General features: G+C 35.2%; 4 protein-coding genes, 1 long non-coding RNA gene and 1 other non-coding gene across 6 annotated transcripts in view; 3 read left to right on the top strand and 3 right to left on the bottom strand.

Moving 5' to 3' along the window:
• Positions 1 to 6,856: 6,856 nt before the first annotated feature.
• On the top strand, positions 6,857 to 8,658 carry LOC126695354 (uncharacterized). The gene is made up of 2 exons (XM_050392066.1): positions 6,857 to 7,166; positions 7,265 to 8,658. Exons 1-2 carry the CDS (start codon positions 6,857 to 6,859, stop codon positions 8,656 to 8,658), a joined length of 1,704 nt encoding a protein of 567 aa, XP_050248023.1.
• A 6,847-nt stretch (positions 8,659 to 15,505) lies between these two features.
• On the bottom strand, positions 15,506 to 21,645 carry LOC126712571 (probable serine/threonine-protein kinase PBL21). The gene is made up of 7 exons (XM_050411947.1): positions 21,188 to 21,645; positions 21,058 to 21,093; positions 20,754 to 20,932; positions 19,982 to 20,171; positions 19,108 to 19,499; positions 18,339 to 18,685; positions 15,506 to 15,943 (listed from the first exon to the last, which is right to left on the bottom strand). Exons 1-6 carry the CDS (start codon positions 21,288 to 21,290, stop codon positions 18,380 to 18,382), a joined length of 1,206 nt encoding a protein of 401 aa, XP_050267904.1. The 5' UTR covers positions 21,291 to 21,645; the 3' UTR covers positions 15,506 to 15,943; positions 18,339 to 18,379.
• Positions 21,646 to 31,113: 9,468 nt separating this feature from the next.
• Positions 31,114 to 31,216, bottom strand: LOC126716267 (U6 spliceosomal RNA). Its single transcript, XR_007652074.1, has one exon. It is a non-coding gene; the product is annotated as a U6 spliceosomal RNA (small nuclear RNA).
• An 11,109-nt stretch (positions 31,217 to 42,325) lies between these two features.
• LOC126712572 (glycosyltransferase family 92 protein At1g27200) lies at positions 42,326 to 46,279 on the top strand. The gene is made up of 2 exons (XM_050411948.1): positions 42,326 to 44,420; positions 45,786 to 46,279. Exon 1 carries the CDS (start codon positions 42,560 to 42,562, stop codon positions 44,408 to 44,410), a length of 1,851 nt encoding a protein of 616 aa, XP_050267905.1. The 5' UTR covers positions 42,326 to 42,559; the 3' UTR covers positions 44,411 to 44,420; positions 45,786 to 46,279.
• A 10,506-nt stretch (positions 46,280 to 56,785) lies between these two features.
• LOC126712573 (uncharacterized) lies at positions 56,786 to 58,307 on the bottom strand. The gene is made up of 2 exons (XR_007651131.1): positions 58,245 to 58,307; positions 56,786 to 56,996 (listed from the first exon to the last, which is right to left on the bottom strand). It is a non-coding gene; the product is annotated as an uncharacterized LOC126712573 (long non-coding RNA).
• Positions 58,308 to 68,043: 9,736 nt separating this feature from the next.
• The window catches only part of LOC126712576 (protein NLP2-like), a 6,303-nt gene continuing 2,257 nt past the window's right edge, over positions 68,044 to 72,089 (top strand). The window contains exons 1-3 of the mRNA XM_050411949.1: positions 68,044 to 70,363; positions 71,887 to 71,934; positions 72,022 to 72,089. The exon at positions 72,022 to 72,089 is cut by the window's right edge and continues 743 nt beyond it. Coding sequence (XP_050267906.1) covers positions 69,467 to 70,363; positions 71,887 to 71,934; positions 72,022 to 72,089 — 1,013 coding nt within the window. The 5' untranslated portion in view covers positions 68,044 to 69,466. The remainder of the gene's footprint in view (positions 70,364 to 71,886; positions 71,935 to 72,021) is intronic.

A 72,089-nucleotide genomic window follows, 5' to 3' on the forward strand; every position in this document is an offset into this window, starting at 1 on the left:
GATTGGGTTGCAAGTCGGGTCAGGTCCAGTTGACCCGTATTTTTCAAACAATTTATTTATTTATTTATTTATTTTCAATTACAAAAACAAAGCAATGACAACTTGTTTTGAGAGAATGAATAAAATCAATTAAGGAAATGAATTGCACTTAATGCCACTTGTTAATATCCTTCAAATTCTGACAGTTTTAAGCATAACAAGAATTATTTATAATCATAAATTCATGATGGAAAAGTCTTCAATGTTAATAGTTTACTGTCAAAATGCATATAATTACAGGTTTACAACTTCAAAAGGAGATAGATCTTAAAACAAACAAAACAAGTAAGCTAGCAAAGTAGTCAGCTAATCTGAATATCGGCTATACAATTCATTGTCCTGCACCAGTATATAGAAAAGCCACCCAGTAGTAGCTAGTAAGACAGCTTAATTAGCTTTAAAGGCCACCAAAACAGAATGGTTGTTAGAAGGGGAATTGTGCCAATAAGCTAGAGTCTGCTTCTACATTCACTCCTTTATCAAAGAAGTACTTGCATACTTAGGTCACAGGACACCACTTCACATGAGGGCAATACTTCTATACATACTAGTGCCACCAGAAAGAGTGCCCATGAATCAAGAGAGAAATAAACATATGTAACCATTATATATGAATCATGACCTATCCTTATCAATAACTCTAGCACTAATACAAAAAATTCGGATTCTTGCTCTGTAAAAATTTAAATACATAATTAGCATGGAAAATCAAGATATTTAAAATAAATGTTTGATTTTTTTGTGGAAAGGTAAGTAATTTACACACATGATTAGGGATGTCCACAGGTCAAGTTTATGCATAACCTGCAACTGATCCGATGACATCGAGTTTCCAGCGAGAAAACCCGCTGCCAACCGCAAAAACCAACGGGTCAGGTCGGATCGGAGTTGTTTGATCGACGATCGAATCGATCGAATTAGTCGAAGCAGATGATGATGCTGTTGGAGATTCCTTTTGACAGCGATCTGTATTTTTTGCCGGATCTTCACCGAATTTATGAAAAAATCACTAAATCTAAGCAAAAAAACACCAAATCGTTGCTATATTTAAGCAAAAACCGTCTGAGTTTCGCCGGATTTGAGCAAAACCCATCATATTTTCACTTGACCTAAGCCTTATTTAAGCGAAACCCACTAGATTGTAGCTGGATCTAAGCATAAACGACGAGATCTTGCCAAATCCGATGGAGATTTCATGGATCTAGCTGAGATCTTGCCAGATCTAAAAAATCTCGCCGAAAATTGCTATGAATCTTGGTCGGTTCGGGTTTCTTCGAGTTTTGGGGAGAAGATCTAAGACCGAACCGAGCAGATCAGATTTTGGAGAAGAAAACCCGCCACCAACCGTCGGAGTAGTCAGGTTGGCTGGCGGTCAGCCCAGGTCCGGTCGTATTTACCGGTGGGTCAAGCCACCGGTTGAGTTGAACACCCCTACACATGATAGCAAACTTGTAAACTTGTAAAATGTATATTTTAAGTTTACATCACCAATAATATCATTCCCACACCCAAAAAAAAAAAAAACTACATGTCATGGACCAAAGGCGCACCATGCAAGTCAGCTAGTCAGGTTTGGCCTTTGTGGTTTCATGTTTGTGCCTTACTGCCTTTGGCTTTGGACTACAGCTAGTCAAATTGAATCACTGAATGAGATTTTTTTTTTTTTTTTTAATGGTTGTCTTGAGTCTTGACAGTCTTGTGTTGTCTTGTCAAGTTGTCTTATTCTCTCATGTCTGAAACTTAGCTCTTATTGGTTGTGACTTGTGAAACTCAAATAGTCAAATTAAATGTGAAGCTATTGTTGTCTTGTCTTGTTTTTGTTTATATCTATAAAAACTATAATCTATTGACTATTAGTTTTGGTACTTTGTGCGTTATGTACTTAGTATTAGAATGTAGTCTAAATATTTTTTTAGCGAATTTTTTTAACGGGTCGTGTCACAGGTTATTCGGGTTGGGTTGACCCGCAAAAAACGGGTCGGGTCACAGATTAACCCGTTTTTGTTTCGGGTCAAAAAAATCGGGTTTGGATCAGGTATTTTTTCTGGTCGGGTTGGATCAGAAAATTCTGACCTGTTTTGCCATGTCTACTTGTAGTTTCTTCTTCGTCAAGATCAAAAACAACAACTAAGACTAAAATTGGACTCTTTCTTTGAGCCCTACGTTTTATTGAACACAGCATATAGTGTCCCTTTAAATGCCAAGAATGAACAAAGAAAAGAAAAGAAAAAATCTAAAACCTCAACGGCATTAAAGCCCAGTAATTCTCTCTTTGTAATTGTCTCACTATACAAACAGTACATATGCAATCTTTTTCTAAAATTTAAAAGAAAAAAAAAACCATAAATAAAAATAAAGGTTCTAAAATAATTATTGGGTCTGTCATTTGTGAATACTTTGAATTTTTTTTGAGTCAGAATACTTTGAAATATTGGTTGATGGAGTCTTGAAATGTAAATCAGACCATTTTAAGATATGCCATGTTTGTTTAGTGAGAATCAAATGAGGAACAACGACAGTTTTGCATATGTCCTGTCTGTTTAGTGAGAAAATTACGAAGAGAACAATATTGAGCTTTAATACTGAGATTTTAGATTTTTTTTTGTTCCTTTTCTTTTGTTCGTGTTCTTGGCAATTAAAAAGACACAACGTGTTGTGTTTTAGAAAATGTAGGGCTCAGAGAAAGAGTCCAATTTCAATACCAGTTGCTATTCTTGATCTAGACGGAGAAGAAACTACAAAACGAAATAACCTTACTGTTGCATTTTTTTTTTTAATTTAATTCTATGTGATAGTACACTTGTCAGTTAATGTGGCATAAAAATAATATTTTATTTTAACTGTTAGCTAAATCATCATTTTTCATCTATCATTTAACAGTAAGAACTATTTTGATACAATACCAAAAAGTTAGAGACTAAACTGATACATTTAAAATATTATATATGAACCAAATTGACATATAGTTTGAAGGTCAGAAACCAAATATACCTAATTTATCATTTTTTTTATGAGATGGGTTCAAGTTACACCTGGTGTAACTTTTTAGAGTTACACCTTTTCTAAACCATTAGATTTAAGTAAATCTAACGGTAAAAAAAATGACTCATTAATACTATACTCTAATTAGCATTTCATTTATTATCATTTATTTATGACATTCCAAACCAATATTTCTTACCAAAAACGAGTTATATGTTCTCTCTCCTCCTAGATTATAGATGATTATGGGTAGCCACCATGTATTATGTTGATTGTTGAGCACCACGAAGTCAGATTGGATACCTGTCTTGTTGCAAAGACTCTTTGTGGCCGATTTTTTTTTTTTTCATCATTAGCCTCTTTCATAAATAGCTTCATTGAATTGAAGATTTTTCTATGTAGATCTGGTTTCTCATATTGCAAAACCAATCTTGGCCAACTCCATTCCTAGTTCCTACTGCTTTTTTGACCTTGTAATCCTTGCCCTTTGAAATAATAATTTCAAAATAATTATTATGATAAGCTAAGTGAAAGAGATAATTACATTATCACGTAGAGTGTTTTAGAAAGACTCAGCCATGAGTGTTTTTTCAATTATTTTCACCTTTAGACCTATTATTTTGGCAGACCTCAAACGAAATTGGTTATAAATATTTTAGAAAAACTTAGCCACAACAATTGTTCTCTAAAATAATTGTGACTTTGGCCATGAGTGTTTCTTAAAAAAATTTTGTTATAGCACTAATTCCAGTACCTTGAAACAATGGTGTTAGAAATCAATGATTGAGGCTTAAGTGCACAGAACCAAAAAGACGTGTGACAGAGAAAGGAGAAAACGATGACGGTGGACAAGGGAGAGTTCAATGCTGTTTTTTTTTTTTTTCTACATTTAATATGAAGAGTTAATGCCAACCACTAATTTCTAGGGAATAATTATGACATAGCAAGAGTGTTTTCTAACCATCAGATCTAAGAAAAATCTATGGTCTTAAAAAGATGTAACTCTTGTGAAGTTACACCAGGTGTAACTTGAACCCATCTCTTTTTTTATATATGTTTTTGTAAGAGTATGATGCAAGGTGGCAAAACCCGTTCTTTTATTTAAATTTGATGTGTCACATTATTATTGATGGGTGTAAGTCCCCTTTTGGCCTTTTACAACAAATCCAGATGGGATTTAATTAAAATTTTTAAAAAAAACTTTACTGAATTTTATTTTGTTGGCTATGATGCAATGGATATAGGATAGATGCAAGTGAGATTGTTGTAATTCTTCTTCCATAGCATCTAACCGTTTTTTAATCTCAATTTTATACAACCGTTTTTTCTTTCGATTTTTCAAGTTTAGACTTATTTTATGGCCATCCTTTCTCCACTGTATCGTGTATATCACATTTAGTACATGTTGATATTATTGATTAACTAAAATCAATGAGCATCAATTGTCCTTGAAACATACAAAAACTGTCAAAACATCAGTTTTTTTATATTTAAATTTACCATAAAAAATTTTCAAAAAATATTTCCTAGATCAATACTCTTAAGGCATCTGATAACTCTTAGTTCCTATATATACCATACTTATGATTTGTTGTTAAAAAAATTCTAAAATTCTAAAGATGTATAGCTATTAAGGGCATTCCATTATGGACAGAAGTAGTATTAATCTTTTGGCATTCATCTTTGTTGTTCGTTGCCATTGCCAGCATTTTGCACAATTCATTCCAAAATTATGAGACATTAATTGACCTTGGTTTTAGTCCAATTAAAGGATTCTTGAAGTAAACTTTAATTCCTATATATAGCCTACTTAGGATTTCCTGAAAATTGCAATTTTGAATAGTAAAGATGGTGCTGAAAGCATTTTGTGTGCGGATGTAAGCAAAAAGTCAAAACACATAATTCTCCTTGCTTCTACTATCTCCTTCCCACTTTCCATCTTTTGATTTGTTGTTAAAAAAAATCTAAAATTGTAAAGCTGTATAGCTATTAAGGGCATTCCATTATAGACATAAGTTGTATCCATCTTTTGGCATTCATCTGTTCGTTGCCATTGCCAACATTTTGCACAATTCATTCCAAAATTAGGAAACATTAATTGACATTGGTTTTAGTCCAATTAAAGGATTCTTGAAATCAACTTTAGTTCCTATATATAGCCTATTTAGGATCTCCTGAAAATTGCAATTTTGAATGGTAAAGATGTAGGTGCTAAAAGCATTTTGTTGTGGATGTAAGCATAAAGTCAAAACACATAATTCTCCTTGCTTCTACTATTTCCTTCCCACTTTCCATCTTTTATTTTCTTCTTTAAATTCTAACATCTACGGTCTACCACAAATAACTTAAGTCATTGGATATAGCAATGAGAAATTTTTATTGGGACAAGTCTGGGACAATCAGTAATTTAACATGGTATTAAAACAAGAGCTCTTAAGTACGATCATTGTCTCCTTCACTCTACTTTCCATTTAAATTTTCATGTGTTGGGTCTCACCTATTAAAAGGTAGTTTCGACCTATAATCCTATTGAAAAAAATGCTTCAAATACCTAGAGATGTTTACAAAGCATGAAATATTTTGAAGCAAGGGGTGTGCTTTCGAGTGGAAAATGGCAATGCAAATAATATATGGTTAAATCCATGGATATTTTACCTTCCTTCCTTTATTTCCTTGCCAAAACAAGGATCCAACCATAAAATTAAATTAATTAATTGGGTCTTAGAGTAATTATGAAATATTACGAAAGTACAATAAATGTGTCTTTCCTTCTCTTGCATAAAAGTGCGTCTCATTCATGATGAGACTCCCTTTTTGCATGAGAGAGGAGAATACACATTTAATTGTATTCCTGAAGCATTTTTATAATTTTTTGGAATTAGTTAATCAAGATATTAGGCAATTGGATCAGGGAAGTTGAGACAAAATTTTAATGAGCACATAGTACATTGAGATGTTCTAGAAAATTCATGTGCCCGGTATTTCAATTGACTACAAATTGTTTTGGTGCCCAAGTAAAAGTGGCACTTTCACCATTAAGGGTTTGTTTGGATTGAGGGGAAAAGAGAGAGTTGAGAGGAGTAGAATAAAGTTAGCTGAAAAATAGCCTATTTTCCAGCTAACACTACTCTACTCCCCCAAAATCCAAACGAACCATAAATCTTCCTATTGGATAGATCAAACTAGTAGATTTTCTATGACAAGCCCCTAAACCAAAGGGAGTGGAAACATTGATGGAAACTGAAGGTAAATGAAAGACTTTTCTTTTTCTTTTCTTTTTTCTTTTTCTTTCTTGATGAAATGGTAATGGGAAGCCTAAATTTAAACTTGTGGAGGACGGCGAATGAGATTCTGCCCACCAAAGTCATAGTTAGGAAAATATTTCACATAGAAGATAACTTCTTCCCTAACTGTTTGATGGAATTGTAGACCATAGAGCATGGTTTCTTCAAGTGCCTTTAAGCTATAATTTGATGGAGGTTGAACTTATCTTCCATGGCTCACCAGCATATATATTAGTTTTAAATAATTTTATTTCCAATTATTCATTTGAACATGACAAGGAAGATGAGAAAGAGTTTACTATTTTTTATGTGATTTTTTGTGACCAATCGTGGAAAGATAGGACTAACTTGGTTTTATGGTTTATAATGGCATCTTCTCTCGTTCTATAATTAAAATTATTATTCTCTCTTTTTGGCATGAAAAGTAGCTCATCTGAAGCCTCTAATAGTTGCGGTAAAAGTTGTGATTTTTTATGTGATAGCATTTCATCTGAATTGTAAGGGCTAAGAAAATAATAAGTGACTAAACTTATTATACGGAGTTATACGGGATGGCTGGCCCTATTCTCTCTAGAGAGGAAGAAGCAGAGTTAGCTCGCAGTAACAAAAAAGTGAAAAATGTTAGTCACGCCGGATTCGAGGACCATATGAGGGAAGGCCTGACATCCTTTCCTTTGAACTCAGGGGTAGCTAGACACCCTCTGTCCTTCAGGGATAAGCTTGTAGGAGAAATACCCGATGCGTATGTTCAAGCTTTTAACTTCTCTGAACTAATGGAGGCAGACAAGGATTCAGACTCTGAGAGTTCCGATCTTAGAGAGGGCCTTGTTGCTGTTCCGTTCTCTAAAGAGCTCAAGAACCGTATTCGGTCTCCATGGAGCAAAAGTCTTATTGTCAAAGTCTATGGGAGAACTGTTGGGTTTTCTTTCCTCCATGGCCGCTTACTGTCATTGTGGAAGCCGTGGGGAAGCTTGACTGCGTGGACCTTGGTAAGGAGTTTTTTCTAGTCCGATTCTCTGTCAGAGAGGACTGTGAGGCTGTGCTTAGAAATGGTCCATGGTTTATAGGAGAAAATTTTCTTTCCATTAGGCCATGGGAACCAAACTTTAATCCAGCAGAGGCAAACATCTCGTCGGTTGCCATTTGGGTGAGGTTGAATGAGCTCCCCATTGAATATTATCATGTAGAAGCTCTCCAACTCATTGGGAATGCGATTGGCAAGGTGTTAAGAATAGATACAAATACAACTAATGAGTCTAGGGGACGGTTTGCTCGCCTATGTATTCAGGTGGACGTTGGTAAGCCGCTTACCACAGCGCTTCTCATTGGTGGAAAGGAACAACCTGTGTGTTATGAAGGAATACAGAGACTATGTTTTTCTTGCGGAAGAATTGGCCACCGACGTGAAAATTGCCCTTTTGTTGTTCGGAAATATGACTCTCAGGCGAGGGAGACTGATGAAAATAATGGTACGCCGATGAACCAAGACGACGTTGTGCATGCTCCTGAAAATGTAGGTACCACGTCGGGCACGTCCAAGGACAAAGGAGCGTACGAGTGTATGGCAGGCGAGGATGAGTTGGTGGACAATGCCAAGGACATTTACGGTCCGTGGATTATGGTGACACGCAAAAGGAATGGGAACAAGGTGACAAAGCAAATGGTCCCCACTGATCAAAGCACTCTAAGGATGAAAGGGGAAGAAAAGTTTGGGTCTAATATACCAACCCTTAGGGAAGGCAAGAGGAAAGGGGCCACAGAAGTTAACCCATTTGAGGCCCAAATGGCCAATGCGGTCCAATCAATCTCCAATGGGCCGAAGCATACATACCATAATCAAGGACAGCCCCACGTGGTTAACAACAGCCCAAGAACTGAGTTAAGCCCCTCTGTTAGGGGTAAGAAAGGAATGGCCAGAAATAGGGCTTCCTTAACTTTGACTAAACAAGCGACATCCAACTTTGCAATCAAAGGAGCGGTCACTAATGCAAAAATATCCTCAGTAGATAATCCGTGTGCAAATGGGAATGAAACTTTCAACTTCAAAGCCAAGTCTGTTGGGCAATCTTCAAGCTCTAGTTCTAATGGCCAACAAAACCGTTCTTGTCAAGAGGAGATGCAACCAAAAGATCAAGCGGACATGGAAGCTAGAGCTTGCTCTGTTATGGTGGAAAGTGGGGAAGATGAGTTTTCCCATGCCAAAGCTAACCCAGGAAGGGCGGAGCTCATGGCAGGAGGCCAGAATGCGAGTGGGAGTATCATGGTGGAGAAGGAGAGGCCGGGTATAGGCCATGGTGCAGCTGAGCAGATGGATTTTGAAGAAGACAAAGGAGTGGGCCCTCCCTCCAGTTGAGGATCTTCTGTTGTCTTTCGTTCCTTGTTAGTTATGAATATTATTGTCTGGAACTGTAGGGGCGCCTTGAAGCCCAATTTTCAAGACTATGTTCAAGATCTTGTTAGGCATCATGATCCAGCTATTTTCGTGATTACGGAAACTCACATTGGTGGAGCAAGAGCCCGGGATATCACGGATAGATTACCATTTGATGGTGCTATCCATACCGAGACTATTGGTCGAGTTGGGGGATTGTGGCTCCTTTGGAACTCAGACAGAGTTGAAGTGTCTTTTCTGGCTAGCTCGGAGCAAGAAATTCACGCTACAGTAAAGGTACGCTCCTCTAACTCTAGCTGGATGCTCTCTGCTGTGTATGCTAGTCCTAGGAGTACTGAAAGATGTATTTTATGGAATAATCTCTCTAGTGTAGCTGACCTCCATAATATGCCTTGGGTCATTGCCGGAGATTTTAATGAACCCCTTATTGGTGCGGATAAGTTTGGTGGTAGAGTGGTTAGTGTTAATCGGGCTCTGTTATTCAAGGATTGCTTGGATAAATGTAACATGGTAGACCTAGGATTCTCTGGACCGAGGTTTACTTGGATTAATGGTAGGGAAATTCAGGATCTTATTCAGGAAATGATAGACAGATTTTTTGTGAATCCGGACTGGTATCTCATATACCCGGAAGCGCGAGTAACTCACCTTACCAGATGCCATTCCGATCATTGCCCAGTATTACTAGAAACAAGGCCTCTAAACAGGGTCCATTTAGAGCGTCCCTTCAAATTTCAAAAGTACTGGCTATCGGATTTATCCTTTCCAAAGGTTGTCTCTCAAGCTTGGAGACAGCCCACTCATCTCCATGACGCCGTTAAAAAATTTGCTGATGATGCTACTGTCTGGAACAGGATTCAGTTTGGTAATATTTTTTCTAAGAAGAGCCAGGTTGAAGCTCGTTTGAATGGGATTCAAAGGGTTATTGCTATTAGGCCTTCGAGCTATCTTCTAGAGCTTGAAAAAATTCTCCTTCAGGAGTTGGAAAGGATTCTTAATCAAGAGCATGAACTGTGGGCTCTCAAATCTCGAATGAATTGGATGGTGCAAGGGGATCGTAATACGGCCTTTTACCATGTTTCCACTTTAGTGAGGAGAAATAGAAACAGGATTACTGCTATTAAAAATATGGTGGGGGATTGGATTAACAATGAGGAAGAGGTGATGGAGTTTATTCGTAGGGGTTTCTGTGATATCTATTCTTCTTCCCATAATTTGTCTTCTTGGCAGACAAGTCAATCTCAGAGAGGGCAGATTAGGCTGAATGATGAGGAAAGAGATGGTTTGTGGTCCAGGGTAACTGATGAAGAGATTAAAGCAGGGTTGTGGTCAATGAAAGCTAATAAAGCCCCTGGCCCGGATGGGCTCCATGCGGGGTTTTTCCAGCTTTTTTTGGCCAACAGTGGGGGAATCGGTGACTCGGGAAGTTAAGCAAATCTTCGCCTAAAAAAAATGCCGGAGTATCTAAACCGGACCCACATTGTGCTTATTCCAAAAATTCAAGGTCCGGAAACTCTCGGTAATTAAAGGCCTATTAGCCTCTGTAATACAGTTTATAAAATTGTCACAAAGATTATTGTAGCTCGCCTCAGACCTTACCTGGAGAAGCTTGTTTCCCCTCTACAATCAGCTTTTGTTCCTGGTAGGAAAGGGATAGATAATGCTATCATTGTCCAAGAATTAATCCATTCAATTAGTAGGAAGAAGGGGGCTATAGGTTACATGGCAATTAAATTAGATCTTGAGAAAGCCTATGATAAACTATAATGGAGTTTTATTCGAGAAAGACTTATGAGATTAATCTTCCCCAAGATTTAATTGATCTAATCATGAGCTGTATGTGTTCGGTTTCCTCCTCTGTTCTTTTTAATGAGGGAAGTCTCGAACCTTTCTTTCCGTCGAGAGGAATTAGACAAGGGGACCCCTTGTCTCCTTATCTCTTCATTTTATGCATGGAGTATCTTGGTCATCTCATAGAGGGGAAGTGCAGTCAGAAGGTTTGGAATCCTGTTAAAACTTCTCAGGGAGGGTTACCTTTCTCCCATCTTATGTTTGCAGACGATGTGGTTTTATTTGCCAAAGCTGATCTTGGCAATTGCGTGGCCATTAGGGATGCTCTGGATACATTTTGTAGTAGAACTGGCCAAACTATCAGTGAAGCGAAGTCTCGGGTTTTCTTTTCTCCAAATGTGAATAGAGACAGTAGGGAGTCGCTTTGCGACGTCCTTGGTTTTGCCTCAACCCCAAATTTAGGTAAATACCTTGGGATTCCCATGAAACACCCAGGTTCTCCGCTGGACGTTAACTTCATCCTAGATAGAGTTAAGCAAAAGTTGGCGGGATGGAAGTCTAACCTCTTATCCCCTACTGGCCGCACTGTTCTCATCCAAGCCTCTTCCTCAACAATTCCTGCCTATGTCATGCAGTGTGCTCTTCTCCCTAACAAGATTCTGGAGGGCATTGATCGAGTTAACCGGAATTTTCTATGGGGGTCGACTGAAGCAGCAAGGAAAATCCACTGGGTAGGTTGGAATAAGGTAACTAAACCTAAGAAAGCTGGCGGTCTTGGGTTGCAAAGTGCAAAAGGCAGAAACATTGCGCTGCTTACTAAACTGAATTGGAGGCTCCATACCGAAAAGGAAAGCCTTTGGGCCCGTGTGATGACGGCAAAATACTGTAATACTCGAAGAGTTAATTCCAGGAACCCGAGCAGCCTTCCTTGCTCCCCTACTTGGAAAGGTATAAAAAAAGGCTCAGAAATTTTCCGATATGGTTCTAGGTGGGTGATTGGAAGAGAAAGCAACTTGAGCTTTTGGTATGATAATTGGTCTCAACAGGGTCCTTTAAGGCAGCTGATTCAAGGCCCGCTGCCTCTGGGGGCATCTGAGTGGAAAGTTAAGGATATAGCCTCCATTAAGGGTTGGAATTGGGATATGGTTCCTTTTGTCATTCCCCAAGACATTAAAATGGAGATTCAGGCCACCCCTTATGCGCTCGCTGCTAGTAGCAAGGACAGATTGATGTGGAAGGACTCGCCAAGGGGTGATTTTAACATGAGAAGTGCTTATAGTATGGCTGTTGGGGTGGAGCAGCATCCAGATTTCAAAGGAGGCTGGATTTGGAAGCTTAATGTTCTCCCTAAGATTCAATTTTTCCTATGGAAATGCAACCATAATAGTATTGGAGTTAATGATTGTCTTGCTGGTCGGGGAGTGAACGTCAATCTGATTTGTCCTCTATGCCATAAGGAGCCTGAAACTATTGTTCATGCCCTTCGGAACTGCGAGAAAGTCAAGGCTGTTTGGAATGAGCTGGGAGCAGTGGGCTTTGATAGAGATTTTTTTTCCTCAGATATTGAAGATTGGATGGTGATCAATGGGAAAGCAGACACAGTTCATAATCAAAATTTCCCTCCGTGGAAAATCATTTTCTCCTTTGCCGTGTGGAACATATGGAAGAATAGGAATCAGTTTGTTTTCAGGGAGCGGTCTCAGAATCCAAGGTTAGCTAAGATCATCACCGACCATGCCATGGAGTTCTTCTACTGTGCTGGCCCAGCCAATGGCATGCGAACTCGGGTTACTAATCTAGTAAGTTGGGGCAGACCGGAAATGGGTTGGATGAAGTTAAATACCGATGGTTCATCTTTGGGAAACCCAGGTAGTGCAGGTGGAGGGGGTGTAATACGGGACTGGTATGGAAGATGGGTGGTTGGTTTCTCTAGGAAGATCGGTGTTATGACTAGTTTACTGGCGGAGCTTTGGGCCATCCGGGACGGGTTGATGCTCTGTATTGATCGCAACTTGGCTATGGTTGAAGTGGAAGTAGATGCTAAGGCTGTAGTGGACATGTTAGCCAAATCCCAGTATTCAAACAATGCAGTTGCGCCTCTGTTAGAAGACTGCAGGTACCTGGTTTCTAAGATTCCTCAAATTAGAATTAATCACTGCTATCGGGAGGCCAACAGATGCGCGAACAAGCTTGCGAGGAAGGGCGCCAAGCAGTCTTTGAATTTTATTTTGTATGAAAATCCACCTGTGGATTTATGTGAAGTTGTAGAGATGGACTGCACTGGAGTAAGTATTGCCAGGCAGTGCCCTGGAAGTTTTGTTAGTCCTTAGTTTTTTTGCTTTTCTATTCTTTCTGTATCCATTTGACCAAAAAAAAAAAAATTGCTTTTCTGTTCTTTCTGTATCCATTTGACCAAAAAAATAAATAAATAAATAATAATAATAAGTTTTCCTATTTTTTTAAGACATTGAAGAATGATTGCTTCTATGACTTACATACTACTATATTGTGACTAACTACCTATTACTTTATATAGACATATCACTTTTTTTTTCCCACAACTCACAATCTATCTCGTGAATAATTTTAGCAAAAATTATAGCTAGCTCTAAGTAAATCTCTACAAAGATCTGTAATTGCAGCATCAAAATTACTTTTCCACTAAGTCGTGGGAGGGAGTTGGCAATTAGTAATCTTGGAAGTTGGAAGGTGATTCCCAAAGTCAAAATGTCATAGATTTGATAAAATTGAGCTCCTACAGATCCTGCCGACTGGATGGATAAATCACAATCAACATTAGTTCTCTTTAATTTGTCTTCTTTGGGTCAACAAATTTTGTTCCCAGAAAGAGAGAGACCAACCGATTGGCTCATAAATGTAGTACTTGGGCTAAGGTCTATTCAGCCTGAGGGCCCACTCCCCATCTCTACTTTTCTACTGTTTGGGTGTTTTCTTCCTGGTCTCGTTGGGCTAGTCGCTGAGTCCCCTCTAGGCTCTAAGGGGCTTTTGCTTTGTATAACATAAATAAGTAAAAAAGAGAGACGTAAACAATTGCACATCTTGAATAAACAATTCCAATTTCCAAGCCCTTTTTGGCCCCTTCTCTAAAATATATATATATATATATATATATATTGGCCCTTCAAGTTACGCCCTGATTGTGTTTGTTCTTTGTTACTTAAAATATAAATAATAAAAAAGAAGAAGAAAACTACAAAATCTTTTTGACCTACAAGTCCACGGTATGTCGGCATCAAATATTATTATTAGTAGGTAGCCTAGCATTGAAGGATTAAATATAACTTAAAATCCTATAATATCTTTTTCTTTTTCTTTACCTATGTTAATTTAATTTAGGTCAATTGTGTGTGCGTGTGTTTTTTTTTTTTTGGGGGGGGGGGGGTGTAAATGACTCTTCAAAAAAGGTCTGAAACATGAAAGAACATCGAAATGCCATCCAGGTCAGGGTTTACCCTACAGTAATGTCCAAAAAGGAGTTATTTTTGCGACCTATAAAATATCTCAATGGGAAATGAGGACTCCAACTGTTTCCCCAAACATTGTAGGACTAATAATTGTGTTGTCGGAATATTCCTGTCCAAATTAAGGCATGGACATGACCAATAGGCTAAGATCCTACTGTCTCTCCCTTAAGTCAAATTAAAGGTGAGACTTGGACAAACAAAAAGGGTCAAATGACTCAAATTTCATCATTTTTCGAGGTTTCAAAATGGACTATTTGAACAAAATTTTCCTTTTTTTTCTTTGAAGCATAAATGCATAAATTACATCTTTTTGGGGTCCCCTCATTCTCAGCTCGGGTCAGGTCAGCATGGCTGTAGTCTCATTATCACAGTTAACACATCAATTTAATGAAACGAAGACCAAGAATTTTCTTCTCTCTGTGTGATTGGTAACACTTCCTGGAATTTGTACATGACTTAAAAACAGTTACTATCTCAAACATAGTGGCCTGTGGTCCCAATGCCTCAAGAAAAATTGCTTCACGTTTTCTCTTTTTGGTAGAGAATTGTTTTCTTGTCTATTGTTGAATGTTGATTGGGGTTGATGAAGTCTTTAACCCATCGTGTACTACGGATTTTCCACTCTATTGACAGACAAAGAACCGAAAAGTATTTCCAATTATGTGATTAAAGCAAGATTAGAAACTTTATTAAAGACAAACATAATGGAAAACCATGACTTCTAGCCAAAAAACCAAACCAATCACATCACAACTTAGGGAAGTAATAGAGAAACCATGGGCGGTTTTACATAGGAGATTTAAGCCAAGGGCAAACCAATTTAAGCTACATGTGTAATGGCAAAACAATACCTTGACAACGAGTCATGTTCACATCAAGGGTGTCAATACCGTACCAGTTTGGCCACCGGTACGATATATTTCAAATACCGGTCAATACCGATGTACCGTTTCGGATTTACCGTTATTTTTATATTTATAAATAAATAAATATATGTATGTATGTGTCTGTGTATATATATATTATAATAAATATAAAAATTTACCATAAAACATTTCCTCAATTCAAAACTAATTATTCATGGTTTTAGACTTTAGTATCAATTAAAAGGGAAAAAATAAATAAATAAAATAAAAAGCTTAAAATTTATCATTGCATACTAAGAAAACAAATAATACTAATAAATTAATGCAAATAAGTTATCATTTTGTCCTAACAAAAATTCAAAAATTACAAAACTTAAAAAAAAAAAAAAAAAAAAAAAAAAAAAAAACTTTTTTATGTACCGGCCGGTACGCCCGATATTGCCCGAAATTGGCCGGTACGGCCAGTACGGCCGGTATTTTTTCCGGTACGAAACAGGAGAGTCAAGCGTACCGGATTGCTGGCCGATACGGTATATTCCGGCCGGTACGGTACAGAATCGATAACCTTGGTTCACATTCACCTTTTCCCAGCATACCAAATTTTTCTTCTTTTTAAATCAACACAACAACATGCTAACTTCTAAAGAGAGAGAGAGAGAGAGAGAATGAAGCAACTGATTAATTTTTTTCTAATATACATTCAAGAATTTATTAGACAATAAATACTCACAAGAAAATGAAAACCCTGTATTGTCTCCAGACAACTTCTTTTTCTTCTTTGAACCCTTAATCATGCTTGGCTAAGAAATTAAGAAATATTACAATACGAGGTCCAAAAAGAAGCAAGGGCTTCTCCACTTTGATTCCAATTTCAGCTGCACAAAAGTGGACTCTTTCCCCGTCTATTATATATGTCACCCAATCATAAGCACCTAACTGATTTTCATACAAAAAAGCTATAGAATCCAAAAACTGAATATATATATATATACACACATAAAGCATACATATATATACGCATTCTGGAGATTTATATAAAGGTATATTACATTTGGAAAATGGATTTCAACAGGTCTCTCTTCCAAATTTGACAAGGCAGCACACCTGCAAGAACATATTGTGAAGCACACATCAATATGCAGATTCTATTATCTTCTACATTAAAATTACAGAGGAAGACAATTGCGGGAACATAAATTATATTTGCGAGGACACATCAAACTAAATTAAATTAGGAAGAGGAACTTTTTTTTGAGAATAAAACAATAGTATGTTTCTACTAAATTAACACCAGTGCAGCATGACACCTATACATAACAAATTCAAATATCTATCTATTGATTACGATGCTAAAAGCAAGTGCATGCAAATGAGTTCTTACTCAAATGAAATTTTTTCGTCCCATAAAAATGGGGTGGAGGGTGAGGTTGTGGATTTAAGACTTACTAACTAGGTGTGTGTAAAACCAAAAAAAAACAAAAAACAAAAAACAAAAACAAAAACAAAAAAGAGCTCTAGCTCACATAAAGGAGGGGCTGCTTTTCCAGTGACTCTCCTGATTCTAGCTATATGCACAATTGAGAAAGTGAATCAATCAAGTGCACTTCTTCATTTTTTTCCTTTTATCAATGAAACAGCAAGCAACCCTGTAATTGGTGCCCAATGAACAAACAAAACCCAACACAGTGAGTAACTTGGTATCTTTTTCTTTATTGGTAAGTTATACAATGGGTAACATGGTAACTAATAAAGAGTTTAGAGGATACATTGATACAAACACTAAACTATACAGATCTGGAACCACTGATACATTGCTGCATAGTATCCCTCACTGGTTATAAAGCAAATATGGAAAAAGAAAAAGATACCAAGCAAATTGGTAAGTTAAATAGGCTAAAACTTTTGCAAACGGTGGAATAACAAATACACTTCTTTTCTGTTATAATACAAAAGGATGCTAAAAGAAAGATAAAGACAGGCGAAATTTTTTGCAAAAGCTTTACATTGGTCTGAAACTAGTTTTCTTCTTTTATGTTAACTTTTTCTGCTCCTTTCAATGATTGTTTTATAACAAAATGATGACCATATAAATAACAAAAAGATAACTCAAGAAATGATAATGGGAACAAAATTTTTTTTAACCAAAGGCTCTTTTTTTCGGACGGGGTGGGGGGAGCAGGGGCTTTTGTAGGTGGGGCTGGAAGGCTGGTTGCAGTGTCAGTGCAACGCATGCATGCAGCTTTCCTAATATATGCTTTTGCAATTGGTAATTTGGTATGCTAAGTAACCAAATAATGCTCGTTATTCTACCACTAGTCTCAAAACTTCAAACTAATAGGAAAGGGTATATTCACTTACTTAACCATAGTTGTCAAAACGTGAATAATATCCTTGATCAATTTTCGATTTTTTCATATTGTGTATTGTAAAATACACATACACTTAATAAAATTTATATATATATATATATATTTTAGATTTACACATATAAAAGGTATATTCATTATAAATTTGAAACATATTCAACTAATGACTAATAACTAATATGTAGTAAACTTTAAAGCTAATTAAATAAATCAAATTAAAATATGTTTATAATGTTTACATTCAAATTGATTAAAATCAAAAGTGATAATACATGACATACGAGCCAAAATAATAATTATGTTCATCATATTCATCATCTTGCTTAATCAATTCCATCTAAGTCAACATTATCATTGATTCATTATGTTCATTATCTTGCAAAATTATATCTTCATTGACATTTCCTTCATCATCATCAACATTTTCCATCTCTTTTTTTTTAATAACTTTTTCTTTATATTTCTTTTTGGCAATCTAGCTTCTAAGACTTATAGTAATAGATAATAATAATAATAAAAATAATAATTATATTGTCATTTAATACCTTATTCATAGTATAGAAAAGAAATTTGCAAATGTGAAAGTGAATTATCAAGTGTAGTCCAAATTTTGTAAGGGGGAAAAATCATGGACATGTTATTTTATTAGACTCAATCAAATATGCCAATTTATTTGTTAAATCAAAGCACAAATTGAATCCTCCCCCACCCACCCCCCCCAAAAAAAATAAATAAATAAATAAAACCCACATGTTTCTTTATCATCTAATACACATGATTTTACGAAACAATACAATATGCATTTGTGCATTGTATGATTCATGAGTATGGTCACTATGTATCTACGATACAATACCTTAAGTAACAACTATGCACTTCACCATTATTCTAAAACTCTCACTCACATGTGGGTCTAAACTTTCCCTTAATAAGTGGGGCCCAATGTGTGGAATTTTTACTTGTAAATGGGAGATAGGAGGGAGACATGATTTGAACTCGCAAGCATCTTTTGTATGATAACAACATGATAAACTAAACACTTGCCCCAAAAGCTTAAGTTGATGGGAAAAGTTACTCACTTAACCATTATTCTATCAATGACAAGTCTCAATACTAGTGAGTTAGTTCCTTACTGTTCATCAAAGCGTTTTGGCAGCTTTTTTCTTGACAACATTCAAGCTGAAGTTGAACTTGTTCTACAATCTGATTCCCAAGAGACATCACTTTGTGGTTTTGAAGGTGATTGAACTGTGGGACTGCGGACCCGGCCATTATGGAGTTCAGAGGTGTTGCTCTGAGCAGCCAAGTACTCGAGAGCCACGACAATATCACCAATAAGAGGGCGGAAAGTTGGCTGCTCCTGAATACACATGGCAGTAATAGCAACTGCATGATGCAAACAACGAAGAGGGAAGCGCCCTTGCAACAAAGGATCTACTAGTTGAACAAATTTCCTTCGGTCCTTTAAAAATTGACGAGACTGCAATGGAAAAACAAGTATTAAAACAAAATAATCAAGCAATATTATTGCACTATACATGTTTTTCATTTGATACATAAGGCAGCTGCATTTTCATCACTACAAAGGAACATGACTGGACTCCCAATCAGCCAAATTGCTTGGATGATTATGATCCAAACTCATACTTAGTGTCCAGCAGTAAAAAGAGTACATTGAGAACAAAGATCAGATGATACAGCCTTACTAATGCTCTCTTTTTCTTTCCCCTGATAAGTAAGTAATGCAATTTTATCGATGATCAAAAAGCCTTACTAATGCTTAACATATCAGCAATTTATAAAGAGATGCTTTCTTTTCTTTTTTCCTTTTAAGGTGAGGGGGCTGGGGGAGAATGAACACTGATGTGCTAGGGAGGAAGAAAGAGATAAGAGTTAGCTCACCCAAGTAACAAGGTTCTGCTCTCCTGGCTTCTTAGTGGCGTCTATTGCCCTCCGGCCGGTGATCAACTCCAAAAGAACCACACCAAAGCTATAGATATCTGATTTAAGGGTCAATTTGCCACTCATGGCATACTCTGGTGCACAATAACCATAAGTTCCCATTACTCTAGTTGAAACATGAGTATGATCACCAACAGGTCCAAGTTTGGCAAGCCCAAAGTCTGACAGTTTTGGATTGTAGTCATTGTCCAGCAAAATATTTGCAGATTTCAAGTCACGGTAGATAACAGGGGGACTTGCTTTGTTGTGGAGATACTCAAGGCCCCGAGCTGCACCAACAGCAATCTTTATTCGTGTATTCCAACTCAGAGGGTCTTTGCCAGGGTCCATATCTGAGTCAGAAAGTGCATCATCAGTCCAGTCAATTACAGTAATTCAAATAAGATTTTGCAGCTGAAGTGTCTACTGTACTCAGAAAAATCTCTTCCTGCCTAAGATAGGAACTTAGCAGAAAAACTATTTGTTACACTTCATCTTTCCAGGGGAAGGAGGAGGGGGGGGGGGGGGGGGGGTTTGGGGGGGGGTGCTTAAAAGAATTCCTACTCCAATCTTAGACAGTTACTTATAGTAAAACTAACTTCTACTAGATTGCTTGCTAATTTACCACTCAATTTAATTAGGGGGCATGTATTGGTGACACTGCTTGAAAGAAAAATACTGAAACCATGGTCCCCACACCTGGTTTAAAGACAAATATTGGAGATTAAAAGGTTCTATTAAACAGGAGGTGCAGAATTGAAAGGAAAATAAATCATTTGGAAAGTACAAAAGAGCAAATAGAGATATAACTGGACTTCATAACTGAGATACTTACCAAAGAGATGATCTTCCAAGCTACCCATTGACATGTACTCATAAACCAAAAGTCTTTGATCTCCATCAGTACAATAGCCAATCAAGGTGACCAGATTAGAATGGTGTAACAAGCTTAACATGAGAACCTCCACAATGAATTCCTGAAATCCCTGGAGGCCGTCATGATTAAGTTGCTTAATTGCAACAACCTGCTTATGAAAACAAGTGATTTTCATAATTAACATTAGCAGGTAATTCAACTTAAACTCCCCCTATATAGCAGGACAGCTAATACCAAATTATTTCCAAACAAAGGCATTTTTTATTTAAATAAATACAAATAATTCCAATACGTTCATCCATCCATAATCCAGCATTATATAATACTCCACATAAAAATTTCACAAACATTGCATTTGGATATGCGAAAAGAGCAATGACTGGAAAAGAGAGAACTCTGTATCCAAAGAAACCATTTCAATAAACTAACGCGACATTACACCTTTTACCAAATGATCTCATTTTATGTTATTTTAAACAAACATCACATGTGAAAAATGCCATGCCTTAGAACCTAATTATATCAGATTCATATCACTAAGTATCTAATCCATCCATAGGTTTCACTAACAAAACATAGTTTATGCTTCCATATCATATTCAAGAAAATTTCACTAAATATCAATAGTCAATTCCATTCCTCAAAATTCTTATATCCCAATGCAAGCAATGCAGATTTTCAAATCATCTAAAAGATACCGACAGTGTTGTATAAATGTATGAGAACTCACCTGATTGGCTTCAAGTTTGCCCTTGTAAACCCTTCCAAAACCCCCTTCCCCAATTAGATTCACCTCCTTAAAACCTTTTGTGGCCGCCGCAAGCTCACGAAATGTAAAACTACGAGCTGCACTGGATTTCGGGTTGCCACACTTTCTATCATTCAAACCCTCTTTGCCTTTCCCATTCTCTGCAATGTAAACACACAATTCAACTCCCATAATTCTCAAAATCAAAACCAATAAGTTCTTCCAAAAAATAGAAACAAATTTGAGAACAAACATCAAAAGTTCAAAATGGCTATGAAATTCCTACCATTAAGATTAGAGTCCCTCCTTCCCTTTCCACTAACTGCAAATTCACATCCCAAAACAAAAACATATACATATTAACAAAATTGTTTCAAAACAAATAAAGGGTCAGAGACAGAGACACACACAGATACCTGAGGAATCAGCAGAATGACCAGAAGTAGATCGTGGGGCATTCTCAGTTTCGACCCTGCGCACACCTTTCCTTCGTGGGTTAATGCAAGAAAAGCAACTCATTTTCTCTTTACACTCTCTTTAACAAAGACACACACACACACAAAGAACCACCTGAAATGAATTTCTCACCCAAAACCCAACTCAACCCATATCTCAGATTTCTCAAAATTTTCACATACCAAAACCCCCCAAAAGAACAAAAATACTAAGCTCAACCATCTCCCACTCCGAAAGGAAAGAGGGAGATCAGGAAGCCAAAAAGCTAGAGACACAAAGAAACCCACCTCCTAAAAAGAAAAAAAATTTAAAAACTTTCTAAAATAAATCCAAACCCTTTATTTTGTTTATCGAAATGCCGGCTTTAACGTGTCAAATTTAAGACAAGGGCAGAACAGAGAAACCAAAAAAAAAAAAAAAAAACCAAAATTACGCGTAAAGGAAAAAATAATACGTGTGAGATTGCTCTTAATTTTAGCTAGAGGGAGCGACAAATTTAGCGGCACAGTTGGCGGTGACTGTGATTAATAACAACTGGAAAATTGAAAATACTTTATTTTTTTTACTCTTTTTTGTGCTTTTGGAAATGTGTGGGCCTTTTTTGAAAAAAAAATTTGTGAATTTCTTTGCGTTTGTGTTTGTTTTTCACCGTTACATTTATGTTTGTGCACATAGTAAATTGTTTTACACGTCGCTCTCCATCCTTGTCACCCTGATTTCTAGCTTCTGTTTCGTAAAAATTACGGTTTTGGACATGTGGTGAGCTAGTTATTACGAGTTTGACACTGACAGTTTCAGCCCAACTGAACTGGGAACTGGATTGAACTCGCTTTATGCGACCGACGTTGGATTTTGTTGGAGTCTTTATTAAGATTGGGATTTGGGATTCGTTGGATTGTGAATTGTAAAATGCTTATTGGTGTTTTTTTTTTTAATTTTTTTTTTATTTATGTTTTAAAAGTTTTAAAGCTTCAAAGCATCAATGTCAACGACTTCGATGCGCGTGACTGACGTGCTGGGATCGCCATTCTGATTCCGCGTGGACTAGTTGGCTGACCTCCTTAGATTTTGCACACATCCTAGTATTTTTCGAGTGCTGTAAGGAAATTATTTTCAAATTTTACATGTGATTTGATTTATTTTTTTTAAGAGTAAATAAAATACAATCGACACGTCTAAGTTTTGGTCTATAAAAGAGAAGAAAAGAAGTCCTAGTTTAAGGATAAGGTTGGGTTTAGGGATTATATTAATTGGTTTTGGAATATTTTGAACTTGGTTGGTATTAACTCAAATCTTAAGAAACATTAACGGTATTTTACCTTATTATTTTATATAGTTTTGTTTTATTTTGAATAAGTTACACTAACCTAATTTTCAAAGTTTGAGAAACAACAATCGGGATCTAGAACTTAAAAAAACCGACACGTTATTTTTTTAGTTAGTAACAACTATAATATGCTTCCAAATCTTAAACAGATTCATTTGACTAAACCAAAATCATGGTTAGGGATTTTTTTTTTATAACGGCTATTTCTTGTCACCATATTGGGGTTACAGTTTGGTCCAGAGAATCAAAATTTAGAATATGTTGTTATTGTTATTAGTTGAATGACTAATGTGTTGATTTTATCAAACCCCAAGTAAGGGGATAAGGTTTAGAAAGGTTGAGTGTTACTCTCCCAAACTTCGATAGAGTTTTGTGTAATTTAACTTTTCATTTTGATAAGATTTTTTTAATTAATGGCATAAGTTAGGATGTGGTCTTTCATTTATTAAATGATGTTTGTTTAAATTTTCTAAAATAAAATGTTAAAATTACTATTAATTTACTAGAAAAAACTTAAACATTGATATGGTAAAAAAATTATTGAAGTCACACCCAAAAATAATAATAAATAATATTTTTATTTTTAAAAGTTGGCTAATTAATCAAGTAAATTTCTAATATTTCTAACATAACCTTTTAAAAAAAATAATGAAAACATATATAATTAATTTGAATTTGTGTGCACATTAATAAATTATTGATAAATGTTTTTTTTTTTCTTCTAAAAGAATATGCATGTGCATTACAGTTACAAACTTTAAAAACATTTACATTGTTAAATGAATAGTGACCTAAATCTCCTAAATCATAATTGGAACCGTCTTTCAATACTTATTATGGTTTGTTAGATAATCAATGTGCATTACTCCCCTTTTATTGCGAATGGAAACCTACTTATAATAAATGGTAGAGATGTTTACTGTATAACCGTGATGAGATGAACATTAACCTCTTTTTTTTTTTTTTTTTTGACAAGAGAAGAACTTTAACCTTTTTTTTTTTTTTTTTTCAAAAAAAAGAAGAACATTAACCTAATACCATTGTTTCCATCATCTTTATAACTTATTACAATTTGTGTAAATTGAAGAAGTACCAACTTAAATTATAGTTATTGTAACTATTGAATAAATAAATAAATATATGTGAAATGCTAGTGAGTGCCCTTATGGTACTGGTTAAAAATCCAGTTAAAGAAAGTTTTTATAGGAAAATAAATAAAAACAAATAATGTTTTGATAATTTTTTTCATTTCCCATAAAAATGATGTTAAAACTTTCCTAAAATAGATTATTAATGAGTGCCCTTAGGGCACTCATTAGCATGGCCCTAAATATATATATACACACACACGTAGATTTTGATGTTGTGATTTCAAAATTCTCGCAATATTCAGTTACAGAATTTTTTTTTTTTTTTTAAATGACGGTAGAAGAGTTATTTGTTATAAGAAGAGAATTGAAACATTTGAAGTGAAACCAAATTGATTTTATTTTATTTTTTTGAAACTACAATCTAAAACTAAAACATAAAAGTGAAAAATCATGATCTCCGAGGATGTTTAATAGATTAAAATATAATTAAGTCTTAGGCATAAACTGTACACAAGGTGAGGTGCAATATAATACAGTGGAAAATGGCTTTTAGTTAACGTTAATAATGATGGGCACTCAATTTGTTGACAATTAGAGTCCTCAATTATTTGCTTGCTATTCTATCCAAAAAAAATAAATGATTGCTATAATCTTTGACCTTCCAAAATAAAATGTAGATAGAATAAAAATTATGAATGTTGACACACACTTATGTGGCAAGTTTGTACTGACTCTCATCTAGATCTACTATTGACATTATATTTTTATCTACCACTAACAATTTGTTATTTCAACATGCGCCAATTTTTTTTTTTTTTAATATCTATAAACTTTATCTTCAATATTAACATTAACGCAACAAAATTATAAAAAAGAAGTTGTGTATTTCTCTATATCTCATCCAATGCATTGAAACATTGAACGGAAAAGGAAAGGGATTAATTTTATTTTCTTTTAACAATTGTAGTAAGGCATCTAATAACATACTCCCTGCATATATACTAGTATACAAATACAGTTGGGTTTTTTTTTTTTTTTTAACCCAACAAATACAGTTGGGTTAGGTGGCTTTTTTTTAGGGCCTACTTCTTCATCCTATTAAAAATAAGTAGTGGATAAAGTTGTATAATAAATTTAAAACTCATTGAATGGTGTATAATTTATTCTTACAAAAAAAAAAGGGTGTATAAACCAATAAAATCAAGGTAAACACTAAACGGAAAGGTTACTAAATTCTTGATGTAGCTCACCAGTTGAGAACTTGAGATACTGCGTCATAAACCCAAACCCTAAAAAAGTAGTAAATACTAAATACACATTGGTCTCTCAAAAGGTCCGTGCTATTTGCCTACTTAAGTACTAAGTACGATCCATGTCTTCTAATCTTTTACAACAACAAAAAGTACTACCCATGTATTAAAAAAAAAAAAACAGAACTTGCTTTCATACTGTTTCAAACTGTGGTTTATTACTGGTTACTATCAAAATCAGAGAGTTCAGTTGTGAAAAAATATAGAGTTCAGTTGTGAAAAAATATTGTCTATCTTTAGGTAGAAAGGAAAAGGAAAGGGAGCCCAAAAAAAAGGGGCCGAAAAGGAAACAAGAGTAGAAAAAAAAAAAAAAAAAAACTCCCGATTACTTAGTTAAAATACATAATTTGATCAAAGAAAGCTAAGCAAGCATGAGAGTTTGCGTGGGAACAAATTGTGCAATTTTTCATAATTGTTAAGTTGATAAGTTGTTATAGATTATTATTATTATTTTTTTAAGTCCACAATTGATTCATATTATTTTTATTGTTTATTATGAACAATTTATGAGTTATCACTTTGTTGTTTTGGGGGAATAACCATGGATAAAAGTTGTGTCTCTACTAAGAGCATTTACAGCAGTGGAAGCATATTGCTATATTGCTAAAATTTAGCTCCACATACTCAAAAGACACGTTGCAGCAGTGGAGGTATAAGCCAAAAATTTAGATGTTCCGCTAGAGTGCACATCTTTCTCCGTCTCTCTCTCAGTCACTCTCTCATCTCCCCAGTTTTTTTTTTTTTGCTGAATATCTCCCCAGTCACTCTCATCTCTCTCTCTCAAGCAAACTTCTCTTCCACCGCCGATCTCCTCACGCCGCCGAACGCTTGCTCATCAAGTCGCCGGTCTGAAGCTCATCGAAGCCGTCAGTCTGAAGCTCATCAAAGTCGCCGGTCTGAAGCTCATTGAAGGTCGCCGACGTTGTGTCGCCGATCGCCTCATCTCACGCCGCTGGTCTGAAACCCATGGAGCTCGCCGACGTGCTGCTTGTTTGTGATTTTTTATTTTATTTGTGATCGGTGAATTTGTTTGGTCTGGTAGAGGAAAAAGATTGGAGATATCGTTTTTTTTTTTGCTATGGACTGGTGGTGGTGGTGGTGGTGGCGGCGGCGGCGACGACGGCGGCGGTGGCGGTGGTTGTGGCTGTGGCTGTGGCTGTGACTGATGGTAGAAGTGGTTGTGGTTGGTGTTGTGAAAATTTTTTGGGTAGTGGAATATATTATTTTATTGTAGTGGTTATATTATTTTATTGTGGTGTTTATATTATTTTATTGTATAGAAAGCTAAAATAGATCCACTGCTGTAGTATGTGTGTAGGTAAAATAGATAAAGTAACTTTTGATGGAGCTAAATTGCTATATTTTTAACTCCACTGCTGTGAATGCTCTTATTATGACCGAAAAGGTTAGCATTACCCGCGGACAAGTGGCCTAGTGGTAACAGACTTAAGCTAACAAGACTCCATTCTTGGGTTTTAGTGTATCTCTTTCTTCTCCTAAATGTCGTTATCCCGTTTTTTTTACCAAAGAAAAAGTTAGCATTATGTTTCTTTATCTTTGGGGGTGAAATTAGCATCATGAGCTGATTCGGTGATTCCTCAATTCCAATATTTCTTTTGTCATAATAAAAGTAGGTAGAGGTTATCCATTCCGTGACCTATAGCATTTTGGTCTTTATCTGGGCCCCAATTCTTGGCCCATTAGGAGAAAAGGCTAACAAAATGTGACACCTTGTTTTAAGGTTCGGTTGCCACCTTTTTTTTATTTTTCCTTCCTAATAACATACCATCCATTAAAGAGAAATAGAAGAAACATCCTAACTTTGATTTTTTTTTAATAGAAAAAGCATATTACTTTAAAAATGTTAAAACTTTAAAGCTTTAAAAATATGTATTTTTCGATGGAGACTTCAAAAGTATTGACTATTGAGCACTCTAAAATAAACAAAAGTCACGCTCCTAAGAATATTCTAATAAATACCGCACCTTTTCTTTTCTTTGTTTAGTTAATTATTGCTTTTGGTAACAGTTGCCCTTTGGCAATTTTATGATCATGTCTTATGTATTGAGAAGTAGGAAATAGTAAAAGCTAATTAAAATATGATTTTTTTTCGACTGAAAGTGGCTCAATTGCCCATAAAAATTGGATTGATTGCATTAGATTTCCTGTCCTCAATGATGTCCAATCAGAGCATTCACAATATGTTAGTCAAATTAACCTTTAGTCAAATCATAACCAAAACCACTTAAAACTTAAAAGGTATGCGCACCAAGCTCGACAAACTGACACATAATATACTATTCATCAATCCATCAAAATAATTTAATTTTTTCTTTCTCTCATGCATCGGTCCACATTGATCAGCGATGTCATGTAGAAATTCTGTAGAGAATCGTAGTTCCAGAGACGGACGATCGAATAGATGTAGCAAAAATTTTCGAGAGAATCGTAGCTCCAACAGCAACATGAAGAAATTAAAAGGTGATTTGACCATCTACTGGTCGAAGTTGATCATCTGCTGGTGGTTGTGAAATATTGATATGGTGATATGTCTCCTTTATATAGATGAGCAAAATGCTTTAATGAAGTAATAATGAATTAGAACTATAAATTATGGATCGAAAACAACAACATTTTTTTTTATTACATTTCAATATCCAATGAACAAGGCACAAGTCGATGCTTTTTTTTCCCCCTTGAGCTGCTGAGAAACACTTCATTATTTAGGGTTAGCCTTAATTCTTCCTTCATGGCCCACAATTCTGTCATAGGACTAGTGAAAATAACAAGACCAATACAAAACTACTCAACGAGAGACCCAAATGGTCACATGGAATGGCCCCATTATCTCGAAAGGCCTAATTTTGTCTCTGGAGTTGTCATTTGGATTTAGTTTCGCCTCTCCCATTAGTGGACTGTCGGATATGCAACTTAGGGCCCAAAGAACAAACGAAAGGAAATTCTAACATGTAATGATATTTTATATGAACAAAGTTTCACTTCAAATTAAACTCTCACTAAAAAAATTAACATGGTTATATATTTTGAGAATATAACTATTGAATTGCATGTTTTTTATATTTTTAACACGCATGTCAAATTTTGTTCAAATCGGATACTATTTACTATTTGATCCATAAACTTATTTTTTTTTACATAATTTAAGACTACAAAAACTTGAAATTTAAACATTTGATTGATAACATAGCTATTGATATTTGATCTCTTTAAAATTTTGCAAGCATGAAGGATATAATAAGAAAATGCAATCTAATGGTGAGTTAAAAAAATATAAGAAGAGTTTGAAAGATTTCTCTAGTTTTTTATGGTAAGTTTGTTATAGGTCAACCAAAAACTCTATTTTGTAATGATAAAGAGGAGAGACATGGGACATTGGAATAATACTAGTTGAAAATCTAGTAAAATAAAGTCCCTGATAGGTTTTCAAGTAGTATTTGAAACTAAATAGCTAATTGTTATGTATAGAACATTACTCAAGACAACTAAATAGCTATTTGTTGTTATGTTAATAACATTATTCATGACTAATACCAATACTATAAGGCATGTAGTGGGCTTTCTAACTAATGGCAACGGGTACATTGTTGCTGGCATTAATCATGAAAGAGGAAGATTACTAAATGAGTTGGTGGCCAATTATGAATGCATTTTCACAAAAAGTAAAGTAGTTTTTGAGGGGCTCCATAACTAGCTAAAGAAGAAATCATGTGGGAAATGAGAACCCTTTAAAATTCAATCCACAAACTCTTTGGAGTGAAGTTTGTTGTGTGCATATGTAGCTGCACAGATTCCCCAACTAAGCATCAAGCATATCTATCGTAAAGCTAATAGGTGTTGTAGGGGCAAGGGCCTAATATCGTATATTGTGCCTTGGGCTTTATCCGAGGATATAGATGGGTCCAAGGAGGAACAAATAATTATTAGATATTTTTAGACCAGGTCCCATAAGTAGGGAGCAAATGAGGTCCCATAAGTAGGGAGCAAATGAAAGGTTGTCTGAGGAGTAACTCCTCCTCGGGCTTGATGAATATGGTTCAAAGTATGTAATCCAGCAATTAAAATGACCTTCCAAGAAACTTCAATTATAGGGATGTGCCTCTTGAACATACAAGAAGGAAGGGGACTTAAAAATATTTAAGGGAAAGCTGCCACCACTGCATTAAATGCACTTCAGTTGCTTTTCTAACCGCATTTATGTGGAGAAGATCTTTCAACAGTGCTACCTTGGCTACCGCAACTCACAGAGAACTAGAGAGGGTGTCTGATGGGACAGATACTCAAGTAAAGGTTCGGATGATCAACAGGTGTTGGATGAGGATGGTCCAGAGGAGGATATATAGTGTGAAGGATTCTTCATAAAGAAAGGGATCTGAAAAAGGGAAAAGAGAACACTGTAGTAATCAAAATTATCTCTGTATTTAACTGTGGTCAATATACATAATTATAGCCTCCTCGGGCTGAAAGTCTATTGATATCAATACATCTTGTTTGTGCCTGATTGTCATTTAATTCCATATTAGTCGTTGTTCAATTCGTTAGAGTCTAGTTCTTTGACCCACTCTCTACAAATTTATTGTATTGGGCTCATTGGGCCGAGATCCCATATACTTTGGATTTGGGCCACAAATCGGGACTCTACAGGTGTGCTGATCGTTTAGCTAACTTAGGTAGTTGTCAATCTTTAGATTTCATTTCCTTTTTTTGTTTGCCTGTGGACTTGGTGCCTCTTGTAATGGCTGATTGCCAGGGGATGTTTTTCAACAGGCTTTGTCCTGAGCTGTTGCATTCTCGTTAGTTTTTCTTAATGATAATTCCATTCTACCAAAAAAAAAAAGTTTGTTGTGTGCTTTTGTATTAAAACTTTATTTCCTCTTTCTTATGTTTGTGTATTTGTTTCTAAGAGAGAAAAAACATTAATAAAAATAAGACACATAAAAAGGCCTAACAAAACTTATTCTAATCCTAGAGTTTATTCAATGAGATAAAGATAATCTTCAACTTTCTAGAATTTATTCTAACTCTTACTATAAAAAAAATTGTAGAATATATCAACAAAATGAAACATAACCTATTATAATCCAAGCAAACTTATTTAAATAAATATATATAATAAAAAAATTCTATCTAATCTTACTTATTTGAATCAACCATAACAAAAAAAATTGCCCAGCAAATACTAATATAAACATAGGCATTTTGGTTTTATGCCTTGCCTTCCCCCTGAAACTGAAAGGAGAATCAAATTTGGAGCAATCTAAGGAAATTGGGCAAGTCTACTTTCATCACCGGTCGCCAATCACCATCAAGAATATTGAACAGCAAATCTACTTTCCATGTTTTAACTTTTATCCCAACAAAACCTCATAGTTGGCATAGTTGAATTTTGGTTCTCTATTGACTATTCACTAAGCTTGCAAATATTCCAACTACTAATTGGCTAATAAGTACATATTTTACATGATTGTCTAGTAGCAACAGGTCATTTCATACAACAAAATATTGCCTTGTTAATTGCAGGCAAACATGGTAGTGAACAAAAATGTAGGCAGAGCAACAAATGAGATAATCTCAGGTGCTCCCTCTGGTATCATAATTACCACAGGTCCCAGAACCTCACAATGACTCATGGGTTGGAAGCCTGAGCATAGACAAGCCTGTAGAATTTTACAATGATAAGCTACCTCTTTCTGAGTAATCAAGAAGGTCATAGCTTCATTCTCAAAAAAAAAGGTCATAGCTTGATGTTTAAAGTGGTTTTTAGAGAAAAATGACTTAAAATAAGCCATCCAAAGAAATCCAAGAAGTGAGAATGTCTCGTAAAGCTTCAGCTATAAATGACTTTAACATTCAAGAATATCACAGCCAAGATTCATAATACCCCTTAGTATTAAGATAACTGAGGGAAAAGAAAGAAAAAAGTAATACTTATCTTCTTATAACCCAGAAAATTCCAGAATAGGTCAATCAAAATTTTAAGTACAAATTTGAATACTAAATGGATGAGCAGAATCTGAGCAGCACAGAAATCACACAGCAATTTGAAAGCTAAAGGGATGAGCAGAATCTGAACTTGCCAGTTTAAATTTGACCCAAAATCTGAAGCAGAGAAATCCAATAGAGCACAGAACCAAAAAAAAAAAAATTTGGACCATTTCTCGATTTATGCGTGTCATCCTTGCGCAGGGGCCATGCTAATCTTCTCTGTATCGTTCCAATTTTATCGGATGTCCCCGAAGGGACACTCCTTACTTCTCTCGTTTTCTCTTATAAACATATATAGTTTTGTATAACTAAACGGTGTGGGACTAGTTGGATCCCAACTAGAACAGTCTCTAGTTTTTACCAACGTGGCAAACCACGCCTAACGCGTCCCGTCCGTGGACGAATCTGAACCGTTAGTTTGTGCCTTGTGGGACCTCCTTGTATAATGGAAGTAGTAGATCATCTGAGGAGAAGGTGGATTTCGTAGGTCTCTAGGTTCTAAATTAGAATGATTAGATTACAGACCGCTGATTTGACACAATATTTATCACATATATTTTTATAAACCACACGACGTACAAATATAATGTTGTCTTTCATCAAAATAATAATAATAATAATGTTGTCTTTGAATTGTATTATGGGCTTTCATTTAGGTATGGACTAATGAGTCATGACCCATCTAGTCTAATTCTCGTGTGGACTATCTTTCTACTGCTCTCGAATAATGGACCTTTGGGTTTGTGATACACACATTAATCCGACAGATCGGTGGCCCATTAGACTTGGGTACTCCATCTCCATGCCATCTTCCAAAAATGAACAAGGCCCAGATATAACGAGTAAATGTATATATGTAATTTATTTCAAAAAACAAATTCATGAAAAGATATAATTGATAGATGAAACTGATGGATTCATTTGTACTAATCACAACTTAAAAAAAAAAAAAAAAAAAAAACTGTTTTTGTCCCCAAACTTTTTTAAGATTTTTTTTTTCATTAGTTTAGGGATGAAAATAAAATTTTTACAATAGTTTAAGAACAAAATTTAAAAAAAAAAAACTTATTATATTGAAAATTGATAACTGTAACATTTTTGATTGTTTAAGGACAAAAAAAAAAAAAAATTTAAAAACTTAGGGATGAAAATCGAAATTCATGCAAAGTTTAAGAATAAAAACAATATTTTAGCCTTATTATAAATATGATATAAGACATAGTTTCAATTAACAAACTGATTTGATGAAAAAAGTGATATATATATATATATATATATATATATATATGTATATATATATGAGAGAGAGAGAGAGACATCTTAAATCATATTATAGACAAATTTTATATACACGGTATTACAAGTATGTTATTTTAGGACCAAATTTTTTTAAATATATTTAATTTAATCCTACCTACAATTTTTTGGCTATGTCATAGTAGATTGGTGACCCGTTACCAATAACCCAAAACCCACATTGCATCAAGTTTTGCCTCGAATTTAATGTTTTATAGCCAACATTAAATATTCCAAAATGAGTCATTTTAATAATTTTACTTGAGTTTTTATATAGCAGATTTCATAGAATTTCACAATTTTTTCACAACAAGTTAAGTTGTGAGCATATCATAAATCAAATCAAAGCTCAAAACAATGGTGTTATGAAAATTTTGTAAAATTTTGTTGTATCCTTCCACTTTCTCTTGCTTAATTGCACGACACAAGTTACAAAGATTAAGCTTCTCACCAAAAATATTTTGAAAGATGGGTAAGAATTAATTATTTAAACATGATATAGTGACGATTTGATATGAAATGTTGAGGTCGACTTCAAAATAATTTAATTATAATTTTTTTTTGAGAAACTATATAATTTAATTATATATAATTCTAATGACATATTTTTTATTCAATATATATATATATATATATATATGTCATTATAGGAGACTTGCTGCCCATATTCGAAGTACGACGTCGATTGTAGAAGCTTGCACGATTACCTTTTGCCAAACAAATGCACACGCGTCATATGCCTCAAACCCATTGGTGCAACAAATCAGCTAGCTTACGTTATCTATCGTATCGATTCGGGGCAGCTTCTAATACCTAATTACAATACATACATGATACATGACACACCAATTTCGTTTCATGGTGTTGAATTATCGTTTATTATTAAATCATAGTCTCTCTTCAATAATGTTGTTGAATACAAAAGGTTGACAAAAATGAAAGGACAATAGTAGTGACATTTGGTTCTACCATATTTTTCTATCCAAAAAACCTTGTCAAGTACTGGTCATATTGATTAGTTAAATTTCGATTTTTTTTATTTATAAGTGAGATAATATTATTAATGCAAAGAAGGATCAGGATTCAGGACTCTCTACCATCAAAAGCATACTTTTCTATCTAAATCCCTTGTCAAGTGGTATATATTACTATTTAGCTTAGTATATTTTTATATATTAAATTATAACATTGGACTCATTCAAAATAATAATAATAATAATAATAACAACATTGGACCTGCAGAGAGAGAGAGAGAGATGATACTCTCTGTGTCAAAATTTTGACCTAGGGTAATGCAGGCTTTCCTTGTTTGATATAAACTTTCCATGGGCAGTGCACTTCATGTTGATCAACCCCAGAAATGTGTTGCATGTGTCAGATAAAATAAGAAAAACTGAGTACTTTTTTATTTCAAACATGTTTGAAGTTATCTTATTCTACCTTAATGGGCTTTTTTGTGTTATACTTTGTTTTATTCTAGTTTCATTGGTTTTTTTGAAATATATTTACATAGTTTTCCTTTCAAAGAAAAACTAATATGATATTATGAAAAGAAAAGAAAAAGTAGAATTTATTTAATTTTGCTAGCTAGGCACCTTTCTCAATCATCTAACAGCTTTTTTCATAAGAAAAAATATATATCATATAGGAAACTGGATAAAGTTAAGCATATCACACGTGAGTTAACTTTCGAAACAATTAAAGGATATAATCCCTTTCGTGAAATAGGCATAAAGTTTTATTTGGAATGAAACCTTGTGTGCAGTGCAAGGAGAATTTGAGAAACCTTTTGCTTAGGTCTAAGAGAGAATGTGCGAAGCTAAAAAGCTGTAAAGCCATGACCCACGCAGCTCTCACCTTCCCTGATCGCTTGCTTGCTGCGTATTTGATGTGATTTTGTCCAACACACTTGACTCTACTCTCGTTTTATAGCACAAAATCCGGTTTATAATTCTGTATTGAGAATCAAGATTTAATAAATAACTATATATTTCTCATTTTCTCATGGCCATATAGTGTTCATTATTATTTTTGTTATTGTTAATAATAATTTCTTGTACGTAAAGAATATATATTTTTCCTATCAAGAACTCTGTAGTCTAACTAGTTAATGAAAATATTCAATATTTATATCTCTCATTTCCCAACTATTGAATTATAAAAACAAAAAAAGAAAACTATCTTTTTCCTGGATAAATTGCTCAATACTTTCTTCAATAAAGTGTCTTAGTTTTTGTAAAAGTGACTTTGCTTCTTAAAACCTTTTCCTCTCATTTCCTATCCTCTTAGTTGAACTCTAAATTAATTAACCTCATGCTTTATAGGGAGAAATATATTGTCCAATTGCAAAACTAATTGAAATCCTCATTATCTGGCAGACTAGTTTTCTTATGAACCTTTATGATGATCTTGATTTATATATTTTTAGGTTAAAAATTTTCAAATTGATACATCAAAAAGTTCATAAATAATTGAAATCCTCAATAAACTTATGTTAAATTTAAATATTTTATAAAATAGATAATTATTGTATATCACTAAATCTTAAAAATTATTGTATCATCACTAAAAAAATATAATTTTTATTTTATATTATTGAAGTGATACCAAACACAAAATAAAATTAATAGTATATTTAACATTTTCTTTATAATATTCACTTATTAGTCTGTTATATACTTATATTTACTCATTTGATATCTTTTTTTTTAGAGAGTTTCAACCTATGACATCCGCTCCTGATGATTGTTCTTTCTCATCAGACCAAGACACCAATCAGTTTTTGGTGTAGGCGGGAATTGAACCCTAGATCTCTTATTCAACCATCAGAAACTTTACCAGTTGAGCTAACTGGAACCCACTACTCGTTTGATATCATTGTCACAAGAGATGCATACTTTTTCTCCTATCATTTTGGCGTTGTACAAGTCTACAAAAGGGAATATTACCAAAGGGATGGATCGATGCTATTAAAAGAAATTTAATAGCAAGACTTTATTTTATAATTTTTGGAGAAGAAAGTTAATAACAGGACTCTTTTTTAGGAGTTTCAACATATTAAAAGACTTTATCAGTTGAGCTAACTAAAATCCATAATTAATAGCCGGACTTGATATTATTAATTAGTTACTCCAGAATAGGCAATAATTATAATGCCAAATGCGTAAATGCCATCGAACCATTTACGAACTGCAATAGGGCTTACATCACCTAGTAGCATTTTCATATTAATTTAATATTTAGTTTAATATTTTATATAATGAATTATTCAATTTAATAAAAAAAATTTTAAATATTCATAATTTGATAGTTTGAGGGGATGTTTGAACCCTAAATATTTTCATTAGAAACATTAAAAAGTAAAAGTGCCAACGAGCTGAGTTAAGACTCTTGACAATTAATAACATTTTTTAACATACATAATAACAATTTTTTTTTCTATAATAACACACATATGATGAATCAAGCCAAAATAAAAAGTGCATATATTGAAGATATTAAATTTATCAAGGTTCTGTATCAAAAAAAAAAAAAAAATCAATGTTCTAATAAAAAAATTACTAAATTATTCATGCCAGTATGCCACAATATATTTTAGTTCTTTTTTCTTGGTGAATACATTAGATATATGCATTGGTGAGCAGTGATCGTCAAATTGAAGTGGATTTTACTTTAAGTTAGCTCAACAGACCAATTATAAATAATCATAAATAGTTATTAAAAATATTTTTTTATAAGCTGTTATAATAAGCTATTAATTAAGTTAAATAATATCTTCTAAAAAAAAAAAGGTTTGATAATAGAGTAAGCCAAATTAACTTTATTTTGTTGCTCTTGTTAACAACAACAAAAAAAAAAAAAAAAAAAAAAAAACAAATTAATAAGTAACAGGGTACGTGCGTAATTTGATTGTGACGCATCTTCAATGCTAATCTATTATTTATATTAATGATTAATCACACATAATATTACTCGTAAAAAAATTCATATATAATATAAATAATTTAGTTTCTTTTCCCCCCTTGTGGGTTTAGGTGTTCTAAGAACTAAGAGCAAATTGGTAATTGACTAATTGTCAATTTGTCATATACTATTTTGGTAAATAATATAATATGGTTTTTTTTTTCTTCAATAAACAGGTAAATAATATGGTGGCATGGGTGTATTTTATTGGGGTTTGGTTTACTTACCGTACTTTTTTAACTGGAATTTTCTTTGGTTTAATTGAGAAACTGTCATATCACCCACTAACTAAATAAAATGTGGTGATTAAAACTCACTACCACTTGCTATTATGTATTTAAAATAAAAGGAGTCCTTCAATTAAAAAAATACTGGAGGTAAGTCAAACCTATTTCATTGATTTATGTTAAGAATTAAGTGGACTTTATTGTTTATAGCCATCAAGATCCTTTCCATTTCAAAAACATATAAAGATTCAAATGCATTATAAATTGGGCAAGCTATAGTTTAATCTCATTCTCAAGGTCCCCCTTAGGAGTTATTAATTTCTTCTTTTTAAAGATAAAACTAGGCAGTAACTTGTGTAATGTATGAGAATATTTAATAAAATATGGTTTTTATCTCTCTTTTTTAATTTTTGTCTAAATTCAAAATTTTATGATTATTATTGTGGGGGCCAATTAATCAATAATTATTAAAACCGTGTTAACTGGGCCTGTGGCCCATCCGAGGACGTTAAACTATCTGAGGAGGCCCACATAAGGTTATAAGGGGAACCAAATGAAAAGAGGAGTAGATATCACATGAGATGGGTCCAGTATTCGTCCGAGGACAAAATCCTTCTCGGCAATATGTGTCCGAGGACGACCTGAACGTCGTATTGTCACAAACACACTTGGAAGTTGCATTACCACTAAAGGTGGGACATGAGGCCAAGGGTAAGAAAGAAAAGATAAACAAATATCTTTAACAACTGCTGCCTCCGCATTAATTGCCTCTCAACCAACTTTCTGGCCTCATTAATGTGGAGGTGATGCCTGAACAGTAATGAAGCAGTCTTACAGCTGCTGGTTGAAGGTTCCAAGAAGTGTTGGATGGGACAGGAAGGGATCCTTCGAATCCAACCTACACGTGTGTGGTGAAGATGACACCAAGAGGGCAGTATATAATATGGAAGAATGCATTGAAAGAAGGGATCAGAACTTCTAAACAAGTGATGCTTAGAAGAAAATCTTATGAAATAAAGAACTTAGCTTGTTTCAAGGATAAATTGATCGTAATATTTGTGTTAATCCATCTAGAAACGTTAAGTTTAATCGTTTTTCTTCTAAAGTTAATCTAGTTCTTTTATATCTACGCTCTACAAATTTATTGTTTAGGCCTTTACCGTTCGAACCCAATACGAGTTTGGGATCGTTACAAATTGAGTCCTTACAATTATAATTATTAATAATCATTGTGGGGCCAGAGAGTTTGTGACCCTAGCCCATTTCAGGTTAAGGCCCAAGGCCTGCGCCAAGGAGATACAGGGCCGAGGATGTACCATGAGAGCCGTGGACGTCCTAAGGAAATGGCCGAGGACGAGCTCCTACACGGCATGCCATAAATGCCCCTAAAAGGAAAAGTGATCACAGTGCGGGAACAGCACAAGTGAAAGGCTGCCAGTACTGCAATAAAGCATTCTGTACCTGACAGAGCCATGCTCTTCAACTTTTACAACCACCCCCAACCACTTTAGGTATGGGCTGATGGGACAAGTATCAGTCTTGGAAAGTCGATCCTACACGTGGACGAAGGATAGGGAATACAGGCTAATATAAAAAGAGGGACAAGCAATCCGGAAGAGGTGGCTGGGAAAATAGGCCAGGAACTAGAGCCTTCCAGCCCGCCTCCAAGAGAAAGACTCCTCGAGCGAATGCGATTTAATTCTGTATAAACACCATGACAAACCACCATCTGGTGACCAATGCCTAGCCTTCCAAACCCACGCTCTACAAATGATATTGTTTGGGCCTTTTTACGTGCGAACCCAATATCTTTTTGGGTCGATACAAATCATGCCCTTACAATCATTTATTATGATTTTTTTTATGTGTTGATATGGTAAGATTATAATGGGTGGTCTAATTATAGATAAAATTTAAAATCATACAAAATATATATATTAGAAGAAACGGACGCCATAAGTTGAAACTATATATATATATATATATATGTATATATATAAAATGATGTATATAATTGTGAGGTCAAATTACTTCATTTTTATACAATTACATAGCTACTTATTATTAAGCATTTCTATATTGACCTATATATCCTACCTAAAAAAGTTATATAAATATGAAATTTGATAATAATGGTATTTATTATAATTGTGTATATATACAAAACTATTAAATATATAATTATGATAATCATTAATAAACATTTATTATGATTGAGTTTGAATATAAAACTGTATGGACTAGATTTAAGTCCTAAGCCCAAAAGTTAGAAGGATCTAGGCCCAAAGAGTCCAATACAATGAATTTGTAAAAAGTGGGTTGAAAAACTTAGGCTATAATGAGCTAGGTAGCAATTATAGTGGATCTAAATGACAATAAGGTAAAGATAGACTGGTTTTCTCTAAAGAAAATGGTTCTTGGCACAGTCCGAGAAGATCAGTTCTTATATATATATATATATATATTTCTTGAAGTTGATTATAAGTACAGCTCTTATTACTACAATATTTTTTTTTCCTGATCTCTTTGTCTCAGGGCCTCCCTTCTATTTTATATTATCTTTTTCCTTTCATCTCTGCCCTCCATATGTAAATTAGATTGTTGATATTGATCCTTGTCACATCAACACTTTCCTACCACCGCATTAAATACTCTGTAGTTAACTCTCTGGCCGCATTAATGTGGAAGTGATGTCTGAACAGTGATGTTCAGCCTTACAGCTACACCCCGAGACTTTAGGAAGGTGCTGATGGGACAAGAATCAAAACTAGCAACTTGGTCTACATGTGGAGGGTGGAGATGAAAGAAAGAGGATAGTATAAAAGAGAAAGAAGGCCCTGAGGGAGGGGGGATCGGAGAATTAAGAGAAAATCACTGTAACAATAAGAACTGGACTTGTAATCAAATCCAAAAGAAATATATACAAGAACTAAACTGCTTGGATTGTGCCGAAGACGATTTTCTTTGGGTAAAACTAGTTTTTCTTTACTTTCTCGTTATCTGGATTCACTATAATTGTTATTCAACTCATTAAAGCCCAGTTTTCCAACCTACTCTCTACGTATTCATTGTATTGGACTCTTTGGGCCTAGATCCTATTACCTTTTGGGCTTATGAACCAAATTTGGCCTTACAATAATCATTAATAGATATTTATTATGATTGATAGTTTAAATATATAAAATAATTTAAGTTTAATTAATGAATAAATATTAGAATATTATTTTTTATGCAAAATATATATTAGAATATTGATGTGTAAAATTGTGAGGATATAAAAGCTTATGTGACAAAATATTATGAGTTCAACAAAAACTATAGAGTAAAATTTAAATTCAATAAAAATATAAATTAGAATAAATACATGTAAAATTGAGAGGTTTCCAAATTTTATATAGCCAAAAAACACGAGATCAACCAAAAGTGAAGCGTGTGTTTTTTAAATCATAGTAGACTACAATAATGAAGAAATATGGTCCAATTAGATTCCTCTATTCTCCTCCAAAAAAAAAAAAAAAAAAATGTAGTTCCCTCTATCTTCTAAAATTGTTAGAAGATAGAATCTTATTTCCTCTCTTCTGTATTTTTGTTTCTTAAAAAAGAGAAAAAGAAAAAGTAGTGCCCTTTACATTGATATTTATTTAAACAATCAAGTTTTTGAACATTTAAAATGAACACAGAGATGGTAAATACTCCCTTTTACTAAGTACATGAAAGGAAGCAAATCAAGATTGAGATATGTCCTCTAAAGAGTCACTTTAAACGTGCAATGATCATTTATCTCTTGAATAGTTAGATAAAATGGAAAGTTTTTTATTTTATTTTTTTCCTTTGATTTTAAACCAAGGATGTCAATACCGTACCGGAGGCCGTATCGGTTTGGCCACCAGTACGATATATTTCGGATACCAGTCAATACCGGTGTACCGTTTCAGGTTTACCACTATTTTTTATATTTATAAATATATATATATATATATTATAATAAATATAAAAGTTTACCATAAAACATTTCCTCAATTCAGAACTAATTATTCATGGTTTTAAACTTTAGTATCAATTAAAAGGGAAAAAAATAAAAAAATAAAATTGAAAGCTTAAAAGTTACTATTGCATACTAAGAAAACAAATAATACTAATAAGTTAATGCAAATAAGTTACCATTCTTTCCTAACAAAAATTCAAAAATTACAAAACTTAAAAAAAAAAAAAAAAACTTTTTTCTGTACCGGCCGGTACACCCGGTACCAGCCGGTATTGCCCGAAATTGGCCGGTACGGCCGGTATTTTTTCCGGTACGAAACAGGGGGGTTGAGCGTATCGGATTACTGGCCGGTACGGTATATTCCGGCCGGTACGGTACGGAATTGACAACATTGCTTTAAACAACAAATAAGGAAAGGTGTTCTATTATGATTTTTGAGTCTTATTGATTTTTTTTTTTTAGTGACTTTTAGAATATTTGAAAGGATGAGAGAGAGGATAAATTATAGTTGTTTTTATTGAACATATCAAGAAGTAGTGAAGAACTAATTGCACAATAATAATAATTGTAAGGACACAATTTGGCTCCCAAACCCAAAGGATGGTTGAACTTAGGCCCAATACAATGAATTTGTAAAGAGTGGGTTAGAAAACTGGGCTTTAATGAGTTAGACAACAAGTAAGGTGGATCCAGATGATAAGAAAATGAAGATAAACTGGTTTAATCTAAAGAAAATCATCATCAGCACAATCCGAGGAGATCAGTTCATATATATTTCTTCTCAAATTTGATTACAAGTTCAACTCTTGATTGCTACAATGTTTTTCTCTCAATTTCTCAATCTCTTTCCTTCAGGATCTTCTTTTTGTTTTATACTCTCTTCCTTTCTTCGTCTCTACCCTCCACGTGTAGAGTAGATGACTGGTGTTGATCTTTGTCCCATCAGCACCTTCCTAAAATCTCTAGTAGTAGTTGTAAGGCTAAAAATTACTATTCAGGTATCACTTTTTCATTAATGTGGCCAGAGAGTTAACTATAGAGTATTCAATGCGGTGGTAGCAGCTTTCTCTTTAGATATTTTAGGATTTTCCCATATCCCGCACTTCTGTGATACTTATCTGTATCAATAGAATCTCTTGGAACGTTGCCCTAGATGACAGACCACCCCTTCAGACCTCGGCTTTGCTCAATCGAGGAGGCATTCATCCTCGGACCACCCTCATGGACCCTAATGATCAAAACTAATCTCTTCACTTACTAACATGGACTCTCGTGATAATATTCACCCCTCCTCGGACTACTTTATGTTCTCGGATTGGACCCCCGACCCAATATATACATAGAAATATATATATATTGCTGGGCCTAACGCCCCTACAATAATAATAATTATTTTTAGAAACCGAAAATGTTATTGAAGAACGAATATAATAGCTATTAAAAATTATCATTAAACGAGATTGGATTAATTTTTTTTTAGAGAATATTATTGAATGAAAGGGTTAACCTAACGTCTTTGTTTTTATTTTTCAAGTCCTAAAATAAATTCTTATGTCTATTATAATATCATGTTCAATTTAGGACACTACCCACCCATAAAAAAAGGCAAATAACCAATTGAACCTACGTCAACCAAAAAAAAAAAAAAAGGTTAAATCTAGATGGATATTCTACACATGTTAGAATTGAATCTGTTAAGCACCCAGAGCCCACGGATACCAGTTACCATCAAATTAGAAAAAGGAACAATACTAAAGCAAAAAGAGTATTTCTAATACCACCCAAAAAAAAAGAAACTCATCATTTTTATTAATAGACTGTAATTAGCTGTTTGTCACTTCTACATATACTCATAACTTTTTTATTCACCGATCACAATCAGCCGCATTGAATTGCCACAAAAATTCAGGATTTTTGTGCGGTACTAATTATTTTTGGAAAAACAAAACCCTTTACTACATACAAGTATAGGGTTATTGTGAGTTGTGACACAAGCACAAACACTTCCCCTCTCGAACTCTTCTTTATATATATAATATACCAATAATAAAGCCTTCCTTTTCCTACAAACAAACCCAGATCAAAAGTAGTAGAACTACTTCAGTATTAAAAACAAGCCTAAACGCCGAGATGTTCTCTTTAAAGAGAAGTTTCCAATCAACAGAAAACACAAATTTTTGTGTAACCCACCTCCCAATCTTTCCATATAAATCCAATCCCAATTTTGATACTCCCACCACCGCTTTGTATTTCAATTTTTTTTTCTCTCTCCAAGAAAAAATGCGGCGGAGGGTCCGTACGGCTTTCCTATTCGCTCTGCTCGTCGTTTTGCTCTTCACATTCGTTTCTGTCTATCTCGCTCGAAACTCTATTACCAAGAAACACGTTCTTAATTCCACGTCGGATCTCCGGACCCGATCCAAGGACCCGGGTTTTCCCAACCTCGCGATCCGAGATGATCATGAAAAGCTCGGCGGCCAGCTCCGGACTCGCCGCGTGTCCTCCATCGGAAACTCCGTCGCCACCGTAGCGATTCTTTTTCCGGATTGGGAGGTGTTCGTGATTGTTTCTCCGGGGGCGGCATTACCGACTCCGGATTCCGGCGACGCGGAGTACGAGTGTCTGTTCGCGAACGGAGCCAAGTCGCCGGCGAATTTTTCCGGCGAGTTGGCGTTCCCGAATCGAACCACGTTCAAATGCGTTTTGCCTGACAGCCTTCATAGCCGCCGGCCGTTTATTCAGCCGGCTCTGATAAGATCGTCGGAGACTGACGCGTGGCCGGAAAATAAACAGGTTTCGTCGGAACTCATCAGGTGGACTACCATTGCGTACGAGTCCTTTTCGACTGAGAACGACGTCGTTCTATTCGTCAAAGGCATAAACCGTCAGTTAGCGAACAAGCCTCCAAGAGAGTTCAACTGCGTATTCAGCGACGACGGAGAAAAAAACGCCGCCGTTAGAACCGCCGTCACCAGCTCCAACCAAGAAGTATTCAGATGCCACCACCCGAAATTAACGGCTGCCGTTACCTCCGAGCGAATCAAAATCTCCCTCGAAATCGTTCCTAAAAACACGGTAGTCCCCTCGGTAGCGTACTACACGCCGCGGCGGCGCACGCTAGCGAGCCAGGAGCCGAGGTCGCTACTGTGCGCATGTACAATGGTTTACAACGTGGCGAAGTTTTTACGAGAGTGGGTAATGTACCACTCGAGAATTGGAGTCGAAAAGTTCATATTGTACGATAACGGTAGCGACGATGAATTGGGTAAGGTTGTTGAGGAGCTCAACCATGAGGGTTTTAACGTTACGACGTTGTTTTGGATTTGGCCTAAGACTCAAGAGGCTGGGTTCTCCCACGCTGCTCTCTACGCTAACCAATCGTGCACTTGGATGATGTACGTTGATGTTGATGAATTTGTTTTCAGTCCCACGTGGCACAGACCCAGTTCATCAAAACTTCTTACCTCACTCTTGCCAACATCAAAGCGTTCGATTGGGCAACTTCAAATTAGATGCAACGAGTTTGGACCGTCGAATCAGACATCGCATCCGGTCGAGGGTGTCACACAAGGGTACACGTGTCGAAGAAAGGTTCACGAAAGACACAAGTCTATTGTGTTACTTGATGCAGTTGATTCGTCTTTGGAGAATGCGATACACCATTTTGAAGTGAAGAAGAGTTTTTTTCGCTCTATACATGTGAGCATGGAGGATGTGGTGGTGAATCATTATAAGTACCAAGCTTGGTCCGAGTTTCGAACCAAGTTTCGGAGGCGGGTCTCGGCTAATGTGGTGGATTGGAAACGGGCAGTGAACCCCACGTCCAAGGATAGGACCCCGGGATTAGGGTTCGAGCCGATTGAGCCGGAAGGTTGGGCCCAGAAGTTTTGTGAGGTTAGGGATGATCGGTTGAAGTTGTTGACACAAGATTGGTTCGGGTCTAACACGTCTCATGGGTACCAAATGGCGTGGCAAAGATGAATATTTCAAGGTTTCACCTTTAAACCCTAACGAAGATTTTTTTTTTTTATTACTTAGGGTTTTACGTGTGAAACTTTTCTATTGGGTTCATTTGGTGACTTAGAATTGTAGACAGAGGCTGTATGTATGTACATTAAAGAGTTAGTTTTTTTTTCTAGTTTGTGATTTGTTTTTATTTTTAATTGCTTTATAGGTTAGTAAAGAAGGAATTTGTTTTGTTATATGGTGTTGTTTTTGTTTTTGTTTTTAAAATCAACACTTCTTTCGTTGAATGGTTATGATATTCTCTCCTTTTTAGTTGCGAAATAGAACGGATATGCTTCATTTGATTGTCTTGTGTTTTGAATAAACAAAGAAATTACTTGTTTGTTACGTATATTCAGCCACAACTTGATGAGAATTAAAACACAGGAAAATTTGGAGAGATATGTGCTGACTTTTCGTGCTTCTAAAACAAAAAGGGATTGGCACGGAGAGAAAATAGTATCTTTCTGGGAGGAAAAAAAAAAAAAACCAAAATTGTAGTGTATAACTGGGTACACATTTATTTGAGCGTAAAGCTTGGGTCCAGTGTGACATGGGTTTATTTTTTATCACATGTCATCATTCAAATTGGTTTAATATATTGGATGTAATGGACTCAAGTCAAGTCCTATATTTGAAAATTTATAATTAGGTACTTCGAGTGTATCCAAACTGGGTTTAGCTTCTAAAAAAAAAAAAAATACTCTATATATAATGCTTGTTCTATTAATAGTATCAAACCTCAAAACTAATAGTCTTGACTCGATATGCTAAATTCTCTACTAAAGAAGATATTCTTAAAAAAAGTAACAATCTGAAAAATTATAGATGGAATACCTAATAACTACTTCATAAGCTAGTTCTATTGATAGGGTCAAGAAGATATTCTTAAAAATGTAACAAGTATGCATTTATTGGTTTAGCCTATCATTGCAGGAGCTTCACTGGGAATTAATATGCATGTATTGGTTAGCCTTTCTACCGAATCGATGTTATCTGCTATATAGTTCACTGCTTTTGGTTTGAACGGACAAGTATCATGTTTTAAGGAAAGACTATTGTAGGAGCGTTGCCCTTAGTTCTCTGGATTAAGACACTAAGCAAAACACGTGTTGCAGTGATATGGGTTGGTGTTGATCCACAAAGGGAAGTTTGGACAAGAACACGTAAAAATACCAAAATCTCTTTTATTAGTTTTAGTCTCATATGTTACATGCCCCCTCTTTGAGTCTTCTTTCCTTCCTTTTATATGAGTCATTTTCCTCTTCTTCATCCTTTGTCCCAGTCCACCTAGATTACCGAACGTTCACTTGGACAATTGCTAATCTTATATATCCCTCTTCTTTTGCAGGCTTTTCGTCATGAACAGAGACTTTTAGGGCTTCTCCTACTATTCAGGCTTGTCCTTTTACATTGAATACGGTGATATTAGGTAGGTGACCTATATCGATGCGGAGTTAGTTATGGAATCACCAAGAACCTCTAGAAGATTACCTTGGGGAAGTTTGGTCTTTCTGCAACTTATCTCGGTAACTCAAATATACCTCAGAGGTGATCTCGGCGTGCTGCCTAGGTGGATGTTGGGCCTAATCGAAGATCCGAGGTTTTATGTTGATTGAGAAGTGGGCTGGCCATCACGAGACTTATCCCCATTGCTTGGTTTGATACTCCAGTTGGGCCCAGTGTTTACATTTATTATAATTAGGCCCAATACTTGTTTAGCATTCTCCCCACTACAACCATAATAAGAAAGTTCCATCTCAATGAATCCTGCAACTGCAATTGCAAATATCATATAAGTAGCAGTTCAATGTAATCTATGAATTATATATATTTCCAAATTAAGTTCCTTCTTATACAAAATAAAGCAGAATTGGCATAAAAATGTGAAAAAAAGGACAAGCTAGCATTTGACCAATGAATTGCTTAACCACTAATCCAAAAAAGGACCATCCAGAGCTAAAAACACGTTTTCAATACTTGACTAAGCACCATTCCCAGAGTTGTGGAGTAGTGGAAAGACATAGGTGCATGAATCTAAGAGTCTTTCTAACATCAGTCTTTAACTTTTATTTTTTATTTTTTATGTATAGCTTTTTAAGATTATACTTTCTTTTTTCACTTTTTCTCATTTTTATAAAGTATAAGTATATTTTAGTATACTTTCAACAAAAACTAGAAAAAGATTCCCAAATGGACACTAAATGTCTAATAGCTGTGAAAACAAGGATTCCGAAAATTGGATATGAACATTATAAGGGTCAACCCAATCAAAAAATAAACTGTGATCAATTGCAATGTGCTAACGCAAGGATTATCAATGTAGTAGCTAGCCATTCATCATGAGTTCTGTAATATCTGACCAACCACGAATATATGTTGTGAGAGACAGAACATGATGATGTACAAGAACCCTTTGTTTTAATTGATCCAGATATTGCATGTAAGGTTTGAAGCCCGTGCGTGTCGCCTACTTCTTTATCTTCTTGCTTAATCAATTGATCACATTCATTGGCTTTCAATTCCTTCTCTACATAAGAGTTCCCAATCTCTCTGGTTTATGTTCCTCATCTATGGGTGAAACTAACAAGAAGCTCTTTTCTCGCGCCTATTAAGTATTAACAACCGATGATAAGGAGCTTCTTGTAGGATCGGCCTATCTTCCTCAAAATCAAACTAACACAAAATTTCAGGACCTTGTTAATATGCGCAAGAAAGGTCCTTTCTCTCATACAGACACGGTTGATGTCAGATACAGAAATCTTACAAGAAGCTCATTATCATCGGTTGTTAAGAGGCGCAAGAAAGGCCCTTTCATCTTCACATAGATAGCAGTTTGTACAAATTAAAAGCAAGTATGCCAATAACAGAAACCAATTCGGCATTAAGTTCAAACTGTTTAGAAATATAAGCAATGCCAACTTTCGTTAACCATAATTTTCTGTGTCACACATTAATTAGAAAATAATAGCAAAAATAATGAGGAGGATGATGAGAATGGTGGTGACAATAGTTCTGTATGGGATACGAGTGAATCATAGAGAACAGAAGAAAAGAGCAAGCATACCGAAAAGGTTAAACAACTGACTGATCATAAAATTGTGAGAGAATCTCAATATATTAATATTCCTAGCAGCTAGATGAGATTGTGTGTGGCAATTCATTCAGGTTTATTATATATGTATTTGTTCGCGCTCACCCTTTGCGTGATCTTGGTGCTGTATAGCATTGAAATAAAGAAAGGCGACAACAAAAGAATGAGCCCTAAAAAATGGAACTTATGTTTTCATGCATCACTTACGTCTCTCTTCTCCTTTATTATTATTATTTTTTTATAAGACATCTCTCATCCTGGTGTACAAAATTTTCCCCCCTAGAGAATTATTGTGATATTTATGTCAATTACATAGATGACTTTTGGGTTTTTTTTATTATTTAATTTTTTATAGAGAAATCTGTCTTTTGTTTTAATGTTATTTTAAACCATTTTTCAAACAAAAGTACTACATCCACAATACTTATATTATTTTACAACAAATTTTAGGAGATAGGTGATTATTGGTTCTAATTTAAACCCACTATGAAAGGATTTTTTTGCCCACTTACCAATAACAACCAATAATAACTTGCTATTCAAAATTTGTTGTGAAAATGTATAAACTTAAATTATTTGTTTAAAAAATATTTTTAGAAGTTTTTTATAGGAAAAGAAAAAAAAAATTACAACCTTCTATGTTTCTTATAAAAATAATATCATAGCTATCATAAAACAATTTATAAACAAATACCCTAAGGTTACCTATTAACCAAATCCATAAATAAACCAAAATTTATTTAGGCTTGATCGCACTTTATATTTTTTATCTTAAGGCCCACCTAGGTATAAAATTATTATTTTCTTTTCTTTTCTTCTTTCCGGGCAGGTCCGTTTGGGCTTGATCTCTTTGCTTCAGACCAGGCCCATTTGGATTTGGTCTCCTTTTGTTCGGGTCAGGTCCGGAGTAAAACACAATTGGGCTTCCTTCTTCTTCTACTTTTTTTTCTTTCCTAACTGGGTCGACTCGGCTTAGTGTTTCAAAATTTCATTGTTGTCTCTCTCCTTTTGGTTTGTTTCTCCTTCATTTCTCTTCTTACCTGCGACTTCTATAACAAAAAATTTGATGTTTTCTTGTGTTCTCTTTGATTTTGAATGGAATGTAATTGGTTTTGGGAAGATTGTATAGAATTTAGATTTAGGATTTTGAGAGTTTCCATACTTGAATCTGTCAATGGGGTGGGCACAAGTTCATGAACTATGTAGCATGGGTGCGTTTCGGGACTCGGGTGCGGGACTTGGCAATTTTTGAAAAAGTAGGGTGCGGGTGTGGCGGGACTTAACGATTAAAAAACTATTAAAAATATTTTTATTTATATTTTCTATATATTTTTACTATTAAAATATTTTTAAAAAACACATTACTATGCTTTGATTCACAAAACAAAGAAAGAAAAAGGCAAGAAACACATTATTATGCCTCTGAGGTGAGAATTTTGGATTTTCCGGCCAATTCAAGGCCAATTTCGGCCAGTTTCGGCCGTTTCCAGCCAGTTTCAGCCGTATTGGCTGTTTCGGTCGCTGGTCGATACGACCAGATATGACTGCTACGGCTCGATTCTAGTCGAATCAGCTTGGTTCGGCGTGAATCAAAGCCGATTTGGCGCGAATCGAGCCGAGTCTACGCTAATCTAAGAAAAAAAAAAAAAACTCAAACGCGGCATCGACGCGCGGGCAACCATGTCGGATGCTGCGTCCCGCGTCGGACTCGGGTGCGGCACCCTCCCAGCCGCATTCGTGCTTTCTAGTTCATGAACTACCAAGTGTTTGACAAATTTCTTTTATGAGGGAAATTTCACATGGGTTTGTGTTTAGGTCCAATGTATGAGAGTGGGTCTCTTGAAATTTTACTTGTCTTGCCATTTGTTTGCTTTTGAAGTTTATGAGTTTGACTTTGTTAAGAGACAAAATCATTTGGTTTATGAGTTGCTTTGATCAAAAGGGTTATGTTTTATTATCCTTGAATTTTGTTTGTTTGATGTCTTTTATTGCCTTGGTGAGTTGCATCAATGAAATAAATTCATGATTTTGAAAACTTTGAAGTTACTTCTTGTTCTTGAACTTGGAGAAAAATCCTGTGTACAGGATCCATTCTTGATCTTAAGAGTTTGGAAGTTCCTTCTTCAAATTATTGGTCCTTTGTTTTTGGTTCATTGCCTTGAGTGTGAATGAAATGAACGTGGATTTGAAAATTTTCTTTTGATGATTAGAATCAAGGTATATGTTGATGTTTTAAATTGTTGCATTCTAAAAAGTGTTTCAAATTTCAACAAGATGGTATCAAGAATTTTTCCATGTCGTTTGAGTTTGAATTTAATGGATATATTTCAAGTTTTGTTTGAATTCCGAATGAGATTTTGAAGAGTGCTATGTTGAATGTCTTGATCATGTGAGGGTGGGGGTTTATTTTCATGGGAGCTGTGAGGCTTTTGAGTGGATTTAGAACGAAAGCCCATAGCATGTGTCAGTGTGAGTTCAAGTTGTTTGCATTGGTGCTTTATGTTTAAATGCAATTGGATGTGAGTTGTGTGTGGATTGATGGCGAGAATGGAAATTTTAAATTCCTTGGGTTGGTTTTGGAAGTGATGTGTTGCGAGGGCATTTCGTATGGTTTTTGGCATTTGATTTTTGCCCAAGCTTGCGGCGGATGTGTTTTGCAGCTTTTGCTTGATAAAAAGCTGTAAGAACCAACTCATTCATGGTTTAGAGTTTTTGAATTTTGGAATTGCTTTGCTTGGAGACTTGTTTGGCTCATTCTGTACTTAACAATTGTTCCTTGAACTCAATTTGCCCCGAATTTTGATGCTAAGCTAGAATTTATTTGAGGCACTCATGTGCACAGAATGCCTTGGAAGCTTTTCACCTTGTTTTCATGCTATGGTATTTCCAAATGTCATTAATTACATTCTTGACTTTAAGCTTCAATGTGTTCATATGAATAACTTTAGAATTAAGTACTCAATAAATTTACCTATCCTTTTAAAAAAATAATAAATAAATAAACAATGGCACCATCCTTTCTTTGTCTTACATGAATGCGATCTTGATGTCATGGAGATTAGGTGTATTCATGCATTTCTTTCTTTCTCTTTATCTTTGCCAATTATGGCAGCTTTGGTATAAAAAGATATTAATATGTGGAAGGCAAGAAATGCCATCTTGTTTAATGATAAGGGTAATTTTGTAATATTGGGAGTTACCCATGACAAGGCGTAGAGTGACACCCCGAATAAACCTGTCGGCCTTGTGTCTATCAACACCTGACGAACCAGAGGTCTACAAAGTTGACGAGATTAACTTCTAATGGGGGGTTGAAAGCTGATGCCGTCATGATGAAGGGAGGAGCTAGGCTGACGATTTTGACGTAACCCAAACTTGGTCACCACGTATACGTATAAGGAAATTCCTTGTGCCCCACGCCCAATGATGAATAATAAATACTCCTACAAGGAAAGGATTCTGAAAAATATGTTCATGAGGATTCCTATATGGAAAAGACTTCTAAGCCAAGAAAAGAGAGGTCAACCTCTTTCTACTATAAAAACCCCAATACCCTCATTAACTAAGGTACGCATAATTTATCTGCTCTGGCACTCTAGAGTTGTGAGAAATTCTAACTCGACATTTGGAGGGTATTTGGCCGACACCACACCGGTGCTCTCTGTGAGGTCTTCTCTTTTTGTGTTTGTGCATGTATTGTTTCGAGTACGTGAGGACCGTATAACTTACTGATGGTTTTTCGACATCATCAGTTGGCGCCGTCTGTGGGAACGTGCACTTTAGCCTATCAATTCCCAGACAAAGAGTTGCATGGTACTTACTCGCTCAATGGCAACTACCAACAACGTTCAGGGAGACGAGCCGCGACCCACTGCCCTGGAGAAGCAGGTTTAAACCCTTACGGCAGCAGTGGAACATCTCACTAAACAGAATCAGGACCTTGAAGAACAGCTACAGCAGAAGAATGCTGCTATGGGTACCTAAGAGGAAGACCAAGAAGGTACTAGTGCTGAGAGGAGAGACTGAGAAGGGTCGGAAGGTAGTAACGCCCCGAGCAGACCGGAACGACAAGACATGAGCCGTCCTTCCATTATAGACACGGCTCCCCCTTATATTGTTGTAGAGATGCAGATGATGAAGAAGCGGATGGACCTTATAATGAATGCCCTTAAAGGACAAGTGTCCAGCAACCTCGATAATCTGGTCCACCGAACCGACTCGCCTTTCACCACATCCGTCAACTCCTTCCCCCTACCACAGGAGTTTCGCATGCCCCAGATAGAAAGCTACGACGGAGTCAAGGACCCTCTCAATCACCTAAAGACTTTCAAGACCTTGATGCACTTTTAAGGAGTAGCAAACGAGATCATGTGTAGGGCCTTCCCTATGACGCTAAAGGGTCCTGCAAGAATTTGGTTTAGTCGATTGATGCTTAACTCCATCAGTACTTTCAAGGAACTAAGTGCCCAGTTCACTTCACACTTTATTGGGGGGGCATAGGTATAAGAAGTCTACTGTGTGCTTGATGAGTATCAAGCAGCGAGAGAACAAATCTGCCTCCTCAAGAGTAAGCCCCTCGATGGGACAACAAGCGTTCCAAACCACCCCTAGGAGACATAAGGATGATTATGGGAGGTACAGCGACCATCGGCTCGTCCAAAAAGGCCCGAAAGACCTACCTTAGAATGGTTCAGAATGTTCAGATGATAGGCGTTGTCCCGAAGATGCCACGGGTCGATAACCCAATCATTGGTTTCTCGAAAGAAGATGGTCGACGTCTTCACCACCCACATGACGACGTGCTCGTCGTTAGCATCCGAGTTGGAGACTATAACACATACCGAGTCTTGGCTGACAACAGAAGTTTCGCAGACATTCTCTACTACCCAGTGTTCCAACAGATGCAGATCGACAGAGAACGTCTAGTTCCAACCAACGCTCCACTCGTTGGGTTTGGAGGAATGAAAGTATACCCCCTTGGCGCGGTCACATTGCCTGTAACAATCGAGGACTATCCTCAGCAAATCACTAGGAATGTCACATTCCTTGTTGTCCATTGCTCCTCCACCTACAATGCCATCATTGAACGACTGACCCTTAACTCATGGAAGGCCATAACTTCAACCTACCACCTAATGATTAAATTCCCCACGGAGTACGGAGTAGGGGAATTGCGAGGAGATCAAGTAGCTGCCCGCGAGTGCTATATTACTATGCTGGAGATGGATAACCATCTACAAACCATGAGCATAAAGGAACAGCGGACGGGGGTGGAACCCGTAGGGAGGCTCAAGGAGATACCTCTTGATAGCTCCAGATTGGACAGAACCACGAAGATCGGCATTCTCGCCAGCCCCACGATTCGTCAAGCGCTCGTAGCCTTCCTTAAGGAGAATCAGGACGTGTTTGCCTAGAGTCATGAAGACATGCCAGGAATCGACCCATTAGTCATGGTACATAGACTGAATGTGTCACCTTCTTTCCCATCTGTCTGACAGAAGAAGTGAGTATTCACCTAAGAAAGAGACCAAGCAATAGCAGAAGAAGTCGGCAAGTTACAAGAGGCAAGCTTCATCAGGGAAGTATACTATCCCGATTGGCTAGCAAATGTGGTGATAGTCAAGAAAGCCAACGAGAAATTGAGGATGTGCGTAGATTGCATCGATCTAAACAAAGCATGCTCCAAGGATAGCTACCCTCTCCCACGAGTCGATGTACTGGTAGACTCTACAGCTCAGCACCAGCTACTGAGCTTTATGGATGCCTTCTCAAGGTACAATCAGATCCAGATGGATGAAGTGGATCAGGAGAAGACTTCATTTGTTACCAACCAATGCCTTTTTTGTTACAAAGTAATGCCATTTGGCCTTAAGAACGCTGGTGCGACGTATCAAAGGCTTATGAACAAGATGTTTGTGAACCAAATCGGGAGGAATGTTCAGGTCTATGTCGATGACATGTTGGTAAAAAGCCGAAGAGAATAGGACCATTTGAAGGATCTCGAGGAAACCTTTAGCACCCTTTGCTCCCACAGCATGAAGCTTAATCCGAGCAAGTGTGCATTCGGAGTGATAGAAGGAAAATTCTTAGGCTTTATGGTGTCTCAAAGAGGCATCGAGGCCAACCCAGACAAGATTAGAGCCATAGTAGAAGTGCCCCCGCCCGGAAGAACGTAAAAGAAGTGCAGAGTTTAAACGGTAAAGTAGCCACCCTGAGCAGGTTCATATCAAGAGTGACGAATAAATGTTTACCCTTCTTTCGCATGCTGAAGAAATCTTTTGAATGGACTACCGAATGTCAGCAAGCATTCGAGGAGCTAAAGGCCTACCTTTCTTCCCCACCGCTGTTAAGTCCTTCACAACCAGGGGAAGAGCTCTTCCTGTATTTGGTTGTCTCCCCGGCAGCTGTTAGCGCGACCTTGGTCAGAGAAGAAGACAAGGTTCAAAATCCCGTGTACTACGCTAACCAGGCATTTCGTGGTGTAAAGGAGAGATATCCACCCATGGAAAAGCTTGCCTTCGCTTTAGTTACAGCAGCCTGCAAACTCAAGCTGTACTTCCAAACCCACACAGTAATCGTCCTAACTGACAAACCCTTACGATGGGCCATAAGCAACCCTGAAGCTGTTGGTCAGTTGGTGTTATGGGCGATAGAGTTGAGTGAGTTTGACATTCAGTACCACCCATGCACCGCCATTAAAGGGTAGGTCGTTGCTGACTTCATAACAGAGTTTATTAACGGGGAAGACAAGGGGGCAGATGAATACCCGTAGTGGAGTGTACATACAGACGGGTCGTCCAACAGGCAAGCTGGAGGTGTTGGTGTTGTACTTCTTTCTCCTGAAGGAGACCAAATCGAGTGTATGGTCCACCTCGACTTCCCTACCACCAACAATGAAGTAGAGTATGAAGCCTTAGTGGCAAGGCTTGATCTCGCCAAAGCAACAGGAGCCACAAGAGTGGCCCTTTACTGTGACTCTCAAGTCGTCACTAACCAAGTAAATGGGGTCTATGAGTGCAGAGGTGAAAGAATGAAGAGATATCTGGACCAAGTAAGGAGAATGGTAGATGAGTTGAAGGCCAAAATTATCCAGATCCCAAGAGGAAAGAACGAGCAAGCCGACCGCCTTGCCAAAACTACTTCAGCCGAACATATGACTACCCCTTGTAACGTACTCTCTTTTGTTCAGCTTTCTCCAGTAATAGACTCCGTCGATACGCAGGAGATAGATTCTAAAAGCAACTGGACCATGCCGTTAGTCTTTTACTTAAAAAACGACATCTTACCAAACGGAAGGGAGGCCGTAAAAAAGCTGAAGGTCTAAGCAGCATGGTTCATTTTGATGAAGGACATCATATATAAGAGAGGCTTCTCCCGCCCATACCTAAGGTGTTTGGGTCCCAAGGAAGTGGACTACGTCATGAGAGAGGTCCACGAAGGGATCTGCGGAAATCACTCAAGGTCACGATCGTTGGCACACAAGCTGATCTGAGCGGGCTACTACAGGCCCACCATGCAAAAAGACGCTCAGACTTATGTCAAAGCCTGCGACAGATGCCAAAGATTCAGCAATATCATAAGACAGCCGTCCGAAGAATTGACCCCTATGACAGCCCCATGGCTGTCCGCTCAGTGGGGTTTAGACATTATGAGACTGTTCCTAATAGCGGTGCGACAGCTGAAGTTTCTGGTAGTGGGCATAGATTACTTCACGAAATGGATGGAAGTTGAAGCCTTAGCCACCATTATGGAGAAAAACGTGAGAAGCTTCATCTGGAGATCCATCATATTCAGGTTTGGGATCCCTAGAGTCTTAGTCTCAGAAAACAGGAAACAATTCGACAACGACTTTTTACAGGATTTTTGCTCATAGTTAGGGATCAAAAATCACTACTCCTCCCCCACCCACCCTCAAGCAAACGGATAGGTCGAAGTCACGAACCAATCCTTACTCAAAATTATCAAGACTCGGCTTGAGGGGGCAAAAGGTATATGGCTTGAAGAGTTACCAAGCATACTATGGGTGTATAAGATGACGATGAGGACACCCATAGGAAAAACACCATTTCGGCTAACATACGGAAGCGCAGCAGTCATTCCAACTGAGGTTGGACTTGTAAGCTACAGGGTGGATAACCATGATGAAAGAAGAAACAACGAGACTATGCGTCTACAACTTGATCTAGTTGATGAAGTCAGGGCGGCAGCAGAACAAAGGCTCACACGGTACTAGGACGGCATGGTTAAGCACTACAACTCTCGGGTCCGACACAAAGACTTTCAGGTCGGAGATCTCGTTTTAAGGAAGGTAATAGGCGAGCTAGAGACCTTACCCAAGGAAAGCTCAGCCCCAGTTGGGAAGGACCTTACTGAGTCACGTCATGGCAGAGGAAGGGCACCTACCACCTGGAGACAATGGACGAACGGAAGCTACACCACCCATGGAACACCGAGCACCTGCAGAAGTACTACCAGTAAAGAAGATAGCATAAAGAGCAGCACCCCCTTATTTTTAGTATACCTTAGTTAAATTTTGCTACACTCAGTTTTTCCATTTTACTACATTTTGCTACAATAACTCTTTTTTAAGCCCAAAGGGCAGGTTTTCTTCTTTTTAAAAGCTACTTTTTCTACGAATGTATGGTTTATCATAATAAGAGTAATTTCATTCAGAGATGACTTAATATGTTTTTTCTACAATATATTACCAAGTCCATAAAGTGGACGAATTTACAACTAAGTCCAAAAAGAGGACGAGTCCATAAAGTGGACGAGCTTGCTACCAAGTCCATAAGTAGACGAGTTTGCTACGAAATCCATAAGTGGACGTATTTATCATCAAGTCCACAAAGTGGATGAGTTTATTATTAAGTCCACAAAGTGGACGAGTTTATTACTAAGTCCACAAAAAGTGGATGAATTTATCATCAAGTCCACAAATTGGACAAACTTATTATTAAGTCCACAAAGTGGATGAGTTTATTACTAAGTCCACAAAAAGTGGACGAATTTCATCATCAAGTTCACAAAGTGGACGAGCTTATTATTAAGTTGTCACACCCCCGATACCCGGATTTGTGACCATGACTGGCATGCTAATATCAAGTTTAAACCTGATATTAACAAGTACCAACTTAACTTTTACAAAACTTTTCCAAAAGCTTCTCTTTTTCTTTTCAGAATAATTTTCTTGTTTCTTTACTTCTTGATATCATTTTTCACTTGATAGTCAGAGCATCTACACTGTACTCAAAATATAACATAATCCACCAATCATTTAATTTCCACACTTTCACATAATACATCTCTTAATACTTTAAGGTACACAACTTTCTTTAGATCCTAATATACACAATACTACAAAGCTAAACATCAAATTGCTAATTTAGGATCTATACATATAAAACTAAAACCAGCTCCTTCCAAACTCGACTAAGGCTTCCTCTGCTCTAAAATAAAACCTGCTAACTGAAAGAGTGGAAGGGGTGAGCTGCACAGCTCAGTAAAGGTAAGATATATGAGAATTCAATAAGGATGCATGGAAATCAGATCGTTTCATTCTATGAATATTCGAATAGGAGAACATCTTTTCATGCATAGTATTTTATACTATTCATAATAATAGCTTATACGCTCTTCATAAAAAATAATTGTTCTCCTTTTTCTTATCAGGATAATATTACCAAAACCTTTCAGATTAAACTTCTTTCATTTCCTACAAAGTCACCATATGTATATTCTTATTACAAAATAATCATTTTAACTTAAATCAATTAATCGGCAACTTTGTATTAAACTAGAAACATCTTAACCCAATAAGAAAACCTTTCTTTATAAACCTCTTTCCGAAAAATATTATAACTTTCATAGTCATAAAACTTAACATTTCATAAAGAATTAAAAGGTATCTGATAACTTTTAAACATAACTTGTACTTTCATCAGAAGCTTTACCTTTATAGCATAACAGAACTTCAGAAAATTTTATCTTTAATGAACAACTTTTCTTTTCATTAGAAACTTCTTCTTGCCATGAGAGCTTTCACTTTTCACAATGCATTTAAACAAAATAATTCTCTCATGATTAATAACATAACATAACTGTTCATAACATATTGGTTAGTCCATGTCTGATAAGCTGTACAGAGAAGGCCTCATCACATTTGGGTGACCTCGTGTGCATGATATTGTCCTCTTTGAGAGGCCTGATGGCACATCTCCTCAAGATTTTATTCCTCCCCATCGTCCGTACACATTGGGGAGAAGGCCTTATTCAGATTAGAGTTACGGGTAACCCCATTTCCTCTACTTTAAATGGCCTAGAGTTACGGGCAGCTCCATTTCCTCTACTTTAAATGGCCAAACATATAACATTTTTCCATGGAAAACCAGTAATTAACCCCTACTAGCTGAGTTCAGATTACCAGAGGACATAACCCGAAAACATTTCATGCTTTACATTATACTGAAATTTCTTGTTTTGCATGACATTTCATGATAATAGCATTTCCATTCTTTTCTTTAAACATCATGTTCACGGAATCAGTAATAACATCAATATGCTGAAATCATATACATAAAGTTTCGAAAGCTTACGAACATATCTTTGTCAGAATAATGATTACATGCCATATCTCTAATAAAAAACATTTTAATGCATAATATACTTTAAAATAACCTCATGACTTATCAAATGCCCATATAACTTATCCCTTACCTGAAAGCAGAGGAACCGAGAGCCTAAAGTCAGAGGAGCTTAGACTTGGATACTGGTAGCACCTAAACCGTAAATCAAAACTTATTACTATCCATAATTTCCTTGTCATAGACTTATACATTCATCTCAAAGCCTATTTCTTAGAATCAAGGAAATCCTAATCCCACCTTAACGAGGTTCCCACAAACAAAATTACATTCATCAAACAACCGGTACAAAATTCTAGAGAAACCAACATTCTTATATTAATCCCATATCTCTAGAAGAGCCAACTTTGTTTCAAAAGGTGCTTTGAGGTTAGGGAAATAATGCATGCATAAATACAAAATCTTTTAAGCATGGTCATGTAACTATATACATTCATATGGTAACATATAACACGTTAGACAAAACAGCTTCATAAATACAACCGTTGCATGGTTTAGAACCCCTTCCTTTGAGTACTAAACCTCAAAACAAGTTACACAAAAATTAATTTATGATCGAGATATATCAAAAGATAAGCATATTAAATTATAGCTCAAAACATTCACCCTAACTTTAAAATTAAATCCTCAAAATTAGGCATGTCCCTTACTGTTCACTGTTCTATTCCAGCAGCATATGCCCCATTTGTAAAATACAAACGAGCTGTCCACACACATCCAATTGTCATGAAATTTTACATAACTTGTTGGATATTTTTATAAAAAAAATTATATTTAATTTAATACTCATTTATGTGTATCAATTATCCCTTAATGTCAGATATGTTGATTGCTAAATTCGAAAATTCAAATATAATTCAAAATTTGAATAGTTTTTGTCAATGGTTTTAATAAGAAAATTTATGAACATTAACGTGATATTAATACCACAATCGCCAGCATATTTGGTTTTATTACAAATATATACTTTCCATTCTAAACGTTTTGTATTCAAACGTTCTTAATTGAATATGACATAATAACGTCATATATGGAAGAATTTCAGCACTTAAATGTACAGCTATTGCTGAATTATTTTATGTTACCATATATAAACAAGTGTTTACTATTTGGTTTAAGGAAAGTCAAAAACAAATGGCAATATTTATGCATATTTGAAAATTGTATTACACAGTTGGCTTTTAGTCTTCAGCCACTTTATGAGACATTAAATGCATAGATCATGATTCTTTCTTTTCTTGTTCTCAACGTACAAAAGGCTGGCAAAGACTTGATATCCGGTTTATATAATATTATATATAGAAATTAAGAAAGCCATTGATTATATTATTAATTTCAATAAATTTATGACCATTTAATGGATATCAAACCCTTTTGATTCTTTGGCTAAAGATAAGTTATAAGTCTAGCTATCTATATATGTGGAAAAAAAAAAAAAGAAGTTTAATATACACACATTTTTTAATTTTGAATTAGAAAGCTGCAGACTTTTCAAAAACATTTTTTTCTCTTAAACACTTACCATCTATTGCTTCTTACTACTCACAAAATATTCTATCTTTTACAAAATTTTTTGGGAAAAGAAAGTACTATAGAAAGCTTATATCCTACGAGCAGTGTAGGCTCGCAAGGATAATCAGCAAAGGTGGCTGAGCTGTTGTATCCTAGGGACAACGTGCAGAAACTATTTGTCTAACTACATCGGATATACTGTAGACGGCACGATTTGTCTCAAGACAGTGACTTGGTCCACGCCTCATCTCTGCCACCTCTTTTTGGTAAATCAAATTGTGTAATTTCCAAGGAAAATTCAGGTATTATCTCTCCTTTATTTCCAACAATTTGAGACAAATCGTTATGGAGAACACAAAATCATCCTTGGAAAATGGTAATGTTATGTCTAATTCTTCTAGAGTGGGTGATCTTAATAAGCCATTCCGCTTCCGTGGTGTTAACTTTAAGAGGTGGAGACAAAAGACTTTATTTTATCTTACTCTCTTGAATGTGGCTTATGTGTTAACTGAGAAAAAACCAAAGAAAAAGAAATATGAACAATTGACTGAAAAAGAACTTTCTCAACATGAAAAAGATGTTAAGAAATGGGATAAGGATCATCTTTACTGTAGAAATTATTTACTTAATTGTCTTTCTGATGATTTGTATGATTATTATGATCAAGCTTACAAATCAGCCAAAAAGATATGGAAGGCATTGAATCAAAAATATGATATAGAGGAAGCTGGATCCAAGAAATATGCATGTAGCCGATTTTTCAGATTTCAGATGGTTGAAGGCAAGTCCATGGTGGAACAATCCTATGAACTCCAAATGATTTCACAAGATGTTCGATCTGAAGGCATTCGAGTAGATGAACAAATGCAAGTTTCAGCCATCATTGACAAGCTGCTTGAGTCTTGGAAGGAGTTTGCCAAAGTCCTAAGACACAAGCAAAAGGAACTCTCCATTGAATCCCTTATCACCCATTTGAGAGTGGAGGAAGAGACAAGGAACCAAGACAAAGCTGTTGAACTCCATGGAGCAAGTGGTCTGAAGGTAAATTTTATTTCTTCAAACATGCCAAAAGCCAATGCAAAAAATAATGACTATGTAAGGCCTAAGAAAAGGAACTTCAAATGTAGGCCAAATGGAAATCAACCTCAACATAAGACCCACTCTAATCAAAGAAAGAACCAAGCACACCATCCTAAGCATGCTCCAAATAATGGCAGCCACTCTAATAATAGCAATTATGCATGTTTTGTATGTGGAAAGCCTGGACATTCGGCTAGAAATTGTCGCTTTCGAAAACATGGGCCTATGGCTCAAGCCAATGTCATTAAAGAGCCTCTTGTGGCTATGGTTACTGAGATTAATATTCTCGAAGGCTTAGGAGGGTGGTGGATTGATTCTGGGGCAACCAGACATGTTTGTTATGATAAAACTTGGTTCAAAACCTACACCATTTTGGATGAGAAAAAGAAAATTATGCTTGGTGATTCTCATACCATTGAAGTTGTAGGTATTGGAGAGGTGCTTCTCAAATTTACTTCTGGGAGAGAAGTCACTCTCAAAGATGTCTTTCATGTTCCTAACATTAGAAAGAATCTAGTTTCTGGCTTTTTGTTGAATAAGGCTGGTTTCAAACAAGTCTTTGAGGCTGATCAATATGTACTCTCTAAAAATGGCATGTTTGTTGGCAAAGTCTATGCTTGTGATGACATGTTTAAACTTAATGTTGAGATGAATGAAAATTCAAGTTTTGCTTATATTGTTTCTTGTGTGAATGTTTGGCATGGTAGATTATGTCATATTAATAATAAATATATGAAAAATATGAGTGGTTTAGGTTTAATTCCTAAACTTGAAAATGAACTTGAAAAATGTGAAATTTGTAGCATGACTAAAATTACTCAAAAGCCTCATAAATCAGTTGAAAGAAATACTGAATTACTAGAACTTATCCATAGTGATATTTGTGAATTTGAAGGACATTTGACACGTGGAGGTAATTGGTATTTTATAACCTTTATAGATGATTTTTCAAAATATTCATATGTCTATCTTATGAAAAACAAAAGTGATGCTTTTGAAAAATTATCAGTTTTCTTAAAAGAAGTTGAGAATACTTTTGATAAAAAGGTTAAAAGGTTTAATACTGATAGAGGAAAAGAATATGATACTCTTGGTCTTAATAATTATATTCAATCTCTTGGTGTTGTTCATGAGACTACTGCCCCTTATTCTCCATCTTCAAATGGAGTAGCTGAACGTAAAAATAGGACTCTTATAAATTTAACTAATGCTAAGCTTGTTAGTTCTGGGGCTCCTAAATATTTTTGGGGGTGAAGCTGTTTTAACTGCAAATTTTGTTTTGAATAGAGTACCTCATAAAAAGACTTTTTTTAACTCCTTTTGAATTATGGAAAAAATATAAACCAAATCTGATTTTTTTTCAAAGTTTGGGGTTGCTTAGCATATGTGAGGCTACCTGACCCTAAAAGACCTAAACTTGGGGTAAAGGCTTCTACATGTGTATTTTTGGGTTATTCTTTATATAGTACAACTTATAGATTTTTTGATATTGATAATAATACAATAATTGAATCTAGAGATGCAATTTTTCATGAAAATAAATTTCCTTTTAAATATAAAAATAATGGGGGGTTTTGAACAACAAGAGAAATTTGAATGTTCAACATCTATGTCAAAAGATGTTAATGAATATGAGATTGAACCTAGGAGGAGTAAAAGATCTAGGATTGAAAAGGATTTTGGTCCTGAATATTATGTGTATAATTTACAAGGTGACCTTACTTCTTTAGAAGAAGCTTTATCTTCTCCTGATTCAGGTTTTTGGAAAGAAGCCATCAATGATGAGATGGATTCTATTATATCTAATAATACTTGGAAACTTGTAGATTTACCTCCAGGTTGTAAAACAATTGGATGTAAATGGGTACTTAGGAGAAAATTAAAACCTGATGGATCTATTGAAAAATTCAAAGCAAGACTTGTAGCTAAAGGTTTTAAACAAAAGAAGATATTGATTTTTTTGATACTTTTTCTCTTGTTACTAAAGTTACGTGTATTAGATTATTGATTGCTATAGCAGCTATTCATAATTTGATGATACATCAAATGGATGTAAAGACGGCATTTCTAAATGGAGATTTAGAAGAAGAAATCTACATGGACCAACCAGAAGGTTTTACAATGCCAGGTAATGAGCACAAGGTATGTAAGTTATTAAAATCTTTATATGGTTTAAAGCAAGCACCTAGACAATGGCATGAGAAATTTGATCAATGTTTGCTTTCTAATGGTTTTAAAACAAATGAAAGTGACAAATGTATATATTATAAAACATTTGATGATGCTCATGTTATAATTTGTTTATATGTTGATGATCTTCTAATTTTTGGTCCTAATATGGATATTATAAATGCTGCCAAAATGCTTCTTAAAAATAACTTTGATATGAAAGATTTAGGAGAAGCTAATGTGATTCTTGGCATGAAAATTTCTAGAACTTCAAATGGCATATTTGTAGATCAATCTCATTATATAGAAAAAATTTTGAAAAAATATAACTATTTTGATTGTAAACCTGCAAGTATTCCTTTTGACTCTAGTGTGCATCTTTTCCCTACTAAAGATGAAAATGATATTTACAATCAAAAGGAATATGCTAGTATTATTGGTAGTCTTAGATATGCTACTGATTGTACTAGACCTGATATTGCTTATGCCGTAGGAGTTTTAGCAAGATTTACTAGCAAACCTAATTTTGAGCGTTGGAATGCCATGACTCAATTAATGAGATATTTAAAAAGAACTGTGCACTATGGTTTGCTATATCAAAGATATCCTGCTGTTCTTGAAGGATATAGTGATGCTAGTTGGAACACCTTATCAGGTGATTCTTTGTCTACCACTGGCTATGTATTTACAATAGGTGGTGGAGCAATAAGTTGGAAATCTAAAAAACAACAGATTATTGCTAAATCCACCATGGAGGTAGAATTAATTGCCTTATCTTCAGCTAGTGAAGAAGCGGGTTGGTTACGAGATTTATTATCTAAAATTCCCATGTGGGAGAAACCTATTTCACCTGTCTTAATTCATTGTGATAGTACTGCCACTATTAGTAGAGTGCACAATAAATACTATAATGGTAAATCCAGATCTATTAGAAGAAAACACAGTATTGTGAGGTCATACATAAACAATGGTACCATAAATGTTGATTATATTAGTACAAATGATAATATTGCGGATCCATTAACTAAAGCTCTAGCTAGAGAAAAGATCTGGATAGCATCGAGGGGGATGGGACTTAAACCTAAAGAAGAATAAACTACCTATGAGGATACCCTACCTAGGGATTGGAGATCCCAAGAACTAGGTTCAAAGGGAAAAACTAATCATAGAGTAGTTTGATTAACATGCACTAAATATATGTATGAGTAATAATACTCATGTCCCTCCCCATGGTGTGCGTGCATGTATCTTGTAATGTTATATAGGATGAGTTTTTATAAAAACTCTTAATGTGGACTACAGCTCTTATGAGTGGGATGTTAGAGTTACAAGAACATCCTTGATAGCCACACCTAAGTGAGCATGGAAGTGAGGCCACTTCCTTTGAGAATGGGGCTAGTTCTCTAAATAGCTCATGGATGCTAGGATAAAGCATAAGGCCATAATGTGCTGGCTTATAAGCTCGTAGCAGAGTACTGGAATATTATGTATGTGATGTAACGTTTTGTATCCATAGAAAAAGTTATAGTTCAAGACTTAGATCACTATTAACTTTGGAACAATGTTGTTGAAACACTAAATGAGGGTTCAAGCCATTGGCACTCCCATTATGCATAATGTTCTACTTAACCCAGAAAATTTTCTTATATATATATATATATATATATATATTTACCTATTTATTTTTTATAAAAATAAGTGGGGGATTGTTGGATATTTTTATAAAAAATATTATATTTAATTTAATACTCATTTATGTGTATCAATTATCCCTTAATGTCAAATACGTTGATTGCTAAATTTGAAAATTCAAATATAATTCAAAATTTGAATAGTTTTTTGTCAATGGTTTTAATCAGAAAATTTATGAACATTAACGTGATATTAATACCACAATCGCCAGCATATTTGGTTTTATTACAAATATATACTTTCCATTCTAAACGTTTTGTATTCAAACGTTCTTAATTGAATATGACATAATAACGTCATATATGGAAGAATTTCAGCACTTAAATGTACAACTATTGCTGAATTATTTTATGTTACCATATATAAACAAGTGTTTACTATTTGGTTTAAGGAAAGTCAAAAACAAATGGCAATATTTATGCATATTTGAAAATTGTATTACACAGTTGGCTTTTAGTCTTCAGCCACTTTATGAGACATTAAATGCATAGATCATGATTCTTTCTTTTCTTGTTCTCAACGTACAAAAGGTTGGCAAAGACTTGATATCCGGTCTATATAATATTATATATATAAATTAAGAAAGCCATTGATTATATTATTAATTTCAATAAATTTATGACCATTTAATGGATATCAAACCCTTTTGATTCTTTGGCTAAAGATAAGTTATAAGTCTAGCTATCTATATATGTGGAAAAAAAAAGAAGAAGTTTAATATACACACATTTTTTAATTTTGAATTAGAAAGCTGCAGACTTTTCAAAAACATTTTTTTCTCTTAAACACTTACCATCTATTGCTTCTTACTACTCACAAAATATTCTATCTTTTACAAAATTTTCTGGGAAAAGAAAGTACTATAGAAAGCTTATATCCTACGAGCAGTGTAGGCTCGCAAGGATAATCAGCAAAGGTGGCTGAGCTGTTGTATCCTAGGGACAACGTGCAGAAACTATTTGTCTAACTACATCGGATATACCGTAGACGGCACGATTTGTCTCAAGACAGTGACTTGGTCCACGCCTCATCTCTGCCACCTCTTTTTGGTAAATCAAATTGTGTAATTTCCAAGTAAAATTCAGGTATTAGTTGCGTCTGCGTTTAGTTCACTCACATTTTCTTCTTTTCTTTTCTTTTTTTCTTTTTTTCACGTGTTTCAGAGGGGACAACTAGTACTGTTCACGTACTAGTTGAGTACTGTTCACGCGTTTTCTCTTTTTTTTTTTATTGGATTCAGCCGCATGTTTTGACCTCTTCAATAGTAAACAATGCACCGTGTACTGTTCATGGAACCCATAAACTTCACTTTTCAGCAATTTTTTCATTAAAAATGGGTCCCACGGTACTATTCACACATTTATAAATTATTTTGCTACAGTGTTTTCAGTTTTCAGTTTCAGCAAAATAAGTTCTATCCAAACAGACCCATAGATGAAATTGGGAGGGATTCCATCTATGTAAATAATTTTTTTTTAAAAAAAGGTTAAGGACCACTCTTATCATAATATAATCTATATATATATATATATATATATATATAAAACCGAAGCCTCTGAAGCTCTCACAATTTTCCACGTCATCACTATTTTATTTTTATTTTTATTTTAGATTTTTTTTTATTTTAGGTTTTATATTTTCTATATTTATTATTTCTCTTCAATGTGTAATTATCTTATCAAGTGTTACAATAGTTTAGTTTAAATAAAATTCTATTAGATATATGGTTCAAGAGCTTGAAAATTCTAATTCAACTAAAATTCTATAAAAAAAATTTCAACAAATATAAACCCTTGCCAAAGTCAAAACTTCATACTCACTAAAATTTTCACAAAGAAAACACACACGGCAAATTAAAGCCATGGTAGGAAGCATGAAGGTTTAGAAGAAACAGAGAATTGAAAGACGAAGACGACATACTTGAACGACATATATATATTCATTATTATCATTTTATTTAAATAAAATTATTTTTGTTTAGTCAAAACTTAATAAGGAGTGAAACTCTATCTATTTAACAAGTCCAACTTAAACTCAAACTCATCATTATCATTTTTTTAAAACAAAATTATTTTTGTTTAATAAAAACTTAACAATGAGTAAAACTTTATCTTTCTAATAATTCCAAATTAAATTCAAACTCAAACGTTGATAATCTATATAAAAACAAAGATTCTGATAAGACTCAAAAACAAAAATTCAACTTTCTTCTTTGATTAATGAATTTTATGTCAAATTTGTTTATATTGTTATTATTAATAAAATTTCAATTCAACATATGTGGATATTTATTTATATTTTTATTAATGAATTTTATCTTTTATGTCTAATTTTTTATTTGCTTTCATATGTGCCTGTGATTTTCTTTCTATCTTATTCTTTTGTTATATTTAGAATTAATTTTCTTTCATATGTTGATCTTAATTCTTCACCTTAAATGCTTTTTATTTAGGTTCATGTGATTTTTTGTTTTCTTATTAAAACCTATGATTTTTGGTTGATTAATTATTTGTTTGGATTAATTTCAATTAATTATTTGTATGGATTCAACATAAAGATAATGGAATTAGGTATTATAATTTGAATTGTCTATATTGTTATTACTACGAGAGAGTTATATTACTACTCAAATTTGAAACTTGGTGTATCTTCCTCATATCATGGCATTTGTTTATATATTTGTAGTTTATATTAGTTTTAAGTGTGTGTATATATAACTATTGGAAGTTTTGCTTTATTAATTTAAGAATCGTAAATTATTTTGTAAGTTTCAGTAACTATGCACTTGCAACTCAATAATGTTCAATGTTAGACAACACTTTTAAATTATGGAAAAGTATAGAAGGTAAATATTTCTTCATTTTTTTCAGAGTCAATAGTTTTTTTGTGCATCGCACAGGTTAGCGACTAGTAATACTAATACGAGTATACAACTGCTATAATATTCAAAACAGCAACATCATTGCATCAGCCAGAAAATAAAATCATCTCTCGTTCTCTATCACCTTAAGTTGACTTTTCCAGGTAGCCATTAAGTACGTGCCTGCGTATGCTGGTGTGTGTGTGTGTGTGGGGTCACCCTCTTGGAAAAACCATAGCCCTACTAATATCATATTTCTAAGAAGTGTGTGAAGCGGTTGGATTAGAAAGAGTGATGATTATCACACGGTGTACACTAAAATTTTGTATTATAAATAAGCATAGTTCATTCGGCTTCGAGGTTGTATCTTTGGATGTAATAACAGAGCAGGCCGCTCTGTCTTTGTTTGGTGGAGTACTGGAGTAGACAAGGTACGAGACTCTTGAGGCTTTGACTCTGGAATGAAAAGCAAGCTCTATATATATATATATATATATATATATATATATATTTTTTTTTTTTTTTGTGTTCAAGTTCCTATTTTTCAGACAGTTTTTTCTTGAGGGTATTTTAGGAAAAGTACAAAGTATAAAACGAAATTTCTATAAAAAAATAAAATAAAAAGCCCACTTGGGTATCTCCGACTCTGAGAATCTTTAATATGGTTATTTGGTTAGTTGGTATTGACTGATTCTTATTCTTTGTTGGGTCTCTTTTTTTTTTCTGTCTTCATTTATTTTCTGTGTTTCAGGTAATAAAAAGAGCTTCATTTCTGCTATCATTGAATGTGATTTCGTTGTTTTTATTTTTTTGTTTGAATTCTACTGATGGAAATGGGTGTTTCTTTTGTTGAAACTTGAATCTTGAATATAACTTTTAAGTTGTGAAAGTTATTGTTGGCTGACCATCTTGCAGGAATCTATGCAACTTGGATTTCATTTTTGTTCTCTTTGTTGATTCCTTTTTTAAAATTGATTATAACGCAACTTTGTGGCAAATGATGGCTTTCTCAATGGGATTTTACTTGAGTAGTGCTTTTGTTTGAAATATTTTTGATTTATTGGGTGAAAAAGAGATACCCATTCTTTCATAAAATATTGAAATGAAATCTTCTTTCCTTTTGTGTTGAGCTTTTGATTAGTGAAGTTTTCTGGCCATTATTCTTTGAGAAAGCTTGTTGGTTATTTATCCTGTAATTGTAGTTTTCTATGTTGTTGATTTAGGCATGTTTGGTAAGAGATTTCTAGTAATATTGTTTGTATTTTTTGGAAATACATATAGATGAAAAAGTATGTAAAAATATGTATAATGTTGTTTAAACACCGTGTTTAAACAAGTATAACAAACGGCCCTGACTCATTTGGATAGAGTTAAGTTTGAACTATAAAATCGTGTATCATTAAAATGCCACACCGAACTCGATTATGTGGAAGTCGAGTTCACTGCAATATGTTACTCGGGCTTAAAATACTCAAGTTTAAGACACTCGAGTACCATGCAAGAAACACTTCCCAATTACACTCACACAGCCACAATTGTTGACTCCCGCAGCACTCACACAGTACGTCTTTCACTCTCTTTTAATTTTTAATTTTTTCAACTTCTATCTATTTTTTTTTTCTTATTGGCTTCCAGTTTTGTTTCTTATTCTTCAAGTTTTCTCATTAGCTTCCAGGTGTGGGTTTCTCTTTTTTCTTTCTTTTGTCAAGGTCACATGGGATGGAAGATAAGTCAACAATTGTGAAAAGGCAGTGCAAGTGTTTGAAACAGAGGCAATAAGTATTATATCACAAGAAACTTGAGTTTCATAAAAGTTGTAGATTGCTAAATATTTCTTAAATAGTGGTAAAACACTAATAATTTCGAAAATTAGTGGTATTTGGCTATTTTTGCCTTGGAAGTAAAACACTATAAATTTTTTTTTTAGCTCGTTTTAGATCAGCTATGGATCCATATGGTTGCTGGGGGGTTTAGAGGTCACAATGGAAAATGATTTTTCAGCACCAGGTACCATTTTGGGTGCTCTGCCTAATTCAGCTATGGAACTGGACCTCGTCGATGAACTTTTTCAAGATAGATGCTGGTTGGAAGCAACTGAGGGACTTGAATTCCTTCTTCAAAGTCCCTCCAGTTCTGGTTCAGTCTTAGGCCCTTCATTTGTATGGTCTGCTTTGGAGGCTCGTGACAATTTGAGCTTGAACCCATCTCAAATGGGCTATCTAGATGAGGCACAAAGACCATTGCCTGATGAAAGTCAGGAAAGAAGTCTAGTCAATGCTGTATCTCTTGGACAGAATACGGTTGATGTTGTTGCTGGGTGTTCTAGTGAATCAGAAAATATTGTAATTAAAGGTCCTAAACTAGGCAGAAGGTTGTGGATTGCACCCAACATGAATCAAGGTCTTACATATTGTGTAGAAGAGAGATTGATGAAGGCAATTGAATACGTTAGAGAATTCACAAGAGGTAAAGATGTTCTTATACAGGTATGGGTGCCTGTGAATAGAGACGGTAGACGTGTTCTAACAACTAGTAATCAACCTTTCGCATTTGGTTCCAGTAATCCAAGGCTTGCAAGTTACCGAGACATCTCTGCGGATTTTCATTTTGCAGCTGAGGATGATTCGAAGGAGGTGATGGGATTGCTCAGTCGTGCTTTCTTGGGTAAGGTTCCTGAGTGGACGCCTGATGTTCGATTCTATACAAAGAATGAGTACTTTAGAATTGTTCATGCTCAACTGTATGATGTCCGTGGAACTCTTGCCCTTCCAATCTTTGAAAATGGTAGCAGTAATTGCGTGGGTGTTATTGAGGTTGTGATGACTGCCCAGCAGACCAAGTATGGCCCTGAACTTGAAAGTGTTTGCAAGGCACTTGAGGTCTGTTTTCTTTGCTTGTTATTCAGAATTTTGCATTTTTTTTTTCTTGGGTGTGTTGGTTTCTCCCTTTCCTTGCAGCTGAAGACTATGCATGGAATTTAGAATTACTTCCAATACTTTTATGAGCATTGCCAAATGACACTACGATGTGGTTTTCTCCTCACTATCAAACTTTTTCTTATTGCTTGGTTCACCTTTATGCTCATACCTAATGGATATGTTATATTTGTTTATTTGCCATGCTTTGGTGGCCCTAGCATGAGAGATCGGCCATTGGGGTTCATACTTGAACTGCCACAAATCATGTGGAAATGCTCTTGATTGAGCATTTCCTATCAAGGACAGGAACTTCACCGTAAAGAACATAACAGTCGGTTCATTTGAAGTCTATTGGACAGGAAAATGGGAACAGAGGACAGATGTATCTTGTCTACTTTCTGGGGTTTATTTATATATATTAATAGAGAAGAAATTTTCATATTGTGTCTTTTGCAGATAAGCTCAACTATTCTGCTTGGTTAACTCAACCGAACTTGTAGTTTGTTTGTCTTCTCTTGTCAAAGCTATTTTTTTTAAAGGGTGCATCACTCAATAACTAATGTTTATCCTGAATTTTGCACATTACTAGTTCCTTTGCAATAATATTATATCCATACATGCACTCATAGCATTTAGAAGATAAAAGTAGATAATATCTTAAAATTTGCATCCAGAATCACATTTTGTTGTAATCTCCATAGGTTATGTCTAATAATCTACCTTTTTGTGAAACTAGAATGAAATTCCTTAGAAAATCTAAATATTTTGTAATATTATTTATTTGCAAGCTTACATTTGCAATTATGAGGGTCAATTTTTTACTGAAGAAAATATGAAGACACAGCTTGAGTAGTGATTTTCAGTTGCTTGATGTCTTTGAATATGAAAAACAACATAATATGATGCATACCTACTCTTCATAGGTGTGAGGTGTGGTGTCAAATGAGATCCCTTGTTGAGCTATGCTCATTAAGGACTTGTTGATTCTGCTAGGTTGATTTTAACTTCCCATCTTGGTGTAAAACTCTGAGGAATTCAGGCATTTAGGAACTTAAATCTAAAGCTTGATCTTCAAAAGTTTGAGTTGTTAGATGAGTAAAACATTGGAATGAGTTTGTATGTGTAATATAGCAAGATCAACAATCATTATTGGGAAATTGTCTTGTACTGGTCATTTTCAGGAGAAAGTTGCACTGCTACTAATTATTTTCCTCTCTGAAGTATGGAATTTATCCTATTCTAAGTTTTAATTAGTTCCTACAACCACCCCCCCCCCCCCCCTCTCTAAACATATAAATACCATTATTCTTTCTGAGTTCCATTTTCAGATTTGAAAAAAGAAAGTATAGGTTTGATTCTAGAACCATGAAGAGATTGTAGCTTCTCTTGTATAATTAACCTATTTATAGGCCAAATGTGAACATACAATGCAGAATTCATATTCATCCTGTTTCTCTAACTGGAGCCAACTTGTAAATATGTAGGCTGTTGATCTTAGGAGTTTTGATGCTTTGAGCACCGAGAATCTAAAGGTAACTGGACAATTGTTGCAGAAGGATTTAATTAATTAAATGATCCAATTTTCTTTTAAATCTCATGTTTATGATTCTTTTTTGCAGGCATTCCCCAAGTCCTACCAAGCTGCATTACCTGAGATTCAAGAGGTTTTGAGATTCGCCTGCAAGAC

This window comes from Quercus robur, chromosome 2, assembly GCF_932294415.1.
Source record: "Quercus robur chromosome 2, dhQueRobu3.1, whole genome shotgun sequence".
In the NCBI taxonomy this organism is placed as follows: domain Eukaryota; kingdom Viridiplantae; phylum Streptophyta; class Magnoliopsida; order Fagales; family Fagaceae; genus Quercus; species Quercus robur.

Coding starts and splice junctions, on each gene's coding strand:
- LOC126695354 (XM_050392066.1), top strand. CDS start 6,857: ATGGCTGGCCCTATTCTCTCTAGAGAGGAAGAAGCAGAGTTAGCTCGC. Junction 7,167..7,264: donor CTCTAAAGAGCTCAAGAACC/GTATTCGGTCTC, acceptor TCATTGTGGAAG/CCGTGGGGAAGCTTGACTGC.
- LOC126712571 (XM_050411947.1), bottom strand. CDS start 21,290: ATGAGTTGCTTTTCTTGCATTAACCCACGAAGGAAAGGTGTGCGCAGG. Junction 20,933..21,057: donor GAGGGACTCTAATCTTAATG/GTAGGAATTTCA, acceptor TTTACATTGCAG/AGAATGGGAAAGGCAAAGAG. Junction 20,172..20,753: donor GCAAACTTGAAGCCAATCAG/GTGAGTTCTCAT, acceptor TTTCATAAGCAG/GTTGTTGCAATTAAGCAACT.
- LOC126712572 (XM_050411948.1), top strand. CDS start 42,560: ATGTTCTCTTTAAAGAGAAGTTTCCAATCAACAGAAAACACAAATTTT.